Source organism: Nuphar pumila, chromosome 13 (assembly GCF_984573655.1).
Source record: "Nuphar pumila chromosome 13, dmNupPumi1.hap1.1, whole genome shotgun sequence".
In the NCBI taxonomy this organism is placed as follows: Eukaryota; Viridiplantae; Streptophyta; class Magnoliopsida; order Nymphaeales; family Nymphaeaceae; genus Nuphar; species Nuphar pumila.
The window spans coordinates 96,908,146-96,972,217 of NC_143261.1; the positions used below are offsets into that span (position 1 = coordinate 96,908,146).

Here is a 64,072-nt window from a genome sequence, read left to right on the forward strand (position 1 = left end):
TTATACTCTTAGTTGTTTTATTTACTAACCCTAACTTCCTAATCCTAACCCTGGAGCCGCCGAGCAGGGCCATCGTCTCTTCCCCTTCCCCAATCCCCATCCGCACTGTCATTGGAGCCGGGCTGTCGCCGACCACCATTGGCCGTCGCCGACCACCGTTGGCCGTCGCCGACCATCTCCTCCCTCTTTTCTTTTTCCTTTCCCCGTCTGTAGCCTTGCATCGTCGGAGCAGCGTAAGTTCTCTTTTAGCTTGAATAGTTTAGAGCATAGCGCCCGCTTGATCATGAGTAGGTCAGGTGATAAGAGTAACTACTTGCTTGGCCTGGGTGGGATAGGTGATCAAGCGTTAGCCTTTGTTACTTTGCAAATTGAAAGGGGTTAAAATATGGTAGAGAGCAAGCAAGGTAGCTTGTCGAGAAAAAGAAAAACAGGAATTTTCCAAAGCTGATATTTGAGAAATGTGGAATTTTGAATCTTCTATTAGTAGAAATGTTAAGAATCTTGGAAATTTTGCACACTTGGTTTCATGTAACCACTCCCTAGATTTGATGAAAATCTGGAACTTTTTGTTGGTATTTGGTAGTACATAAATAGTTGGAATGACAAAAACCGTGACAATGTGACTTTTTTACTTTTTTTTTATCATCCAAATGTACCCTAAGTTTAAAATCCTAGGTTTCGTGAAGGATGCTTCCTTTTCTTAATGCTTTTACTTCATGGCTTGGATACCATTCTTCTTGTTAGTCTATAAGTCACCATGTGAGGCGATTTTCTGATTTATGCAAGTGACCACAAAAATCTAACTCGATTAAATGAAGATGTATGAAAGCAATTGAATCCAAGCTAATTTTTCAAGAAATTCATTCTGTCAATGTTTCCTGATTAAATTACGATAAATTATATAAAGTAATCAGCTAGAAATATTTTCTGGGCAGCTTACAATTATGCTTACTAGTGCAACTATAATTTGGTTTGCGAAACACCTGGTTCAATGCTATTTCTAGAATGTCCGAGCCCTAAGATTCCCTTGTTCTTAAAACTTGGTTGTTTTATTTTTTGTTGCCACATGCAAAATCGTCCACCTTGACATGGTCATAACCCTTAGGCCAGTCCAGATGCATCTTTGATATCAAATGTGCTCAAGTTGACCTGTACCTTGAATGTACTATGATAATCATGCAAGCTTGACTGGAATGCTTTTGCATTTTTCAACTGCATTTCTTGGGGATTAATTTAAAGTTGTAAGGATTAATCCATGGTTGGTAATAGCTTGTCCTTAAAGGTCATCTACAGGAACTTACACGAGTTGCCTTTATTCATGAAAGTTCCTGTAGATGACACAATTTTACTTCTGCCAGGGTGAGTGCTCAGACCTATGCGGTATCTCAGTGAAACATCTTAATAGGTCTAGCTGTGGATTTGCTGATGCTTAAGCTGTTCATGCATGTAATTTGTAAGGAGATGCCCTTAGTTTGATATATAGTCTCGTTAGTAGGCCAAGCTGGACGTTCAATGGTTATCTGCTGTATGCTTGATTAAAGAGAATTTTGGCTACTATAGCCCATGATAGTTGATAAAGTTCACAAAATCCAAGTAGGTCACTTGTTAGAACTTATCTTCAAGGATTATTCTGTCCAATCTAAAATAGCTTTGATATGTAAGTGTTTGGTTCACATATGCTGACTACTTATAACAGTTGCTAAAGAAAGACTGCTGATTATTTATGTACCATTGAGATAAGGGCATGTTGCTACATTAACCAAGTTAATGTAAATCCAATGCTATCTAGATATTGTGGCCAAGTTCCATTTCTTGGATCCTGAACCAAAATGTTATTTGGAGACGCCTAGAAGTCCGACACTTTTGTGTTCAGTCATGTTTGATACTGACACCGACACCAACACTTCTTGACATGGGTTGGCATGATTATTTTCTAACTTTAAAGTGCCCAATACTATTGGTATGCTAGATATGGCATGTCATATGGTGAATAGTGATGACCTCTAGCAGAAAATAGCCTTTTGAGCTTTATTTTTCACAAGATCTTAGAAGTTTTTCATCAAAATTTCAATGTTTTTACAAATTATATGTGTAGGTTTTAGCAGGTCTGACAAAGTCTCAGGCACGTCACTATGCTGTTTGTAGCTCTTCAATCCCAAAGTTTTTCCGCCTTTTTTGTCACAATAGCTTCAAAAATAATTTGAATCTACTTAGTGCAGTGTTACCTGTGACTGTGAGCATCTGCAAATTACAGAAGAAAAATGGATATGTTGATCAAAAGTTGGGTTTTCTCTGTTGCTATATGGAATAATTGAGCTAAAATAAGGTAGCTATGAACTAATAGTGGTATTACAGGTTATATTGGTTTTTAACATATGATCCATTATGTTTACAAACACCTTCCCTTGCTTGAATGAATATTTGTGAGACTTATGCTTTGGTCTGGGGGTGGGGGGAAAGGGTGCATTTATTGCCTTGTTTTTCATGACTGCGTGGAGTTTTGGCACATTGCAAAAATTAAAAGCTAAAAAATAGTAAATGAAGGTTGAAACTTTCTTAGATTTGTTGTGAACAAAATGGCCTGATTTCACTGAGATACCCAAAAAAACTCTAACAACATGTTTTTTTCTAGTCAAGTTGGGTTTGTCACCCTTGGCGGTATTGTTGAGTTTCTGCTATTGTAGAGCTAAGGCCTGATTTCTCTGTTGGTGTTGGTTTGATACCATGAATTTCGTGGAAAGAGCTGTAGCAAGTTTATAGGTTATGCGTTATCTTGACTGTTTTCCATGTGGATGAATTCATTTATCATCAACTGGAATATTAACGTGAATGATTTGTAAGTAGGGATGCAATTTGACGGGGACGGGGACGGGGACGGGGACGGGGACGGGGACGGGGACGGGGCGGGGACGGGGACGGGGCGGGGACGGGGCGGGGACGGGGACGGGGACGGGGCGGGGGTGGAGGACATGAAACGGGGATGAAGGCGGGGGTGGAGGATAAAATCCATCCCCGCCGCGGAGGCGGGGCGGGGGTGGAGGATAAAATTTTGAGGCGGGGCGGGGGTGGAAACCTTGTCCCCCGCCCCGCCCCGCCCCACTGCCATCCCTACCAATCAGCTTCCCTGACTGGAGATCCTGCACGGTGCAATCCTTAGGTGAGAAAGAGACTTGACATCCATGATCGGTGATTTGAGATACGGAAAAAAGATTTAAATTTATTTTAGGAATGATTCTTACTTTAGGAACAAAGAAGTTTTTGAAATCAAGAGATCCAATACTTTCAATTTTTAGTGATGTACCATCGGCCGTTGAAGCACAAGAAGATATAGGTTCGGAAAAAATATTTGAAAGAGAATTTTTATGAGATGTCATATGAAAAGAAGCACCGGAGTCTAGTATCCACATACCTGGAGGAGATGAAGAGTAGGCAATGGCGGCCCCGGATGTTGAAGGAGAAGTCTTGAGAAGATGTTGAAGAACTTCGGAGATGTGATTTAGAGTTTCTTTGATATCTCCTTCTTTGGTACTTTCTTCCTTCTTTGGAGAAGTTTCCCCAACCACGACAACTTTACCTTTGAGTTTTGGACAAGCCGGTCTAATGTGACCCGGTTCATTACAATAATGGCATATTATTCCCCTTTTAGGCCCATTGATATTTTTGTTAAAGTGGGGAGGTCTATATGCTTTAACATTTGATTCGGGCCTATTAACGGCCAAAACTTCATCATTCCTAATGCTCAAGCCAAGTCGAGTTTCTTCTTGACATACCTCGGCAAGAGCGTCTTCAATAGGTAGGGCTTTGCTTCTATGGAGAAGAGATGCCCTCACTTGTTCAAATTCTGGGCGAAGACCATGAAGGAATTGAAAAAAGTGCTCCTTTTCAATTTGTTCCCTTCTTAGTTCAATGTCTTGTGGAGCAACCCATTTGGGTTCAAGAAGGGCAAGCTCATCCCAAAGAGGAGTTAGAGAGCTAAAGTAGTCCCGGACATTCATATCCATTTGTTTGGTGGAACGAATTTTTTCTTGGCAAAAGAATTGCCGAGCAAGATCCTTTTGGGTATACATACCCTTAAGAAAAAACCAAGCCTCATTGGCTCTTCTAAACTTGGCAATATTGACACAATTTTTAAGATCTACGTTGTTCATAAACCATGCCAAGATTTTGGCATGGTTGCTTTCCCAATCCTCGATTTTGGATTGATGTTCATTAATGGCTTTGATGCGCTCATCGCCATCTAAAGCCTTTTCAACTTCATTTTCAATTTTGGTAAGAACAAGAGAGGGTTCGGGAGTAGTCCCCATAACAAAACCCCAAAGTTTCTTACCTCTTAGATGATTTTCCATAGCGGAGGCCCACATGAGATAGTTGGACCCATTTAGCTTGAAAGAGAGCTCCACTTTAGAGTCACGTTCCATCGGCACCAAATATACTTCTTTTCTTCAAAACTTTGAGAGGCACGCTTTCCAAGATGTCAAAAGAGAAGCCCAATCACCAACCGAGCTTTGATATCATGTAATGAAAAGAGGCGGAAGCACCAATAGAGCAAAAGTCACTCTTTAAGAGTGACTACAAGAGCCAAGAACACAAACACCAAATGTGCACACACAAAACCTCACAAATATAGGAAATGACTTAAAGTCATAAGTTGGATTTATTGAAGAAAGAGAGAGAGGGGTGTAAAAACCCATGCTTTTAAGAGGGGAAGACCTCCTCTATTTATAGAGGAGGGAAGCACTAAAAGGAACCACAAGGGGGGCTCCCTTGTAGTCGTTGGGAGCCCCAACGGTCAGAAATCTGACCGTTGGAGCCCCAACGACTACAAGTGTGGGCCCCCCTTGTGGTCATTACAAAAAGGAAAAAATAAAGAAAAAAGGAAAAGAAAAAAGGGAAAAGAGAAAAAAGAAAAAAGAAAAAGGTACATATGTGGTTTTACAAGAATACCCCTATCGGGTATTTATCTAAATGAGAAATAGTATATATATATACATATATGTATATATATATATACTTATATATATACGAATGTATATATATATATATATATATATATATATATATATATATATATATTTTAACAGGTATTTTGGTAAATCCCCATGTAAACCCTTTTTTCCTTTTTTATTTTTCTTTTCTTCTCTTTTTCTTTTTCCTTTTTCTTTTTTTCTTTTTACCTTTTTGTAAGACCACAAGGGCCCCACTCATGTAGTCGTTGGGGCCCCAACAGTCATATTTATGACCATTGAGGCTCCCAACGACTACATGGGAGCCCCTTGTGGTCCCTTCTTCTTTGCTTCCTCCTCTATAAATAGAGGAGGTTTCCTCTTGTATTGTAAGGGTTGTTCACCCTCTTCTTTCTTTCTTTCTTTAATAATATCCAACTTATGACTTTTGGCCATTTTTTCCCTTTAGTGGGTTTTTGTATACACTTTTAGTGTTTGTGTTCTTGGCTCTTGGAATCACTCTTTAAGAGTAATTTGCTTTATTGGTGCTTCCGTATCTCCTCTTTCATTACATGGTATCAAAGCAAGGTTGGTGATCCGGCTTCTACCTTTTTGTTGTCTTGGGACGCGTGCCTCTCAAACTTTTGAAGAAAGAAAAAAGACCATTCGGCTCCTATGGAACGTGATTCTAAAGTTGAGCTTTCTTTCAAGCTCAATGGATCCAATTATCTTATGTGGGCCTCCGCTATGGAAAATCATCTAAGAGGTAAGAAACTTTGGGGTTTTGTTATGGGAACTACTCCCGAACACTCTCTTGTTCTCACTAAAATTGAAAATGAGGTGGAAAAAGCTTTGGATGGCGATGAACGCATCAAAGCTATCAATGATCATCAATCCAAAATTGAGGATTGGGAAAGTAATCATGCCAAAATTTTGGCATGGTTTATGAACAATGTGGACCTCAAAAATTGTCCAAATATTGCAAAATTTAGAAGAGCCAATGAGGCATGGTTCTTTCTTAAGGGTATATATACCCAAAAGGACCTTGCTAGACAATTTTTTTGTCAAGAGAAAATTCGTTCCACTAGACAAACGGATATGAGTGTCCGTGACTACTTTAGCTCTTTAACCCCTCTTTGGGATGAGCTCGTTCTTCTTGAGCCTAAATGGATGGCTCCGAAATATATTGAGTTAAGAAGAGAACAAATTGAAAATGAACACTTTTTCCAATTTCTTCATGGGCTACGACCAGAATATGAACAAGTTAGGGCATCCCTTCTCCATAGAAGTAAAGCCTTACCCATTGAAGACGCCCTTGCCGAAGTATGCCAAGAAGAAACTCGACTTGGCCTAAGTATCAAGAGTGATGAAGTTTTATCAAATGTAAAAGCATATAAACCTCCCCACTTTAACAAAAATAATGGATATAGAAAGGGAGTGATTTGTCACTATTGTAATGAACCGGGTCACATTAAACCGGTTTACCCAAAGCTTAAAGGAAAAGTGGTCGCGGTTGGAGAAAATTCTCCAAAGAAGGAAGAAGAAAGTGTCAAAGAGGGAGATATCAAAGAAACTCTTAATCATATCTCCGAAGTTCTCCAACATCTTCTCAAAACTTCTTCATCTTCAACATCCGGAGCCACCATCGCCTACTTTTCATCACCTCCAGGTACGTGGATACTAGACTCTGGTGCTTTTTTTCACATGACATCTCATAAAAACTCGCTTTCTAATATTTTTTCCGAACCCATATCTTCTTATGTTTCAACGGCCGATGGGACATCTTTAAAAATTGAAAGTATTGGAACACTTGATTTTAAAACTTCTCAAACCTTCTTTGTTCCTAAAGTAAGAGTCGTTCCAAAAATTAATCTAAATCTTTTTTTCGTTTCCCAAATCATCGATCATGGATGCCAAGTCTCTTTCTCACCTAAAGATTGCACCGTGCAGGATCTCTAGTCAGGGAAGTTGATTGGGCAAGGCCATAGAAGGGGTGATCTCTATTTTATGGATTTTTTGACTTTTTCATCTAAGTCATCTTGCAATCTTGTAAAAGACAAAAGTATTGGAATTTGACATGAGAGACTTGGTCATCCAAATTTTGTAAAAATGTATCTTTTTCCTTTTTTAAACAATACTTGTAAAGACAATCACATGACTTGTAAAGATTGCATTTTTGAAAAATCTAAAGCCACTCCATTTCCTCAAAGAAATTATTTCACCACTCGGCCTTTTGAACTTGTTCTTTCTGATGTATGGGGACCTTCCCCTATATTATCCAAATGAGGATTTTCGTACTATGTGGTCTTTATTGATGACTTCACTCGATTTACATGGATTTACTTCTTAAGTCGCAAATCCGAAGTTTTTTGTTTCTTTAAAGAATTCCATGCGATGGTTAAAAATCAATTTTTGGGAAATCTAATATATAGTAGAAGTATCATAATATTAGTATTTAGTACCTCTTTTCTTGACAAAGAGAGCAGTGTCCACAAAAAATAAATCCCAAATTAATCAAAACATGACTAAATTTATCATACCATGCCTTAGGTGCTTGTTTAAGGTCATACAAGGTTTTTTTTAGTTTTGGAGTTTTACCATTAATATAAACTCCCGACGAGGAATCCATATAAACTTCCTCACAAAGTTCTTCATTTTAAAAGGCATTTTTAACATCTAGTTGATAAATTGACCATTTTTTGATAGAGACAATGGCTGTTAAGGTGTGAACACTAGTCATCCTAGTGACGGGAGCACATGCTTCTTCATAATCTACTCCATTTTCTTGAATATACCCTTTATCAATCATCGGCCGTAGAGACACAAGACATTTTTGAATTGGTGTGCACATTGGTTAATGCATTTTCATGAGGGGTCATGTGAAAAGAAGCTCCGAAATCTAAAATCCAAGAGTACGTACCGGGAGGTGATGATGAGGCAATGGCGGCACCGGAGGTGGAAGAAGTGACCTTTAAGATTTGTTGAAGAGCCAAGGAGATTTGTCCAAGAGTGTCTTTGAGATCCCCGTTCTTGCCGTCATCTTCTTTGGTGGTGGATTCTTCAACGGAAGCCACCTTTGGCTTGAATGCCCCATTTAGCTTTGGGCAAACGGGTTTAATATGTCCCGGCTCATAACAATGGTGACATATAATCATTTTTCTTCCACCACTCCCTTGCTTACCAAAATGAGGTGGTTTGTATGTTTTAACATGATTGCCGGGTTTAGATACGGCAAGAACTTCCTCTATGCTTTTACCCATGCTATGCCTAGTCTCTTCTTGAGTAATCTCGGCAATAGCTTCTTCTAAGGGAGGAAACGTGGATCTATGGAGAAGTGAGGATCTCACTTGTTCAAATTCGGGACGAAGCCCAAATAAAAATTGAAACAATCTATCTTGTTCCATTTGTTTTTGTCTTAGAACCACATCCTCCATAGATACCCATTTAGGCTCTAAAAGAGCCAATTCATCCCACAAAGGATTTAGAGCACTATAGTAATCTTGTATGCTCATGTCGCCTTGTTTTGTGGTTCTTAATTTTTCTTGCAAGAAATAATAAACCATGCAAGGATTTTTGCATGGTTGCTCTCCCAATCTTCCATTTGATGATTATAATCTTCAATGGCCTTGAGACGAGCATCGCCTTCAAGTGCTTTCTCTTGATCTCCTTCCATCTTTGTGAGCTTAAGTTGGGGTTCCGGAACGGTTCCCATTACATAACCCCAAAGCTTCTTGCCTTTGAGATTATTCTCCATTGCGGATGCCCACATCATGTAATTTTTTCCATTGAGTTTGAATGATAGATCGATCTTGACTTCCATTGCTACACAAGGAAGATGTGAGAAAGAAAGGAAGTAGAGAGAGACAAGATTTTACCTTTAGAAGATCTTATGGCTCTGATACCATGTAATGAAATAAGCGGAAGAAACCAAGAATGCTAAAGCATTCACTATGTCCCACACGGACAAATGCAACAAGCACACGAGAGAAAATCCACTAAGGGATATACAAAGGGCCTTATAAAAAGGCTACACACATGAAAAATAATATCACTATTATTAAAGAGGAGCTTTCAAGAGCAATACAACATACATGGGGGGTTCCCCCTATTTATAAGAAGAGGAGACCAAAGGGGCTCCCAATAGAGTCGTTGGGAGCCCCCAACGGTCACATATGTGACCGTTGGGGGCCCCAACGACTCCATTGTGGGTCCCCTTTTCGGTATCCAAAAAATACAAAAATAAAAATAAAAATAAAAATAAAAAATAGTGAAATACGAGAAACAAAATAAGTACCCCTATGGGGTACTTTGTGAAATGACCATAATACCCCTATCGGGTATTATGGTATTATTACATATGTTTTAACACCCCTTACATCCGAATGCACTAATTCAAAAGGATGAGTAAAAATAAAAGTTCATCGGGGAAAAGAAATTGCTTTCATTTTTTAAAAATTGCAATCTTTATAAGACATATCTTTTACATTACAAATATTTACCAAAAAAAGAAAAGTATACATCTTGGAAAAACTAGGATGCCAAAGTGTCTTATGCCAAGTATCAATACTTTTGTCTTGAACATAATTACAAAATGACTTACGTGTAAGAGTAAAAAAATTGTATGAAGTAAAAACCGCCTCTTCTATGAATTTGCTCAATCAGTTTGCCTAACTGGAGATCCTGCACGATGCAATCTTTTGATGAGAAAGACATTTTACATCCCTGATCGAAAACTTGAGAAACGAAAAAAAAATTTAAATTCATTTTTGGAACCCTTATTTTTTGAACAAGAAAATTTTGAAAAGTTTTTGAATCAAGAGTTTCCATACTATTTATTTTTAAAGAGATTTAATCGGCAGTTAAGACATAAGATGAAATAGAATTAGTACATATTTTGGAAAGAATATTCTCATGAGGGGTCATATGAAAGGACGCACCCGATTCAAGAATCCACATACCTGTAGAAGATGAGGAAGATGCAATGGCGGGCCCCAAAGTAAATGATTTGAGTAGTTGTTGTAATGCCGCCGATATTTGACTAAGCGTATCTTTAATCTCTCTATTCTTGCTAGATTATTCCTTATTGGGTGTGATTTTTTCAACGGAAGCAACTTTACCTTTTACCTCTATAAGCTTTGGGCAAACTAGTTTAATATGTCCCAATTCATTACAAAAATGACAAATCGAACCCTTTCTATATCCACTATTATAGTTATTTTATCTTACAAAGTGAGGGGTCTATAAGCCCTTACATTTAAACCCGACCTAGTAACAAAAAAAAAATCACCTTTAGTATTCATGCCAAGACGAGTTTCTTCTTGGCATACATTGACAAAAGTATCTTCAAAAGACATCGCTTTAGTGCTATTAAGAATAGATGACACATTTGTTCGAATTTCGGTCTTAGACCATGAAAGAATTGAAAAAAGTGTTTTTTCTCAATTTGTTCTCTTCTTAGTTCAATATCTTCGAGAGCCATTCATCCATTTTTGCTCAAGAAGTGCTAATTCGTCACAAAGAGGAGACAAAACACTAACAGACTCACGGACTTTCATGCTCTCTTGTTTAGTGGTTATAATCTTGTCTTGACAAAAATATTGTTTTGCAAGATCTTTTTGGGTATACATACCTTTAAGAAAGAACCATGTTTCAATGACTTTTAAATTTAGCAATGTTGATACATATTTTTATGTGAGCATTGTTCATGAATCATACTAAAATCTTAACATGGTTGCTTTCTCAATCTTCTACCTTAAATTGATGTTCATGGATAGCCTTAATGCAATTATCTCTTACAAGAGCTTTTTCAACTCCTTCGAATTTGATGAGCATCAAATATGGCATCAAATATGTTTTGGGAGTAGTGTCCATCACAATTCCTCAAAGTTTCTTACCTTTGAGGTGATTTTTCATTGTCAAAGCCCTCATCATGTAGTTGGATCCATTGAATTTGAAGGAGAGCTTAACTCTTGATTCATACTCCATGACGAACAATAAGAGAAGTAGATGGAGAAAAGAAGAAAGAGTAAACGAGCTCTTATCATGAACGCATGATCTTTGATTATCACGAACAAAGCCTCCAAGATGGACTCTGATACCATGCAATAAAACATTAAGTGCATAAAAGAGATGTCACAAAGAGGTACAAAGAGTGCACAACCACACAAATAAGCCACTAATGGGCAAGATATAAAGAGCAGCTATCCACAATCCTCACAAAGAGGAACAAGAAACATAAAAATAATATGTTTGTTATTGATAAAAATGCTCTTAAAAAGCATAACAATGAAAGGGGCTAACAACCCTTATTTATCAAACAAATGGACCAAGGGGAGGTCCCTATAGAGACGTTGGGACCTCTTCAATTGTTATGTTTATGACCGTTGGGGAGGTGTCAATGACTATCGATTAATGACCATAGAGCCCTTGGTCATTTACATAAAGAAAATAGAAAAAAAGAAAAAAGAAAAAAGAAAAAAGAAAAAAGAAAAAAGAAAAAAGAAAAAAGAAAAAAGAAAAAAATACAAAACAGTCCTTAGTGGACTGTCCTAATTACAAGGCATGAAAAGACAGAAATACCCATGATTACAAAACTATATATATATATATGTAAATATTTTAACAATTACCATGCCATCTACCACATGTGCACATGAACATTAGCTACTACCACATCTTGAGGCCATGCCATTACTCAACCTCCACCAACTGCCAAATTATCTAGCTACACTAGCCTTTGAATGGTGTCATCTGGCATGTTGTGTTAGCACCTGCAAGTGACCATTGTTTTATCATGTATCAGCATGTTTGTTTGCAGGATATCTTGCATTAATACTGTCCAGGCATATGTCTGGTTCTCCTACTAAGGCCAAGGATTTATACGCTCACATTTTGTGAATGGCCAAGAGTCACTTTAGGCTCACCATGCAGGCCCTTGTTAATCCATTAGCAATCATGGGTGTATTCTAAAGATGGGGTGATATGGCCTTATTGCCATTTTGACTTTGAAAGTCGAGGGTTCGTGCTTTCATTCAACCACATGTAGTTGTACTCATGTCATATCAAGATAACTCAATTTTTGTCAACACCACCTACTTTGTCTATTTTCCAGAATTTGCATTCTGCCTATATGTTCGTTTTCGGGAAATATCTGATGTAAGGTGGGCAGCTTTCAAAATTTATACGGATCAATTAGAATTTTTTTGTAGCATTTCTTTGTATTAACTTGGAAAATCTATCCATGTTTTCGTGAGCATTATTAACAGTTCAACCAACTGTTGTTCAAAGGTTGTTCACTTTGCAATTGTTATTTTGATGATGCAGTTGCAGTCAACAGTTGGTGAGGTGATGAGCACGCCTGTGATCACTCTCTCTCCTGATGAAACGGTCCTTGGTATTGTTTCTGCCCTCTTCTATTTATTTAGAACAAACGATCTGCATGTGTGTGTGTGCTCCATGAAACTCAGCCTTCGTGAGCTTGACAGATGCTGCGACATTGATGCTAAGGGAGAAAATTCACAGGATACCCATTGTGAATGAGAGAGGTCAGGTTATTGGTAAGTTCATGGCCACAGGTTTCTGCTTCCATTTATGGTGGGTCGTTTTATTTATTGATGGGTGTGGCCTCTTTCACAGGTATGGTTACTCGCACTGACATTTTCAAGGTGTTGGAGACTCTTCCCCGCTGAGAACTTCTGCCTTCTTGCTAAGCCTTTGTGTACATATAAATGTAGAACAGCTTATAAGAACAAACTGCCATGTTTGGGGTTGGAACCATATGTAGTGAGCAATGAAGCTTGTTTCTATGTATCTGCATCTTATATGTATGTGAAAAACTGTGCCTTGTTTCTGAATCTCGAAATGGTACTCAGGCCTTGAGAATGCTTTTTTCAGGTGCTTGTGGAACGATATGCATTGTGGGAATTATATTTCTTCCATTGACTGTACCGTACTCTCTAGCAAACGGTTACACCTACCTGTGAATTTTGTGTGATCAATCCAAGGTCTAAACCCTAAGGGCACGTTTGATGGAATGTCTCGTGTGTCGCTTGAGACGAAAAATACAAAAAGAACGTTGGACGCAATAAACGTTGGATGCGGAAGACGTGCGGAAAGGCATCTGCTGTGTCCATTATAAGGTGAAATTTTTGTTTCACCTCCCCTTATGAAAATAATAGGGACGGTGGGAACAAAAAAAAAGATGCATCAATGGGTGTGCTCATCTCTCTGAAGCTCGCGAGCTCTCTACTGTGCAGCGGCCAAAGAAGCTGTCAGAGGTTTACCGAAATTTTAAATATTTTTTTGTTTTTGGATCTAATATGATACCTATATCCGAAGTTGAAATCCATGATAAACATGTTAAAGCACTCATATAGTTGGGTGAATCAAGTCATATGATCCAAAACGAAGTAAGCTGACCCATTATCCATGATTGTCCAAGATGTCTGCCTATTGGCATCAAACAATAGAAATTTGAAACACATCAGGTCCAAACAAACGTTGAACTTGGTACAGTTGTTACGGAACGAACAAAACCATTATTATGTTTAATCTCTTTTGCTCATTTCATCCAATCATAACAAACCATCAAACATGCCTGTGCCAAAGAAAGAGCATCCGCACGTAGTCTCTCTTCGTGGAAATGAAGTCCGACCCACCCCGTCAAACTTTGTTTCCACTGAAAAGGGGGGATCCAGTTGAAACACGGGCCCCTTTCTTCGCTGAAAGTGAATCCCGTGTTTCAATGGGAGGTTGGGGTCTCATGTGTTTCCGTGGAAACACTCCATTTTCTGTGGCACACAAGCATGCCCTAAGAGTGTTCATCATGGTCTGTTTATTAGGAGGTTTCAGCTTTAGGTCGTGGGATTTCGATGATAAGAATATGATTTTCTTTGTTTTTAAATGGTGAAATCTTGGTACATTGTGGACAATTATTTTTTGAAGCTATTAAAAAACCTTCTTTTATAACTTATCTGGATGATTCAGGACATATGTTTTACTAAACAAATCATAGTGGCGTAGCTAGGATAGGGGGGAAAATTTTTTTTTTTGAGATAAAATAAAAAATGGCTACAATTATTAATAAAAATCTATTTCATATGAACAAATCAAACAATTTGCTGCAGTCAGGACTGGGCTAAAAAATGGATAAAAATCTATTTCATATGGAATCAGGGCTGGGTTTAAAAAAAAAAAAATTAACTGTTTCGGAGTCCTGCCCCCCCCCCCCCCCCAGCTCCGCCTATGGGTTTGAAGTAAAAAACAAATAAAAGAAAAATGATTAAAAATTAGGTGGTCGCTATTTAGGATGGGAGTGGATAAGGGAAAACAGGGCCCTGCCCCATTTGGACTGGGGATGGAGGACATGAAACGGAGATGAGGGAGGGATGGAGGCGGGGATGAACTTACTCTTTCTTCCGCCTTATCCCCGATCTCCGTTAGTAAAATAACTAAAATACTTTTTGGGATGGTAGTGGATCAGAGAGAAATGGGGTCCCGCCTCACCTCGCTCCATTTGGACGGGGGATGGAGGACATGAAACAAGGATGGAGGTTAAAATCAAAACCCGTGTGGGGATGAAGGCGAAGATGGAGGGCAGAATTTTGAGATGGGGCGGTGTAGAGACCTTGTCCCCCGCATCCTTCCCCATCCACTGCCATCCTTATCTCTACTAATGGTTCTAGAGCATGGGTGACACACTGAGGCATATCATGAGATTTTCAAAATATCATGATTTTTTTTTTCAAATTTGCCAGGGGAATTTATGGTGTTCTCGTCTATGTATTGGGGAAGAACAATCTTTTAATATTTTAAATATTTTGTTTCTTTTGAATGTTTTCCTGGTTTTCAATTGTTATTATCTGACGTTTACTGAAGACATGATATGTATAGTTTTAAAAATGTTCTCACGAGACATCGGCTGATGTTTTTTTTCTTCTGTTTAAAACTTTTGCTAATATTTTCTCCTAAGTTATGAGATATATGTCTACCAATGAAAGAAGATACAAGTAAAAATTCTGTGCCTTTTTTTACGTTTTTACTTGGAGAAATCACGCTAGGATCATAGACCTAGTTGTGCATACTCTGCCTACCATACTTACAAGTACTGTCCTGGCAGCGTAAAACTTCAAGGGCTTACCCCTCTCACCCCGCGGGAGTCATCAACCGTTCGACTTGCGTAGGGTGATGCTCAAGGGATTTGAACCTAGACCACCCGTCTAGCAGCCTAGGCTCCATCCCATTACACCAAACCCCTAGGGGCAAAAAGAAAAAAAAATTCTTGGCCTTGTTTATCAAAATCTTGGAGTCTTGCCTGCTGGCTACAGTTACTGTGTGGATCAAAATTTTGTGGGAACGTTAATCTATAAGTTTGGATCGGACATTGGGTTGAGTGAATTCCAGTGATCTGGATTTTGCACCCGTATTGTTTGTTGGATAAAATTGTATTGACATGGATCTTCAGATACAAATTCAATGGCGGTTATCTTAATTTGGCGAAGATCCAAATCTGAACAAGTAGTGAGGTAACTTTGCATGTAAGATATAGATTAACAACATGTTTTCAATGTCCTGTGATTCTTAGATTATGTCAAAGCTTTTATGATCGTAAATTACAGACATAATTTTGTAACTTTCAAAGGTTCCTTGTGATTCTTAATCACAATTTACAATTTTCACAGGAGCATTGCAAACATGCAACCCGCGAAATGTGTTATATGTGAGTAGGAGCAGTGCCCTCTTCCCTAAGTGGACTCGGATGCTGTTAGAGTTGTTGTTCCTTAACTTAAAAGGTTGATGAAGCCTCAAAACTTGTGAAGGTTTTACACAAATTTAAGGGTATATAAAACTTTTGTAAGCCTTAATGCTTAGGTGCAAAAAGTGTCAAAAGTAATGACATAACATTCTTACGATGATAGATTTTTACACAAGTCAAATTCACAACTTAAAAGCAAACATGAGAAAGTTAATGCTTTGGAAGGAGAATGTGATGAAATCATTGAACTCTCATTTCTCATCTCTAGTGCCCTTCATTTAGGCCCTGTTTGGGGAGGGTTGAATAGGAAGTGCTTTTGCAGTCTCCACAATGCTTTCATGCTCTAGGATTGTTTGGGAGTAATGGTGACACTAAAATCACAACATTGAAAATGGAGTTGACAGTTCCAACACTAGATTTTGAGAGGATGTTTTTTTTTGGCAACGCCATTCTCAACACCCCAATTTAGCAGGACTGGCTTAGACAGTACAGGGTGTTTTCATCTCAATGCAAGGCTCTCAAACAGGAGCCAGGATCAGGTGTCATCACATGACACACTTTGAAGTGTGCTGCAGCACCTGATGCCCTCCATCTTTGGTTGACAGTCTGTCAGTTATGTGGCCCAAAAGCTGATGGAGGGCAGACAGGTGCAGAGGCACACTCAAAGTGTACCATGTGATGGCATCTGATCTTGACTCATCAAACAGATCCTTATGTTGCTTCAGATTTAAACTTGACCCTAGAGATTAAATTATCTGGGCTTGTAAGATGGCGGTGGGAAGAGAAGGGTCATACGTAGGAAAGTCACCGCAGGGCCTGGGAAATTGCTTTTATAGGAAAGGGTACATAAGAAAGGGCTTTCATAGGAAACATACTATTTCATACGAAAATATCCCCACCTAAAAGAGGGAAACAATAATTAGTGAACAACAGTGAGAGATGTCATTCCTGTCACGCCCACTGTACACTGACAAAAAGGTGATGTGCGTGATTAACAAAGTAATAAGTCCTATCACGTGAACCTGGTCATAAGGCATCACTTACCGTCCATCGCTCTCATCCTCACCGTCCATTGTAGCAATCACTGCAATAGCGCTCAGGCAATGTCATACTGAACCGTTACGAACTGCGTGGGTGCTTTATCATCGTACGACGAGCCTCTTTTGAAATCGCTACGATGAACGGTGAGGATGACAGTGATGGATGGTGGAGATGTCCTGTCAGCCGTAGATAGTGATAAAGCTTATCACCTAATATCTCTGCACGCAAAAAGCATCTTAAAAGAAAAAAAAAAAAAAAAAGTATCGGCTGAGAGCAGATCAGGTGATCCGTCAAATCACTTTTAAAGTGATTTGACATCTTCACCGTCCGTTGCGTTATCCCACCAGGACCCTACGGTCTTTATGCAATTTGTGATTTGACATCTCTCCCTTCTCTCCTGGAAAACCCTAATCTGTTCCGGCTCTCTCTCCCTCTCTCGCCGGAAAACCCTCTCCTTTCCGGCGTCTCTGCGGCTTTCCCTTGCCGGAAAACCGTACTTATCCTCCGATCCGTCGGTTCTCCATTTCTGGCAAACCCTGCTTCTCCGATCCGGCAAACTCTGCTTCTCCGATCCGGTGTCTATCTCGTTCTCACTCTCCGGCGAGCCCTACTCCGAGGTAGATGTGCCGTGTGCGTATTGTGTGTATGTGTGATTATTTTTCGTTATTTCTGTTGTGAAGCAGAATCATGGAGGGAAATCGATAAGAGGAAAAGTAGATTTCCGTTGTTTTTTCATCAAGGGTTTCGGTTGTAGAATGCTTTAAGATCATCGCCTTGTTCATTGCAAATGTTTTTTTCCCTAATGGTGCGTTTGTGCATGAAAATATTTGATAATGTTGCCTCGGATGGCATGGTCGAATGCTGATATAAGAGAAGTGAAAACCCCCTGTTGTCTCGAGATATAGAAAGCAAATATACAGTTTCAAGTTTGAAAAATATGAAATATAGAAGGAACATGTAATTATGCGACGGAACCGGCTATGGTTTCTGGTTCTATGTTCAGTGGTAAGGAAAGCTAAGAAATGATTAAGGGATTGTAGTCATCAGCATTCATGTGGGTAATCTGCAACATAAATTGAATTGGGCAAGGCAAAACTTATCGAACACTTCAAAAAGTGCCGTTTTTTCTGGTCATACTATAGACTACAATACGCAGGACAAATTCCGCTCGGTGACAAAGCAGCCCCATGCTGGGACCTCTTTGTCACGCCTCTTCGTGTTTTCAACGGGGCAGATGGGATGCGGGTGTGAATGGTAAGTTGATGTTAAAATTATGGGTCGGTATTTTGTTGAAAATTTGAATAGTACAGTGTACGTCCACCATTATAATAGTGCGTGGAATCTAACTATTAACTATTTGATAGGCCTCCTGACAAAAAACAAACAAAAGAAATATGCACCCATGTCTTAGAGAAATTGGAATATCTGATTGATGAAAATATTAAATGGTAGAAATAGGTTTACATGATGAAACTGTCTTTGTTCAATAGTAGTAATATATTTACACAATAAAACTGTCCCGGGGTGATATTTCAGAATGGGGCAGTGCAGAGCTCTACTTAGTGAAAAATACATGAGTGTAAGAACGCGCGGTATGCGTTCGCTTAATCGGTGATGTGCGGTGGTAGCACGGCATGCGATAGGCATCGGTATCGTCGTTAGTGCATCAATGTGGTGTTGTCTTTCGAGATTTGGTTAAAGACCTCTCGACTTGTAAGAATGTTCTCACGCGTAGCGGTTGGATACACGGGGGTGCATGTGAGTTAGGACTAATTCTTCCAGGAATTACATTAGGTGGTTCCAACCGAGTATGGTGACTCGGGGCTAGGCGAGTGAATGCCTAGGCGCCGACAAATGAGTTTGGGTGTTGCTCTTCGTTATGGTCTTTAATCATCAACTGGTCTTCGGACTGGGGGCCGCAAGGTCTTGTTCTTTCAGTGGCGAGGTTTTGCTATGTCGTGCGCATGAAGCTACAATACGCTTCGTGACACACAAGACTAAGGCAAAGTTTCTGCCACTTTCAGAAGTGATGGCTGGTATGAGACAACTATGCACTAAGCGGCATGGACTATATGAAATGTGCATTTGGAAATGCGCTTGATTAGCTTCCGCTAGGCAGCTGCGCACGGGGTGGTGCGCAGGGCTAATGAAAATGATTCAGCACATGAAAATGTGTTGGTATGTGGCCTTTGGCCGTTAGGCTGACCAACTTGGGCAGTTTGGCGTGTTGCAAGTTTGCGAAGCATTCTATGCCCATGATAGAGCGATAGAAAGGCTTGCGGCGTTCAGGAAGGACCGTCACGTCATATTGGCTTATTGAAAAAAGTAAGCCCGTGACAAAAACTGTCTTTTGGCATAGTTTCATTGAAAAAAAGTATTGGTGGTTGCATTTTGCACTAAATGGTTTAGAGGCCTATATAAATGCCTCATTAATGGCCTAACTGTATCAATTCATGGACATAAATTTTTTTATTTTATTGGATAAAAAAATTAGTTGTTACATTTCATTAGTCAAAATTTCCTTTTCATAGATGAACCACATATAAGCTAAATATTGCTTCCTAATTGAAGAAGTGAAGCGTAATATGGATCTGTGGAGATCTGTCAGTAGTGTCTGGTTGGATAAGACAACAATGACTTCTAGCACTTGGGCAACTGAGACACACACACACAGAGCGTGAGTTACTTCTAGCCTTTCTTTCTTTATGTAGGCTGTTGTACTTTTTTCTAGCCATTGGTCAATCAGCAGTAGCATTGGTTATTATGCTGGGCCAATGGGGGAATTAGTTGGCTGGTGTCTTCGCAAATAACTAAAGCCTTTGTTCTAGCTGAAAGTGCAACTGCTACCAATTTTCAGTCCCAACTCAAACAAAAGTACAGCACCAGAAAGAACTATATCATAAAATGAATCTTTTATTATATGATGCATTAATTTTTGTTTTTGGGCATATATCATATTGACAGGCTGAAGAATCTTTCTGGAATGATTCTCTTAGTAACATTGTGGATGCAACACCTCCATGATCTAGCATTATTAAGACATGTTGCATTTGCTTTGAACAGTTTTACATGGCAAATACTTGTTGCTAGTTTTGTTTCAAATCGATATGGCTATGCTAAATTGCCACCATTATCTCCTGGAAGAAGGTTTTTATTCTCCTTTATGTTGACATCGTAGTGCCATAGTTGCTTCCATTTAATCTCTGATATGTCTCTTGTCAGTGTAAAAATGATTGCGTTTTCTGTATGGCAATTAATTGTAAAAGTTCTTGAATTCATGCTATATATAATATACATTTTTTTTAACAGGAGTTGCGGATCCTCATATAGAAGTTGATGCCCTTTCTATGGAAGGAAAGATTAGTGCAAATGATAAACAATCTTGCCTTGTGAAAGGCTTAGAAGTTGATGCATTTTCTATAAAAGGAAGGAGTGGCGAAAATGGTAAACAATCTTGCCATACGGAAGGTGTAGAAGTTGATGCCTTTTATATGGAAGGAAAGACTGGTGAAAAAGATAAACAATCTTCCCCTATTGAAGCTGTAGAAGTTGATGCCCTTTATTTGGAAGGAAAGACTGGTGAAAATGGTAAAGCATCTTGCCCTATGGAAGGCGTAGAAGTTAGTCCCCTTTCCGTGGAAGGAAAGACTGGTGAATATGGTAAACAGTCTTGCCCTATGGAAGGTGTAGAAGTTGATGCCCTTTCAATGGAAGAAAATACTGGTGAAAATGGTAAACAAGCTTGCTCTATGGAAGGCGTAGAAGTTGATCCCCTTTCTGTGGAAGGAAAGATTGGCGAAAATGATAAGCAATCTTGTCCTATGGAAGGGATAGAAGTTGATGCCCTTTCTGTGGAAGGAAGGACTGGCGAAAATGGTAAACAATGTTGTCATGTGGAAGAGATAAAAGTGGATGAGCTTTCTGTGGAAGCAAAGACTGCTGAAAATGGTAAAGAATGTTGCCCTATTGGAGACGTTCCTAATTCCGAGGGTAGTAGTGGTGTCCCAAAACTTGGTATGGAGTTTGATGATGATGATAGTGCATACCAATTTTACAATTCCTATGCTGAAAAACTAGGATTCAGTGTTCGAATACATAATTGGAATAAGAACAAGAAAGGTGTGTTGACGCGAAAAGAGTATGTATGTTACAGACAAGGTTATCCTAGGTCAGAAAAGGAAGGTGGAAAAGTTAAGGTCACTCCAAATAGGAGATGCGGTTGTAAAGCAAAATTTTCAATAAAGAGAGGATTGAATGGCAAATTATCTGTAACTGAGTTTGAGCCTAGTCACAACCATCAATTTGTTAATCCAAGTGATATCCATATGCTAAGGTCACACCGAAAAATGCCAAATGCTGATGCAATGACTGATTTGGCTGCACCCAAGGCTACACATGAAATTGAAAGCCATAAGAACTTGGCATTTTGGTCAATGGATTGCAAGAATTATTTGAGGACAAAGTGTACATGTCCGCCATCAAATGGAGATGCTGGAGCTTTGATGCAATATCTATCAAGTAAATCATCTAATGATCCATATTTTTTTAGTTCCATGCAACTTGATATGGATGACCTTATAACAAACATTTTTTGGGCAGATGGAAGGTCGAGGGTAGATTACGAGTGTTTTGGAGATATTGTATGTTTTGATACGACATTCATTATAAACAATTGTAAAAGACCATTTGCATTATTTGTTGGTGTCAATCTTCATAAGCAACTGATCATTTATGGTGCAGCATTGATATATGATCAAACAGTTGAAACCTTCGAGTGGTTGTTTCAGACCTTTGATAAGGCCATGAAAGGAAAAAGACCTAAAGTAATTTTGACAGATCAAGATTCAGCAATGGATAGTGCACTAGCTAATGTTTGGCCTGATACATATCATCGGCTATGTGTATGGCATATTTACCAAAATGCCTCCAAGTACCTCAGCTGTGTGTATGGAAAAAATGGTTTTAAAGGTGATTTTATCAAATGTGTGCTTGATTCTGATGATGAAAATGGTTTTTTGTTGGCATGGCAAGATATGCTAGTTAAACATGATCTTCTGGGCAATGAATGGTTGGTAAAGTTATTTGGTGTTAAAGAAAAATGGGCTTTACCTTATGTAAGGGACAAGTTTTCTGCTGATATTTTAACTATCCAAAGGAGTGAAAACGTGTATAGTGTTTTAAAGAAACATTTGAACACAGAGTTAAATCTGTTGAGTTTTTTTGAACACTACGATGGGCTTGTGGAAGATCGAAGATATGCTGAACTTCAACAAGATATTAAGGCAAACCAAACAGCTCCAACCATGTTATTTTCACTTTTATTAAGAGAAGCTGCAAGAGTTTACACCCCCAATATTTTTGAAAAGTTTAGAGAGGAGGTATTAATGATTTCTGATTGTGATGTTGATTATTTGGGTGAGGATGGGCCTATTTCCAAGTATAAGGTCAGCATGGTAGAAGGTGTTAGAGAATATTTTGTTAACTTTGAGGTCGTGAGTAAAATGGTTTCTTGTAGTTGCAAAAAGTTTGAGTTCACTGGCATTCTATGCTGTCATGCTTTGAAAGTACTTGATCGCTTGAAGATTAAGGGCCTTCCTCAGCAGTACATTTTGAAAAGGTGGACAAAAGAAGCTAAAAGTGGAATAATGAGACATGCTCTAGATGACATTTGTGATGAGAAGTCTATTATGACAACACGTTACAACCTCATAAGCCATTCTTTTGTTAAAATTGCAGCAAGGGCTTCAGAAAGTCGGGAGACGTACAAATATCTTGAAAGTCATTCAATGGTTATCATGGAAGCAGTGGATAACATGTTAAAAAGTAGGTCGAGTGCTGTAAATCCAAGTCTACCCAACTTGCATTTATAAGAATTGTAGCAGTTTTGGCACAGCTAGTTGTCCCTCTGCAGATTCATTTCCCTCTTCAAGAAGCAAGTCTTAGCATGATCTTTTGAATTCTTTCCTTTTGAATCATATGGAATCTGTAAGCAGCATTCTTGTACAAAGATGCAATTGTTCACAGTATCATTTTGCAAATATGGTCAACAATTGGTGAGGCAATGAGCTCACATCCAACCCACCTTTCTCTTGATAAGACAATGCCGGGTATCTTCTGCTATCCTTCTATGTTTGGTTGTGACCCTATAACTTGTTAATCTTGAGAGAGAGAAATTACCTTTAGAATCCTTGACTAAAACATTATGTTGTTGGAGTAAATTATTTTATCTTTTTTTTAAGTCTTTTTTTCTTTCGACTTTTATTGCTCTTATTCTAATGGGATAGAGGTGAACACAGTAGTTCAAAGTATTGACCATTGTTAAACTATTATTTTAAAGCAAATATCGACTCACTAATTATGAAAAATTGTGTTTGCAGAGTGTTTGGAATACCATGCTGTTGAGCTGGAAAGTTGTACCCTACTATGATGCCTGACCGGTTTCTAGCATCTACTTAAGTGCTTATGGTTGTTATCCTTTGTGTTCAAATCCCTGCCTTGGTGATCAGTGATTGGTTTAGTAGTCTATTTAAGCTGGTTCTGTTATATCATAGGTGAGTGCTACTTCACAGTTTTCAGTATCTGCTCCGATTCCTCATGCAACTGTTCTTTTCTGTTATCGGGTTGTTGCATCTATCCTCGTTGATTCTTAACTTCTCATTTGTATTTTACGTGGTATATGTGCCAACTATAAGGTATTTAATATTTTTTTGCTTGGTCACTAAATAGATGCTGGTTTAGCCTTTTTGACTGATTTACTTTAACAACTGATTTTAGATTTGTTGCTTTGAGGTGTCCTCTCTTGGTTCTAGAAACTTTAGTGTTGTTTAGAAGCTGTCTTGTGAGCTGGTTCTCATCTTCATGAACATCATCCAATTTTATAAATATTTGTTCCATGACAGTTCCATTGGATGCTAACCTATTCGTATATGCTGAAATTACACTTTGTCATTATTCTTAGACTAGAACATTCTTGCTCCTTAATTATTAAGTTATTTTGATCATGTTCGTATGAAATAATGCATAGATGGTATGCAGAATTAGTGAAGTAATTCCTGTGTGGGAATTGTTTAATGCTCAATGTCATTTGGTTCACAAGTTTGAGTCGAGAAACATAGGACAGAAAAGTTTATCTTGAATGGCGTAGAATATTTATTTGCCTGAACCATGCGCTCCGATGTTAATATTCATGCATAGTAATGCAGTTTGTAATTTCAATATACTTAATGACATCTGTTGTAGAACTAAAAAATTTGCTGTAGAGAGCTGTTGCAACTTGGGAATTGAAGGTTAGTAGTATTGTTTATTTGTTTCTTAGACCTATTGTATTAGCTTAAACTGTGGATTATTCCTAGTAGTTATGTAAGCTGAACATTATCCTTTGACTATGTTTGCGTCTGTCTTTATTTGATTCCATGATAACTCATTTCATTCTCTTTGTTTCTTTACTTTATAAATCCTTGCTTTCACGTTTTATACATTTCTTTCCTTGGTAAGTTGTCCACCTAGATTATGACCCATGACCCAATGTCAAGGTCATATGCCTTAAGTAAACTGGCCATCTATATCTGGCTCCACAGAACTAGAAGATCAAATGGCACAGGGATCCAGCCCTGGTCTCAACCACATCCGACCCATATTATGAGTTATGGGTAGTCTATATCCAAATCCAGGTCCAATCAGAAAAATTAGTTGGCTCTTGTTGGATTTGGACCCAGAAGTGTGGGGGGGCATGTAAGATTGAACCTTAGGCTGAATCTATCTAACCCATCCTTTTATGATCGTTTTTAATATTAGAAAAATGATAAGTATGCCGTTCACCTAGTCTAGTATGATACAGGTTCAAATCTGATCCAGATCCTGAATGACCCAGATCCAAATTGCTAAAAATAGTCATAGTGTTGGCCAAATATGGTCTGTGGCATATCTGATCTTTTGCAGTCCCAAGTTAAAATTAGCTTTGTAAGAAATTTGCACATAAATCCATGCAGATGCACATACATGCGATCTGTTCATTGAACATGCCACGGTTAATGTGCAGGTATGTGCATTCTTGACAAACCTTCACATCTTAGTGCTCAACCTGCACCCAATATCCAATTGAGGACCCCAATCGGGCTTGGAGTGGTTTATGATCTCACCATATTAATACCCCATTTCTGCTCATTGCTGCATCATCAAGTCACATCTAGAGCATTTATTACCTTGTTATCTACCACATAGGCACATGACCACTGGCTACTGACTCATGCTTATTCTAGCAGTTTACCCCTACTTACAGAAACATTATCAAGCTACATCAGCCTTTGATCAGCTATGATCTATCATATTATTATCCTATATCAGCACTTGTACTGAAAGTCACCATTACGTTGGCATGTCTCAGCCTCAATTCCATGTTTTGCTACAACATGCCTTGCATTAGTACCTATGTCACAAAGACACATGGACATGAGGACACATAACGTGGATTTGACTCGAAAGTTCGGAATATTTTTGAAAATAGGACATGATGTCATGGTTTTTTTTAAAATTTTAATAAATAAAAACTATTTTTGGTATTTTTAACATTAAAAATGTATTTTTATTGAAACAAAACAAAAACCATTAAAAATACTAAAATAATATTAAAATATTCACCATACGTGTCAGTGTCCGTATCCGTGTGTCCTCTCGTGTCACCAGGGACACATGCCCCTGTGACAGATTAGTACTGTCTGGGCATATGTTTCATCTTGCTCTTATCAATAGTCCAGGGCATATACCCTCACAGAAAACATTCGTTTATTTGAATCAACTTTCTCAGGGCCTCATTGAAGCCTTCACTCCAGGGGGCCTCTTAACCCCTGAGGCCTTGGTGGAATCTGACACTTGCAATCTGTTTACAATCATAGCCAGATAGGTACTCGGTCTTATCTTAAGGTAGCAGCCAAGGCAATTAACTCAGGCATATTTTGCAAGCTTTATGGAAGTGATCCTCGCTACTAGGAATGCACAACGAGCCAAGTTAGCTGGGGCGCGACCCGTTTAAGCTTGGTTTGAACTCTTTCAAAAAAATAAATGAGCCGAGCTTGAACAAGGGTTTAGGCTCGGTACATGTAAACAAGCCGAGCTTGAACATGCAGTGCAGCTTGGTAAGCCTGATTAAGCTCGGCTCATGTATTTTGTTCATAATGTGGTCACAAAGAGAGGTCTTACCTTAACAGATAAGTCATTGATCATGTTTGGAAGTGGCATGGGTTCAAATCCCACTGTTTTCCTCTCTTTCAAAAAAGCATTTTACATAATTTTCAAAAGTCTTAAACGCCTTTTTGTTGAACGGGTAGGGGTAAAGAAGATAGTTCAAGACCATAAAATTAGGTTAGCCACTTGGAACATAGGGTCTTTAACTGGTAAGTTGGTAGAGTTAGTAGATGTTATGTGTAGGAGAAAGATGGATATTTTATGTCTACACGAGACCAAATGGGTAGGTGAGAAAGCAAAAGTGATAGAACCTTGGGGATATAAGATTTGGTATACAAGAATAAATAGGAATAGGAATGGAGTAGGGATTGTTATTAGTTGTGAGTTTATAGATAATGTAGTTGAGGTCCGTAGGAAGGGTGATAGGATTTTACTTATTAAATTAGTATTAGGTACAAATATTATTAATATTATTAGTGTTTATGCACCTCAAGTAGGTTTAAATGATTTCATTAAGCGTCAATTTTGGAAAGATTTAGATGGAGTAGTACAAGGGATATCTTATGGAGAAAAACTTTTCATCGGCGGTGACCTTAATGGGCATGTAGGCATTAGTAGGGATGAATTTGAGAATATTCATGAAGGCTATGGTATAGGAGAAAGAAACGAAAGTGGAGAAAGAATTTTAGATTTTGGTTTGTCCTATGATATGATCTTAGCAAACACTTGGTTCAGGAAGAGGGAGTCTCACCTAGTAACATTTAAAAGTGGGGTTAATACGAGTCAGATAGATTTTTTCCTACTTAGAAAGAGAGATAGGGGTTGTTGCATCGATTGTAAGGTTATACCGGGAGAAAGTGTAGCTACACAACATAAAGTCTTAATTTTAAATCTTAGAATTAGAAAATGCCGCAAAAAAGATAGACATAGGATAAATCCTAGAATTAAGTTGTGGGCATTGAAATGAGCTAAACAATGAATGTTTGTAGAGCAGGTAGTTAAGGAAGCTGATTGGTGTCTCAAGGAGGATTCAAAATCAATGTGGAATAAGATAGCGGGTGGCACGAGAAAGGTGGTTAAGGAGGTATTGGGTGAGTCTAAAGGTGGTGCACCCCTAGGTAAGGATACATCATGGTGGAACGAGGATGTCAAATTAGCTATTAAGGTTAAAGGAGAGTGTTATAGAAATCTAAGTAAGAGTCATGATAATGAGAATTTGGAGAAGTATATGATAGGAAAGAAGAAAGCTAAAAAAATAGTTTGAAACACGAGGGATAAGGTATATAAGGAGGTTTATGACAAGTTGGATACCAAAGAGGGCGAGAAGGATATTTATAGGCTTGCAAAGATGAGAGATATGAAATCAAGGGATCTGGGTATGGTTAGGTGTATCAAAGATGAAACACAAAGGGTTTTAGTCAAAGATGAGGAGATTAAGGAGAGATGAAAAGATTATTTTGATAAGCTATTTAATGGAAGACATGCCCAGGATCTTAGAGATTTCTCAATTCTTTTTCATGAGATGAATCGTGACTTCATGCGCAAGATTCAAAAGCAAAAAATTGCAGAGGCTTTGAAGAAAATGAAATCAAGAAGGGTAGTTGGCCCAGATGGTATACCTATCGAGACTTGGAATGCTTGGTTGAGAAAGGTTTAGAATGGTTGAAAAATCTTTTTAACAAGATTTGGCGAACAAATAAGATGCCTAATGAGTGGAGGAAGAGTACTTTGGTGCCTCTCTATAAGAATAAGGGTTATATACATGATTGCACAAACTATCGTGGTATAAAACTCATGAGTCATACTATGAAACTTTGGGAGAGGGTGATTGAGTATAGGTTGAAGAAGGTTGTCATGATATCGGAGAATCAATTTGGTTTTATGCCTAGAAGATCAACTATGGAAACTATACATCTTCTTAGACAACTTATTGAGAGATATAGAGAGAGGAACAAAGATTTGCATATGGTTTTTATTGATTTGGAGAAGGCATACGATAAGTACCTAGGGATGTTTTCTGGTGGACAATGATGAAGAAAGGTGTTTCTCTCAAGTACATTAGTATAATTAAAGATATGTACGAAGGAGTAGTAACCAATGTCCGCACTTGTGGAGGGGTGACGACCAATTTTCCTAAAACGGTTGGGTTACATCAAGTATCTGCATTAAGCCATTTCCTATTTGCTATAGTGATGGATGAGCTTACGAGATCAATTCAAGAAAATGTGCCGTGGTGTATGTTGTTTGCTGATGATATTGTTTTGATTGATGAGTCTAGAGCTGGGGTTAATGCTAAGTTAGAATTATAGAGACAGACATTGGAAGCAAGAAGTTTTAAGTTAAGAGTAAGACAGAATATATGGAATGTTGGTTTAGTAAGCAACGAAGTAGTGATAGGAGTGTAGTGAAGCTTGTTGAGCAAGAAATACCGGTGGATGACTATTTCAAATATTTGGGATCTATCATTCAAAAGTATGGAGAAATTGATGGAGATGTAAATCATAGGATAAATGTTGGGTGGATGAAATGGAAAAGTGCAACTGGAGTGTTGTGCGATCGTAGAATGCCATTGCGGTTGAAGAGAAAGTTTTATAGGACGACAATTAGGCCCGCTTTATTATATGGTACGGAATGTTGGGCTGCCAAGAGACATTATATTCAAAAAATGAGTGTAGCTGAGATGCGTATGCTTAGATTGATGTGTGGAAATACAATAAAAGATAAGATTCGAAACGAGGAGATACGTAAGAAGGTAGGCGTTGCATTCATTGAAAATAAGATGAGAGAGAATCGTTTACGGTGGTTTGGATATATTCGGCGAAGGCCTAATAATGCTCCAGTTAGAATGATGGAAAAATGAGAAAATATATTAGTTAAAAGAGGTCGGGGTAGGCCTAAGAAGACTTGGATGGAGATGATAGGAAAGGATATGAATGCTTTGAACCTCACCGAGGACATGACATTGGATAGAAATGATTAGAGGAGAAGGATTCATGTGGAAGACCTAGAATGATTTTCTTTTTTGGTTCATATCGCCGACCCCAATTGTTTTGGGACGAAGGCGTAGTTGTTGTTTGTTGTTAAAAGCCTTTTTAAATTAAAGGTCTTCAACTCGAGCTGAGCCGAGCGGTGCTTGAGCTCGACTTGAGCCAATCCCAGGCAAAGGTTGTTCAAGCTTATCTCGAGCTCAAGCCGAGCATGAACATCCAGATTTTCTTCACGAGCCGAGCCGAGCCGAGCCAGCCCAAGCTCGGCTCGTGTCAATCCCTACTTGCTACAGGAGCAAAGGTATCAAAACCTTCTGTTTGCCTTTTCCCTTTCTGCCTTAACACTTGTCCGATGATCCAAAATGGAATTTTCTCTGGACGAGGCACTTGCAACCAAAAGGTTTGCATCCTGGTGGTATGTCTACCAGAATAGAGGGAAAGCAGCCAGTTGGTTTGGGCTGTTACCCATATAAGGCAAGCCATCCAAGCGAGTTGGTCTGACATCTGTGATGAAGAAAAGGCCAGTTGCGCAGGGACCTACTGGGTAGGTGGACCCCCCAATTATTGATATGACAATGACACAAAGTAAAGGAATAGGGCGAATAGAATGGAACCAGTGCCTGATCAATGAACTTTAGTGAGTAACAAAACTGAACCTCCCTACTTAGCAATGCAGTGGAAAAGGAAATCAAGTTTCAGTCTTGTGATTAGCAGATTCCCCATGCCAACCATCACTAACCACTTTAGTGCAATGGAAGCAAGAGAATTAGGTTTTTTATGAAGACCACCTTCCACTTTCTGTTTTGCAGAATTTCTGCTCTGCTTTATAGATGATTTAAAAGATATCTGAGGCATGGGCTGCTTTTAAAAAATAAAACTGCAAAGATTAAGTACAGGTTCTTCCACTGTTCCTTTGCATGACCTGGATATTTCTTACAACTTATTGTGAACACAATAGAAATGCAACTAACCAGTCTGAATACACATCTATTTATTCAAAGGTTCACCAATATTGATTTGTATTTGTCTTGAGGACGCTCCAATTTACTTCTGTGTCCCACCCTATGTACTATTTCACATGGAAAATTACACAAAAGGGACGTGCCCCATATCCTTTTGGTTGTGTCCATATGACATAGGTTTGCATATCTTCATCATATGCTTTGTCAAAGGTGTAGTTTTTCATAGTTCAAACATGTGGCCAACTGAACTACAAATTTGAATCAAATCTTTTATTTTATACCTGGCAATTGTATAAGTGCTTTTTCCACCTTCAGTTATGATTCATGTTGTCACAAACATGTACCACTCTCTATCCCCCCTTTGTGCTTGCTTGATGGCTTCTCATGGATATCTATGATTTGACTATAACTGCTTGTGGCTTATCCGCTTCGTTTCCTTATGACAATGACTTGAGAAACAGCACAGAATTTTTGATAACTACATCGCAATTATTCCATCTCAACCCTTGCAGTGCTTACTGTTGATCATTGCTTGGACAAGTTGTGGTTGGGGTAAGTCAATAAAATCATGTATATTAGTAAATCTGTACTTCAAGCTACAACTTGCACCTGTTGTCTTTAAGATGCACGGACTGAGTTTGATTTTTTGTATGCTTTAAGGAAACAGCACAGAAGTTTTGACAAGTTGTGGTAATTATTCCATTCCAACCATTGCAGTGCTTACTGTTGGTCATTGCTTGGACAAGTTGTGGTAAGTCAAATAAATTCATGTATATTAGTAAATCTGTACTTCAAGCTACGGCTTGCACCTGTTATCTTAAAGATGGACGGACTGAGCTTGATTTTTTGTATGCTTTATTTTTTAATCAAGATGTACTCTGAAAGCAACACTCCTGTAGAATGATGCATGTGTCCAGGTTATCATGTTATTATTGCTGCAGGGAGAAAATAATTTATTTATAATTGATATTTCAGATTATTCTGTTACAGTCAGACGGTGAGGTGATGAGCTCATGTTTGATCTCCCTTCTCCTGATAAAACACTCATTGGTATCTTCTTCTATTCTCCTAATTTCATTTGCGACAAACAGCTTCATGTTTCATCTTTGTGTGTGCGTGCGTGCGCAGAGCGTTATTCACAGTATGTTCATTGACCTAGCAGGTGCTGCAACCGTGATGCTAGAGGAGGAAATTCTTCGGATGCCTTTTGTAAAGAAAGAGACCGGGCTATTGATAGGTTCACTTCCACTCGTTTATGTTTCTATTTAGGTGGTGGATTTCAGACCGAGATGGGGGGTTCTCTAAATCCCCTACCTGCTGCTGTTTGGGAGCCTTTACTTGGGAGATGGAAGTGGAAATGGTCTCCCATCTCCCCCATTCCAACTACACCCTCAAGTGGATGTATGACAACTCTTAAATCACCCATTTTCATCTCTACTCCGATCACCTCTGCTCAACAGAGCCTTTATGATGATTATCTTTGTTTTGCTGATTTCCGTTGCCTGCTTTGCAGGCATGGTAAATTGGGCACCTACATTTTCAAGTTGTTGAAGGGCCTTCCCCATTTTGCAGGCTTTTGAAACTTTCAGCCAAAGCATGCTTGGAACTGCACCTCATCCTTTATTCTGATCGTAATCTGGATCCCTGAAAAACCACTGTGGGATTGCTGGTAGTGATAGATTGTTTTTTCAATTTCAACCTAGTAAACGACACTCTTTAATACAATTGTAGCCATCACACAATTTTATGTACAATTTCTAATAATAAAAGGCTCAAACATGTTCATTCAGAAAAATGAGAACTTGATATGGGCAAGTGAATTCAAGTGACTAGGGTGACTTTTTTGATGATGGCTGGTGGGGTGTGACATTTAGACTCTGTTTGGAAATTGGCAGCTGGGGTGGGAGTTTATGCATTTGGTAGATCCATGTTCAAACTACCTTGGTGATGGGTGTTTGGAAACTGGTAGCTGGTTGAGAGTTTATGCATTTGAAAGAGGCAGTGAGACTGTCTCCGCTCTATATTTGCACTAAAGAGTGGATGCAGCTACCACTTTTCCAAATGCACTAAAAATGTTTCATCAGATTTATATTCCGAACCAGTGTTGTGAGAGGCGTACGCCTCAGTACCTGAAGGGTATGCCTCAGAGGCGAGGCGCACACTCAAGGTACTGAGGCGTGCTGTGATGCGCAAATTGCCCCTCATCAACCTCCTGAACCCCCTCCTTCATCCCCAAGTCTTCCTCCTCCACCCGATTCGTCGGCTGTGCTAACCCAAGTGCCGGTGGATCCACCACCACCATGTGCCGGCCAACTGCTCCTCTGCCGCTCCCTGCCTCCCCTCCCAACGCTTCACTTCCATACCAGTTGTGAGAGGCGTACGCCTCAGAGGCGAAGCGAGGCGTTGTCAACGCCTCGCTTCGCCTCATCGCATTTAACAACCTTGTTCCGAACCCAAACTTGAGTGTGATTGCTTGGCAACACATGAAAAAAAAATGAGACCACCAAAGCATGTCAAAAAGATCAAGAATCTATTTTACCATCTCATATTTTATTTAATATGGCACTCAGGTGGTGGGGTTTTGGATCATTGAGCGTTTGATCTAACCTAGCCTCGACAAACCTGAGCTCAGCTTCTGGTATGCGAACCATTGCGATCAAGTTTGGACTCATGTTAAACAACAAAATGAAAACGGGTTGGATCTTCTAGTGATTTGTGTAAAAAACATGTGGCCCGAGCCGGATAGATACCAGATTTTATGGCATTTGTTTATTTGATTCTACCCAAATCTTAAGGATCTGGCCAAACTTGTTCTAGATCTGACAATGTGGGTAGAATCGGTGCATATTCTACCAATTTGCATCCCTATGAGTGGCCCAATGCATTTTTTCTTTGTGTTGGAGTATGTGAGGCCCAATGTAATCCAAAGCAAATCCGAGTCCCAGAGCTGATCCCGCATTGTTGTGTTGGATTTGGTTCAAACCCACCCGTTCATTATCCCAGTTTGGGGTGGATTCCTCTATTAATTGAACATGATATTGATGCACTGACCCAGAACAGAACCCAAACCCCAACATGTGGGATTCTAACCCGAGGTCCTTCGGTTATGATTGTGCAACCTAATCATCCAGTTATTCCATTCGATCCTGCATATGGCAACAGTTGCGGTGGAAGGATATAAAATGTGCAGAATAACCGATGCCAATACCCAGCAGTAGCGATGTCAACGGTTCATATTTGGACTGGTACCTGACCAAATCCGATCTCATATGATTAGATTCAGTAATACCAACATTCCAATGAAAATGATCCAGTTTAAAGTTTTAAGCTGGAATCCTGATCCCACTAACATCTGAAAAAGGGGAAATTTTCAAATATGAGGGTAAATCATGTGCATACCAAAAGTTTGGTGGGAAATTGCAAACTCCGAAACTTTGGGTGTGCATGAGTTAGACAAGTTTGGTGTTTATTTAAAAATTTCCCCAAAAAATTACATGCAAAGAACATATCCAATTATAACTATTAAAGCTAATATGATCCAGATTTGGTCATAGCTCGGCAATAGCTTTCTTCATCTGAATCCATAACTTACCCTGAATCATATTAGGTCATATACGATTCAGAATGCTTATACCCAAATAGAATACAACCCGTTTACATCCCAAAAGCTATTCTCCCTTAGCAGGTCATGGTGTGGCTCAGGCCAAGTCCGTCTGATCTGATAAAATAGGTTCATGGGCATAGGCCGAGTTAAGTGTTAAGTGCAAAGGGTTCAAGTTGGTTAGCAATGAGACAAGCAAACTTTAGCCTGAGACAAACCCATCCACAAAACCCTTAAACTGGCTTCTCTGAATCTAGCCCACTCGCACCTGCACTCGTGCGAATGATCACGTTCATGAAAATAAATTTAATAAAAAGACTCAGAAAATGATTTGCGGGTGTTGTCATGATTCAAACAACATATTCAATAAAATTAAAAACACCATCTTTATAACCTTTTCATGCAACTTAATAGTAATATTTAACCCAAGCTCACAATAAACATTATTAACAAGATTGAAAATTGAAGTCATATATATGAATTATAACAAGAACAGACAATGACACATACATGATGCAGATTAGAATCACAATCATGATTATAACCAAGCTTATCACGGACAATCAAAAAGGGGTCACTGTTCCAATATACTCGATGAGAATCACAAGTCGATGGTAATCTGATAAAAGATGCAGGATAAGTAATTGAATAATAAGTACAGCAAGAAAGCTATTTTAGCAATTCATTAAGCCTAGATGAAGATGTTAATTCATATTTTCAAGTTCATTAAGCAGCCACTCACGACGAAGATCTTCATCATAGGTCATGAACGCAACACGGTTAAAAGGGTCTCTAAAAATTTTGGTTCCCTTCACTTTATCCTTTCGATCTAGTCCAGGCAGACGCTGAAGCTCTTCCAAACACTCCCGCACAGATGGTTCAACTGCTGCAGTCGATTTCGGTGCTGCTCGACTATCAGATGAATAATCAAATGGTACAATGTTCTCTACTGCTACAGGCGTTCTCAGCCCAGAAGTTGGTTTCGCTCTTTTCTCACGCCGATCTGATGATGTGGAACTTCGACGCTTCTGTTGTGTTGGGATGTGTGGTACTACTGTAAACCCATAACTTGCTTCATCTTCTTCATTGTTTTCACTCATATTGCTGGATCTTGTACCAGTTTCTGCATTGCGAATGATAGATAGTGTTTCACGTCCTTGGATTTTTTTACCTGTATATGTGTTTATAACATTACCAAGCCTTTTTACAAGCCAACATCAAATGAGAAAACCAAGAAAAGAGCAAATAATCTACCATCAAAGAGTGTTGCACACTGATCAAAGAGGGGAAAACATTTGTTCTTATAGTTTTTTGCATCAGAATTGACCTGTATATCGAAACATGTAAGACAATTGTAAAATAAATCAAGTGTAACACAGACAAGATAAATCATTACTGAAAAGAAACCACATCCTGCAACACTATAAACTTACAGCGATATATCGCTCCCATACATCCTCATCAGCAGTTACCACCTTATATACATCATCCCAACCAAATCCGCTTTGACTCCCAAGTAATTTGACAAGCTCATACTGTTTTCTTAATATTTTGAAATGGCTTTTTAATTGTGTAGTGGTATAATTCAAATTGAATTTTCTGTTAAAAGAGGCACAGACCAGCTTCCATGCTTCCTTTGTAAACCCAGAATCATTTTTATTTCCATAAATTAACTGTTCAATCAACTGTTCAACCAGAAATTGGCTGCGAGCAGTCGTCCAATCAGCCCTATCTGAGTCTTGGGATATGCAGGGATACATAGACATCTTCTGCAACATCCATTGAAAACAATAGGAAAAGTGTGTCAATACAAGACATAGTATGCTACATCTGCAACATGAAATAAGTCAACAAAGACATTTATATATGATCAAGATAGTCAATCACTCATAACAACAACACAAAGATATTTATTTTGAAATAGAGGTTTTGCCACATTATTAGAGTAGAAATATGCATTATACTCTGGCCAAGAAATTTTTGCAACCTCTACCCACAATGCATGATCCACTAGCATTACCTGCCCGAAGAACTTAGAAGTTCAACAGACTAAAAGAGAATATCTAGTGCAATCACAAATATACTGTAACATGAAAAAGATACAAGGATGAAACTATGCATATAACCCACACATATAGCCAAGGAATGCATAGATATGCATGCAAAGGAACCAACAAACAATACAAATGTAAGCATGAAAAATGACAGCGATTAAGCCTGCAAAATTTAATCTTTATTATAATGTTAACTAGGATAGTTATTCTCTTCATGCACTTGAGAATACGCAAGATTACTGCTCAGCAATGAATAATGACTCTCATTTACTCTTCATATGTCAACAAAGTGTAGTATCCACTGACAATAATTCCTCAATAAATTAATCTCAAACATCCTCCAAGACTGCTAACTTTTCTGTTTCAACTTTCAAGTGACATACCCATCAGAAAGCTAGCCTCACTGATCAAAACACCACAATTTACAGCAAGATCTTAAATAAACATCCATATTTTCCAAGCATTTAACTATTAAAGACCCCTTTATTTCCATAGTTAACAAAAATCAAACTCCAAATACCATCTTCCTCAACACAAATTTCAACTGATGGTCGATGGAGCAACTCTTGCATATAATTAGTAGAAAAGTACAACCACATCCACAAACTTCGAACATGAGAGTTCCAATGATCAAAGTTTATTGATGGAAGATCAACTAGCCCTCACTTGGAGACATTTTGGCAATTGCAGACCCAACCTTTGAACTTTCTTCAACTCACATGGAGCATATATCAGTTAACAAAGCTAACACAGTCAATGATTCTCACATCTGATAAAAGACAGTGGAGACCTTGCACAATGAACTCACTGGGACTTTCATATTAGGGGAATTTGCGAACATGGTTGTACTTGACTAATTTTAAGAGAGAGTTGGTCTAGAGAACAACACGGGACTTATAAAAAAAGTTAAAAAGTTGGTTAAATGAGATTTGGATTCTTTTGGGAAGGTTAGAGCATGCAGCCGAATGTTCACAAGAAATGGGTGCCCACTAAGGTTTTACTTCTGTAATACTGCGGTTTTGATCACCCTAAAACCATGTATTTATTTCTCTATTGCTGGGGCTTTAGTCGAACCCCAACCAGCCTCCTATGTGTAAAAATACTTCATCAATTGAAGAATGGGCAACTCATGCAAACCATATCCACTTGCCTTCACATGCTGAATTTGCAACCTCATCAACAGGCACCAAGAGTTATCCCAGTGAGTGAACTCTTACATCAGAGAAGGAACACTCTAATTCAATCACAGTCTTCAACAAATTCTATGCTCATCTTTCCATACAAAACAAAGAATACAAATTTCTGGGTTTAGCCTCATAAATTGGGTCCTCTGAAATGCATAACTTGTACAAACCAACTTCCCATCTTATACTTTTGCTCACCAATAAATGTTATATCCCCGATTTATCTGCAATAGATAGCATAAAAACACTAGACAAGAACAATAGTCAAATCCTTTTCCCTAGTATAACACTGACCACTGCATTACAATCAAGAGACGCAGAAACCAAAACCACAAAAAATAGGGAAACAATAAAGTAAAAATGAAAGAAAACAATCAATTGGGAAGAAATTCCCGAGATGGGCAATGGATTTTCACCCTCTTGGAATCAAGAGAAAGATCGATAAAGAAAAACCGACATCTCTATGAGATGGGGTGGAGGAACAGTCCTTGGGGACGATCCGCGTTTGGTTGTCTTCACCGGAGTCAGCCGGAGCTCGCCGGAGAAGATGGCTGCCGATTGAGGCCCCGGACGATTCTAGGGTTTGAAGCCTAATGGGGGAAATTAGTAGAGGAGAATGGAAAGGCAGAAAGATGAGATGTTCTATCTTCCCAAACGACATGCGAAAATGCAAAATCTCGAATTTGCCCACTTTATCCAGGATCTTTGAAAATCCAGAATTTTTTGGTCAAATTCCTGAAATTGGGGTTCTTTAGGAGTTCTCGTTTCGATAGCTTCCAGATCTTGGTGGTGGGCCTCCAGTAACCTTTGTAGGTTTTGTATACGGCAAATTGCAAATTCTGTAACTTGGTCACACCAGTTTGCAATATTTTTAAAGGTGGCAAACTCTGGAACTTCTATTTTTTTTGGATATATGGGTCTTGATTTCTTGAATATTTGGTGGATGCCCTTAGGGTTGCAAATGGGTCGGATCTAGGAAGAGGAATTTACAAATTTTGGGTGCTCCAGATTGAACTGATCCGACTTCCCAATGTATTTTAGGATCCGAACCCGACCAGTTTGCATCCTTGACTTTCTCTACACTCAAATTGCGATCTCAAACAGCTAAATACCTTGAGGAGTCGGATCTGGTTGAATCCAGAATAACCAAAATTTGCAAAAATATCCATCCTGAATCTGACCCATTTGCATCTCTCTCTCTCTCAGACACTTAACTCTTAGAATAGCAGTCAGCAAGGGATATTATTTTTTGGGATTCAAATAGGGCTGTAAATGGATTGGATATGGCCAGATATCTGATCTAAGTCTTACATATTATTTCCGGATTTGAGCCCTATAGGTAAAATCAAAATATGCATTCAGGTTGCATATCAGTGTTTTAAATTGGATCTTTTTTGCGGATCTGAGTCAAATTTTGATTTGGTTGCATTTTTAACATGTAAATAGCTTGTTTCTACTATACTTTTTCTGCATCCTGTATCGTCACATTTACTTTGAATTCAGATTCAATCTTACCTCATTGGACCTGATTTAGATCTGAATCCAGATTCATCCATTTTGCATTTTAGGTTCAAATTTGGATCTGACAAGGTATAACCCGAATCCAATCAGTTTACACTCCTAGTTCAAGCAAAACAAGGTGAATAGATGTTCTTCGCTCTGTAACATTATTTGTTTAAATACCAAAATTGATTATTTATAATTATGTTTTCTTTTCCTAAAACAGGACAATATATGCACTCTCATTTTGAAAAATTATGTGTGTACCCAGTATTGGTATACGTTTACACCAATCTTAGACTGTCTTAACCAAATGGTAGAATGGTTAAACAATGCTTTACAGATGTGATCTACAAGATTTGTTTAATAAAAAACATATTATGCAAAGTGTAAAAAAGGTTTTCAAGGGCTTCAACAAATAAAAAGTTATAATGTACCATACCTTTTGTCACTGGCCCACAAGGGCTCAGCATATTTGGTAGGGGCGACTTGTGAATGTCAACAAGTTGACGGGAATTAGTCGCAAGTTCAAAACCTACGGGAGCGTCGTACCTTGGTGCAAGGTCAAAGCTGGCTGTACTCCATGATGGGTTTCAAGGGCTTCATACCATAACTTTTGTCACTCGCCCATAAGGGATCCACATATTTGGTAGGGGCGTCTTGTGAATGTCACCAAATATACAAACCATAAGTAAAAATGTTGAGCTAGGGTTTGTATATGAGCTGAACAAACCGAACATGATCCGAGTTTGGATAATTTTTATGGCAAGTTGAGCCGAGAGCTAAACAAGCTACAATCAAGCTGGTTAATTTACAAGAAAATATACAGTTTCAAAGTTGGAATTAATAAGATATGAACTCTTGACCTATCAAGTCGAGCTCAAGCTGACTTGTTTACAGAGAAAATGCATTGCCTTGAAAGCAATGGAGTTTGAGCTCTAAACCTATTTCTTGCAAGCCAAACACTTACATGTCTAGAATATACACCCACCCGTCCCAAGGGAAGTTGGCATAGTGGGGTGGGGCCTTGGCTGCTAAACGGGCAGTCAAGGTTCGATTTCTGTAGGCATCTTCCCTCTGCGCAAGCCAACGTGTAGCATAGGCCCCGTGGGGCAAGGGTCTCAGACTCTGAGTTTTACGCTGCCGGCACGACAACTGTAGGTATGACAGACTGAGCCAGCACGACCAGGTCTTCATGCTCGGTGTATATGGTATCTTAGGGTTATAAATCCAAAAAATGAATATACACCCACCTGGGTTGTCCGAGTAGCAGCGTGCCGGAAGAGAAGGTGCTGACCCCTTTATTCCAGGTTCGACTCCCACAAGATGTGTAGATACTTTTAGCTGGTGGGCTCCATAAGGACTTGGGTGTCAGTGAACCCAGCTGGGGTCTACCTGGTTGGGAGGTGGCCCATTAAGTGATCCTGTTCCCGGTGAGGGTTCCTCATCATAAAAAACCGTCTAGAATATATTTATCAGTAATTAATGAGTCTATATTAACCGAGCTGAGGTGAACACCTTTTGTTTGTATTATTGTCCAGCATGTTTTATAAGTTTCAATGAGGTCTTTACAAGCCGAGCGCAAGCCTAACCAGGGGGGCTAGGTTAATAAAAAAAAACACCCATCCCCATTGGCAAGACTGGGCCGGTTGGTAAAGGTGGAAAGAGATAAGGTGTTGAGAAATTCTACAAAATTTAATAAAGATATATTAAATCTAGGGGTGTCAACGGGTCGGGTTTACTCGGACCAAACCCTATAGGGTTCAGGTATGGTGACAAATAAGAAGATCTGATTAAGACCTGGATCCAGACCCGAAGGTCCGATTCATAAATGGACCTGGGTATAGTTTTTAAAATTTTATACCAAACCCAGGCCTGATCTGAGTTTTGATTAATTAAGACCCGCAATTTTTCAATGTAAAAATGATAAAAAATATTATTTTACCAGGCATGGTTCGGGTCTTTCGTTCCTGGTACTTGTCTCTCTTCACATGCCGGATTTGCCCCCACCTAGAACCTGGAATCTGTTTCCGCTTGGGATGCTCTGCTTGCTTACCTTTGACCTGGTAGTGTTGAATGCGCTCATACATTCTCACTGACTTCCAACCAACCTCCTTCCCCTTCTGCCACAGCTGTTTGTTCTGGTATTGGCTTAAACCAGCATTGCTCTGATGAGTGCGATATTGCTCCGCAATGTCTACAATAGCGAATGCAGTTGATGATATATAGTAACATCATCCTCTCATGTTTCATGCTTCTACTCCCACTTAGCCCAATTAAAGGGTACATAACCTTCAACCTACCTTTTTGGACGACGTTTACCAGTCCAGCCCTAAGAACATTTGCCAAGTTGAGAAAGACCTGGTTTCGAACCTTTTCAGATTCAGATCCAGATCCAGATCGAACTAAATCTGAAATTGTTTTTTCTGTATCCAATCTGTTCATAAAATGAATGTTATTTTATGATGCCTATCCACCATAATTAAATACCTTTTGTTGGGCCTTACCCAAGGGGTTTGGTGCAGTGGAGTGGGCCTTCACCATTAGGCAGGTAGTCAGGGTTCCATCCCATGAGGATCAGTCCCTTACATTAATGAAGGTAAGGGATAAGCCCTTGCTCAGCTGAAGCTTGGCGAGTTCTTGGGGTCAAGGGGTATGCCACAGGCTTTCACCATTGGAACGAGTATAAGTATATATGGCAGGCTTAGCACTAATCCAAAGGGTCTCTGATCCAAAGGGTGGTTTCTCCATCGTTCATGAAAAAAAAAAAAAATCAAGTATCAACAACCAATACAAGCCTAATATGATGCTCTTGTATTTAAGTCTTCCTTGATTGCCAAAGAGTACCCCCAGCTTCAGCCTCTCAACAAATTAAGGACATGCATCCGTGGGATTCGAAAACATGACATCCCCTCTACTGTGAAGCTCTCAGGGCTTGTGCATCCATCTTTTTATCAAAACTATTTTTCAAAAAAAAATATTTCTATCAAACTCCCGTCCTTTCTACATGACATTTGATGTAGAGATTGAGAGGCACAACCTTCAATTCTACTCAAAAGGTTTTACATTTTACCAAATTTTGGTGTTCACTTTTAGTGCCCAATAAATAAGCTTGGGGTTCAAACCCAGGAGACTGTTTGGAGTTTAAGCTACACCACAAAGATACGGTACGACCATATACATGACTCAAGTTTGATATAGTGACAAGGGACTTTTTTTTATGTTTAATTAATAAAAAATTCTGTTTTTGATATTTTTAATATACAAATACATTTTTACTGAAGATATTATTAAAAAGGATTAAAATATTATTAAGAATAATAAAATATTTTTTATACGTGCCCAGAACGTATGTTATAGAGTCTCCCCACTCGTGTCACCCACGAAACTCAGAAGAAACTATGAAAACGATAGTTCCAGGTGTCAAGTCCCTAGTTTCCATCTATCGCAGCATTTTTTTTCCATGCCCAGAGTCCAGACACATTTTTGAATTCATTAATTAAGAAAGAGACGAGTACGTTGGGTATGAGAGTCATTGATGTTGAATGGGCCTGCACGGGGACCACTAAAACATATCTCTAATAAATGATTCCAAGCTTAGGGTTTTACCCGTGGTCTTTAGATCCAGTGTTCCGGGAAGAACACTCCCAAATCGGGGGAGCCCCCAATTTAAAATGAGGCACCATGTTAAATACATTCCAATTGATAGGAACAAGCGTGTACCATTGTATGATACTGTGCCATTGTACAAGCGTGTACCATTGTATGATAATGTGGCTGAAAACTAATATATATATATATATATGTATATATATATAGGTTTATCTATCATAAACCAATTAGCTTTAACATTAGATAATTCAATCTTATGAAAATGATAAACACTCTTAAAATAATGATATTTTTTAAAATACAATAGTAGTTTTTTGGGCATTATAGATTTTTCGAACTTGGAGGAATTGAAAAGTTAAACACCTCTTCCAAAAAAAAAACTTTATGAAGCTATCAAAGTTATCTTTTTGACCTCAAAAAGTATCATTTTTAGTGTGTTTTAGTCATTTTCAAATCTATTTAATGTTAAACGTAACTGATATATATATAGCGAGAGAGAGAGAGAGAGAGAGAGAGAGAGAGAGAGAGAGAGAGAGAGAGAGAGAGAGAGATGCAAACATGAAGCAAAAGATCATCGCAGGTTCTATAATAATATCATTTGGAAATAAATACACACAGATGAAAACTCACCGTCACATAAGGTAGACTTGAGTTGGCAGGAACTCATTTCTTTGTACCCAACCAACAAAATTAGTAGAATCCATCTGCTTAGGACCATGACCTATGAATGCTAAAGGTTTGAGTTCTAGTACTCATCATGCATCTTCCAGATGGTAGTGGGTGGCCATATATATATATATATATAATGACCCACTGCACAGATTTAAACGCTATCGGTGGATGAGGAAGGTGGTAACAGTGGCTGGGTGAGTGAGGTGCGTATGGAACCTGGCTTTGTGCCTTCTGCTCCCAAATCCAACCCTCTGTTGCCCTGTCCCTCATTCCTCTCAGTGATTATCACCAAGCTTTCTCTCACCCTTCTTCTTTCCACGTTTTTACCCCACAGAACAAGGTATAAGCCAGTTATTATAAGCACTGCTCCGATGATTCTGCATTATATGGAACCACAAGAAAAACTTCAGTAATTGTGGAGAGAGAGATGTGTTGTTTTCACTCTATGAGCTGTCCAAATCAACTATCGCTTGGTTGACTCTATCGGGCTTTGGTCATATTAGGGTTTACATAGACTAGTAAACTAGGATTGCATAAACAACTTCCCGACTGAGCAAGGTTAAGGAATGATCACCTTTTCGGGCAGTCAGTGGTTATATCCCTAGATCCTGAATAAGTAAGAATGACCCTAGTGGATTTGATAGGTCTGTTTAGTTAGGTCAGGTAGAATCCAAAACTCAGTCGGGCCTCACCCGTTTGGGTGTTTCCAACCAAGATATCTGCACCTGGTGTTACATTTTATGTAAAACTTTCGGGAAAAATTGAAAAAAAGACTAATATTAAAACAATTAAGTTCGAACTCGTTTGTGGTTTGTTGGGTTATGAGAGAAATGGAACATGAAGGTTAGTGCCGGGTCTAAACGTACACGGATCCAAACCTAGAGAGAGAGAGAGAGAGAGAGAGAGAGAGAGAGAGAGAGAGAGAGAGAGAGAGAGAGAGAGAGAGAGAGAGGTGTACCCTCCCAAGTAAAACTGTTCGCCCAAAGCAATGGAAGCCATGATTGCGACAACTAAGGTCTGCACTGGCTGATAGACTGCAACGAAGACGGGCCCACCCCTGTCTATGCACCAAATCTGAACAGCAAATGCTATCCCAGAAGCCACCAACCCCTTCAATACCATATCCAGCACACACATGTAAATTAAAAAAAAAATCCACCACATACTGGCAAAACAAAACTATTTTTAACATGTACTCTTACACTTTTTTGGCAACACACCAAGGAAGAACTGGCCAAATTACTTGTATTGGTGTACTTTTGCTTTAATTACTTAGGTCATGGCTTTCTTGCAGTAGGACACCCAACATGACATTTATTGTTTGGATGTTGTCTTGGAGGACTCCATCACCGTGCCAATGTCCCCAAAACTCCTTGGTTACAGAGTTTTTTGTGTTTGAGAGAGAGAGAGAGAGAGAGAGAGAGAGAGAGAGAGAGAGAGAGAGAGTCCCTCCTTTAATCACTGACGGCACATTGGCAAGCCTCTGGTTGATAAAACATTTGTGGTTGTCCCCGGTCATGTGGCAAACCATGGTCGGCCTTGGCCAGGAAGGCTTAGTCTTTATGGGCTCAGAGTTTCTTCTCAGAATATTGCTAGCATTCGCTTTTCTTTCCAATAATGGATTTTATTTAAAATTAGTGCGGCACCTTAAGCAGGAACTATGGTATCAAAATTGTGATAATATGGAGGTTGTATATATTCTCACCGCATATAAGATGGTGAATAATTCTCCCCCTGAACGTATAATCCAAGCTTGGGAGTCCCTCTCTATGAATGCTGCAATGATGAGAAACTGTATAACCCCAAAGAAACAAGTGTAGGAGGTGACAGAGAGCCTTGCAGGGTATTTCTTTAGGAGAGGTGCTTGCAGCACCAACCAACCAGACCAAGAAAGACAGTGTCCAATTAGAAAGATGCATCCAAGAGTCCAGTTTTTGCCTTTACTGCTTCCTAGCAGCAAGAGTAGCTCATTGCTTGTGTTGGTCAGATATGGTTTTATGATTGTTGGCCCCTTGTAGAGTGTTATGATTGATGCACCACCAACACATAGGAGAGTTCCCAAGACCTTGGCTATCCCATCTTTACGGTTCAAGTGAACCTGTTCCAACCTATTTACAAATATATCAAAAAAGTAATTCCAAGAAAAATTAAAAAAGAATAAGAAAAAGAGAAAAGGATAGAGGTTGATACCTTAATAACGCTGCCATGAGGAATGTTATAGCAGGCACAGAGTTTTGAATGGCGGATGCAAATGTTGGGGATGTATGCTCCAGTCCCAACAGGTAGAATCCTTGGTTAGCAGTTATCCTAGGCAAAAAAATGAAAGTTTTTTTCCTAATAAGATCATATTTGTATGATACAAGCATGAAATGGTAATAAGGTGTTATCACCATGATTCTATTATCTTTTTAAATAAAATTATTTTCTCTCTCAAAAAAGAAAATATTTCATCTTGTAAAAACAAAAACTATGTAAGTTTAGCCTGCAGGCCTACAGAAAATGATTTGGAACAAACTCTATCCATCCATTTAAGACTAAATATGACTTTAGCCTGCAAGCCCGCAGAAAATGATTTGGAACAAACTCTATCCATTTAAGACTATAGAAGATTTTTTTTTTTATTTCATTACCCGCAGAGAGCTAGGAGGAAGAACTGGATGAGGAATGATAGTGTGATCTTTGGCCTCTCATTCCTGCAGAAGAAATATTAGTGTATAGGAGATACAAGGAATTAACAAGATATGAAAGATAAATGAGTGAAGGGATATATAGACTTACTTCTCTAAAAAGTAGGCAAAGGGAACAAGTAGGATTAGAGCTATGATGTTCCTATACACTGGGAAGACAACTTTGCTTATCCCCATGTTAAGGGCTGCCCTAGAGACAACATGGAAACCAGCATAACCAAACTGCAAGGCCAGCATGGCCAAGTGCAGCTTGGCACGTTCTGGTATTAGACATGTTTTCCTCTCCATGGCTGAGTTATCCGCCATTGCCTCAGAGAGAGATAGGAATGTGAAGAATGGAGTTGCACAATGGAGCGAAGGATGTTAATATACATCACAAAGGGAGGCATGATTATATCCTGTTATCTCCAGTGTGTTGGTGGTTGGGGGACCCACAAGTGCTCATGAAAAATAAGTTGTGTCAAACTGTTATTTTTGCTTGTCTCCCACATTCTCACCTTTACTTCTCTTTCCTTCTCTCTGCCCCATTTTCTCCTCCCGCACTCTAGCGACACGACAACTCCCCTTAGCACTAACACCTTACTTTATCCTCACCTCCTTGTTTCATGGTCCTCTCGCTTTTCTCCATTGCATCTTTTTTTTTTCATAAATGAAAGGTCACCACATTCTAGCTTTTATTTATAATAAACTAATCAGTATCTACCAATTAAGATGAGCAGATATGACAATACATTCCTCCAAACAATCACAAATGATTATTCTGTTTCTGTTTGTGCTCTCTCTCTTTATATATATATATATATATATATATATATATATATATATATATATATATATATATATATATATATATATATATATAATGTCAATTGAGCATTTGGCTGCTGAAGTTTTTGGCAGTCTTTTTGTTAGGAATCGACACTTGGATCTTATTTTTTATGAAAAATGCAATTTTTGATGCTTGACTTTTTGTAAAAATTTTGGGCAATTGATGTTCAAACTCTATAAAAACTTATTCAGATGTCGTAATCAGATGATTCAAGAGCTGTCTCTCTGAGTAAATAGAACACCAAGTTTGTCATTGTAAAGTATTTCCTGGTGAGCAACCAGGTTCAACTAAGGGCATCCTTTCAACACGTGAAATGTGACCAAATTCATGAACTCCAACAGCACAAACGATAGAACTCATGAAATAAATCAGGATCACATGATGCCAGATATGCGCACTGTATTAAGTCTTGAGAGCCCATGCTCACCTATGAACTTGGACTTTTCCTTTGGCTTTTCCTCATTTTTTTTTCTTAGGCAAGGTACGGTTTAAGCATATTGTGTTTGTTTTTTATGAAAGACAATACAGAAAAGAAGCTCTTATCGATTGGTTGGCACAGTGACTTGACCCCAACACTTGAAGCCTGGACAATAGAAAAAGCAGCACTGTCTCTACATAAATGAATGCATGCACGACTTAGGGCCCAAGGGTGATAATGCCCACTCAATTCTATCAACTAGCAGCAAAGTGCTATCAGCACCAAGTAGCTCCATTGCACACGAGGGGGGGTGTGGTGCACCACCTTGCACGTGGGCATGCACTGCCTTGTTCACGACACACTGACCACACCCTCTGGATGCCAACCTGTAGCAAATTGTCCCTTTGTGGTGCCTCCTGCATAGGGGTGTCAACGGGTTGGGTTTACCTGGACATGACCCGTACCAAACCCTATAGGGTCTGGGTATGATGCTAAATAACAAGAACTGATTAAGACCCGAAAGTCCGTCCTATTAATACATAGATCCGGGTATAGTTTATGAAATTTTATACCAGACCCGGCCCGACCTGAGTTTAAGTTAAGACCCACAAATTTTCAATATAAAAATGATAAAAAATATTATTTTAACAGGTATGGCCTGAGTCTGGTTCATGTAGTTTTTATCGGGTCCGGGTATGGTTTCTCTTATGGTAGGTCTGATTATACCGGGTCCAAACCCGATACCATATCCGAAAATTGAGGCCAGGTCTGGTTTCATCTGGGTTCAAACCAAACCCAACCCGTTGACACCCCTACTCCTGCATGCATACTTTAAAACATGCACACACACACACACACAGAGTTGGCTAGCCCACTAACTTGGGCAAAACCCAATTTGGTTACAGCTCATGACTTGGCGAATCAACTTGATTGACTCGACAAAATCAGGTTTCTTTATATTTTGCTTTAAAAGTACAAAAAACAACAACATATATACATATATAAAGTTTTCATTATATATATATATATATATGAGTTATTTACCTTTTGTATTATTCTATATATCATAAAAATATATATTTATATCCTTCTTTGTAGGAAACACAACTATTTTCTTTACTTTATGAATTTTTAAAAAACATGCAGTTGAAAACTTGAAACATAACCCAAGTTGGATAAGTGAACTCATTGACTCTGAAAACTGCATCTCCTCTCAGTCTCATGGGTCTTGAACCTAGTTTAGGTCCAAAAATAAGCTTTTCCCCACTTGTTGACCCATTTGGTGCATGGATACAAATGAGTCGGATCCAAGATGGAGGTTTTGCAAATTTTGGTTGTTCCAGATCCTACTATGATCCAAATCCACATATATTTAGCTGTTTCAGATCCGGTCCGAACCGTTTGCATCCCTAATGTCTCTGACTGAGTCACTGAGTTGCCGAGTCAATTCAGCAAGCTCTAGTGCACAAAATGGCACATTTATTAGGGAAGGGTTAAAAATACTAATTAACTAGAACCTTGCTCCATCATTCCCACAAGAAAGCAGCTGTCTTGTGGCCTTTCTACCTCAAAGTTGCATTCTTGTGTCCTTTCTTAAGATTGTGGCAGACCCATTTTGTTACTTTAAGCGACATTTTGCCTGCTGGATCGAGACCACATCATTTAAAAAAAAAGGCCTCCACAAGATAGTAAAGTAAACAAATCACAAAGCCTGTTCTTTTACTCCCTTTTGGTAACATTCTTTCACTATATTATATTAGAAAAATGACCTTATGTTGCTCATACCAATTGGGCCCTTACGTGGTACAAACACTTTGCTTGTGGACCTATGGTTTTTGGGGTAAAGACTTAAGGTTTAGTGACATGGTCAAGGGCATGTCAATCCCACCAAACGTGGAGAAGGCATAGCTAGGACTCACCTAAGACTGAGCAGGTGAACTCAAAAGAGTCCATGCAGCTGTCATCATGCGAATATTAATGTAAATCTTAGACCATTGTTTTTTAAACCTCATAAAAACTACTTGCATATCAGAATCAAAAGAAACAAGAGTCAATTACTATAAAATTAAGTATATAGTTGTCAGTTTAAGAAAAACATGAAAAAAACACCTTCAAAAGTTGGTAGGCAGCTGCCACTTTTCTAGGCATATATATATATATATATATATATATATATATATATATATATATATATATATATATATATATATATATATATATATATATATATATATATATATATATATAATGCAGTCGATTGTAAGTGAAATCTAGTTAGAATCTCCTGATGCAGGTTGTTTTAACCCAATTTAACCTCATGGATGTTTTCAGCATGGTTAATTTATTGGGAGTCAATACTTGCACTATATTTTTTTGATGAAAAACATGTTTTTTAGTAAAAAAAAAAATATTTACAACTGTCATATTTTGAATCAGTGGAAAAACCTAAACACACATCAGATTCCAGTGATTCAAAAGCTGGTTGGCACTAAAAACAACATGTAGATCATATCTGTAGGATCGTTTTGACGAAAGAGCCAAGCAATAAAAACAGATGATATTGCTAAGTCGTTTATACATACAAATGATAATAGGTCATGCAAGTTCAATATATCCGGAAGATTCAAAACTTTTCATGGTGAGGCTGATCTGTTAAACAGGTACGAGTCGGATCGGACCTACTTGGGTTTGGACTTATTGACAGTCGTGTTGACATGATATTGGTAGGTCCGTAGGCAGGATATATCACTGGGACTATGTTTAGGAATATCTCCACAACAATTTTCTGGGCTGGCTTATTTCATGGAACGAATAAAAGCTTCATGGATTCCAATAGGCATGTGTTTGGCTTCTTTCTGCATAAAGGGATTCCATACCCACATGAAAGATTGCATGAAATTATGCACTTCTCTTTGTAAAAGAGGCAGTACATTTGTTGATTTTTGCACATTTGTGATTGTTCTTTAATCTCTTGAGCTATCATTTTGTATCAAGGTGCTTGCTCAATATATAGTAATCTTAGCAAGAAAATGTTATGCAACAATGTACTTACCATATAGCACTTTGGTGACATTTAAAACATTAGTGAATCCTTTGCAAAAAATTTAACACTAAGAGTATCACTACAAGAATTCTGCGGATTAGCGACGGACGCTATCCGAAGCTAATCCATCGCTGAACTGTTTAGTGACGGATTGACGACGGCTTGGTGATGGATAACGTTCGTCGTAATTTCTTGGTCGCTAATTAGCGAAAAAACTGATCTGTCGCTACTTCCATCGCTAATTCACGATGAATTAGTAAATGTCATGATCCGTCGCTAAATAAGCACTGATTTGGTTTTACTACAAATACATATCCGTCGCTAAAATTTAGCGCTAAATACATATCCGTCTCTAATATCCATCACCAATTTAGCGATGGATTACATTCCGTCGCAAAACATCAACTGATTTAGTTTTTGAGACAGATAAATATCCGTTCCTTATCCGTCGCTAAATTGACAACATATATTATTCATCACCAAATACCATCGCTATTTTGTGACTGAATTTCTTTAGAAAATCCATCGCTGAATATTAGCGACGGATAATATCCGTCACTAAATTGGCGACAAATATTATTTATCACCAAATACTGTTGCTATTTTATGACTGAATTTCTTCAGAAAATCATCGCTGAATATTAGCGATGAATAATATCAGTCTTTAATCTATCACAAAATTTTTAAAAAATAAAACAATTTTGTTTGAAATATAAATATCGAGAATTTTTTTCTCGTTATACAAATTATATAACATGTGTATAAAAAAAAGTACACATAAAAAATATATATACAAAGTAGGTGAAACAAATTTAAAAAAAGTTATAAGTGAAACAAATTTAACAACCCAGTATAATTCTTGCCAAGTTCTAATTAGTTATAAGTGAACATATACAAAGAGTTTTGTTTGAAATAACAAGTACGTGAAACAAATTCAATACATGGTTGAGAGGGTGCTGAAGAGCGCACCGAAGAGTGCACCGAAGAGTGCACCGGTTCTGTGCAGAAGACCCCGCAGTGGCTGTGTGGTGTGATACAAGTCCGATCTATTGTTGTCAGAATACCGCTAAGCAGGGAGCAAATTAGCGACAGATAAGTTATGTCACTAATTAGCGACAAAAAATTTATGATGGACGCTATCCATCGCCATTTCATCGCTAAACAGTTTAGCAATGGATAGTGTCCGTCGCTAATCCACAGTTTTCTTGTAGTGTTTCTTTTATTTGTTTTGGCTTTTGCTCTTGTTCAGTTCATGGGTTCAACATTTTGTTGATCTTCATGAGTGGTAATGCTGTATTTCTTTCGTCTCTCAACCTATTAACCACTGCCAACCAAAACCTGAACTAGTCTAAACCTAACCAAAACCTGGACTAGTCTCAACCTACTTTGGGTTAGGTTCGTAAAACATGGAGCCAACTAGGCAAATTCATCTCGGATATCTAAGACATGGTCAATAATAAAGTTTATAGCGCTAATGATACAAATTTACATGAGTCCACAAGAGCTAATGGATTTCAACCATGCTGGTAGGGATGGCAGTGGACCCGGGGGGGGAGAGGGGGAACAAAGCCCTGCCCCTCTTCGCCTCGTATAGAGGTTAAAATCAAAACCTGTGTAGGGATGGAGGCACGGATGGACTTATGCTATCTCCCGCCCCACCTTGTCCCCATCCTCGATGCCTGCCTTGTCCCGCCCAGCCCCATCCCCTATCCTTCTTTAGCGATGGCAGTGGACTGGGCAAAAATGAAACTCCACCCCACCTCACCCCATTTGGACCAGGAACGAAGGACATGAAACATGGATGAAAGTTAAAATCAAAACTCATGCAAGGATAAAGGCGGGGATGTAATGTAGGATTTTGAGACGTGGTGAAGGTGGAGACCTTGTCCCCCACCCCTCACCAGTCCACTGTCATTCCTACATGCTCGGCAGAAAAGCTAAGGGCAAGCCAAGGTTGAGCCTGGACCAATGTGCATAGGCAAAGGCAAATGCAGATTAAAAATGCATTTGATCAGCCCCTTATAAGGCCAAACCCTCTAGGTTGACCATTTTTTCCAATTCTTCGATATAGGACAAAAATTCTTGATTTGACTAATTCTTAAGAGTTTGAAGATTCATAAAACTATAGTTTTTTTTACATAAAAATGATGTAGTCAGCTTATTTAAATGACAAGTCTTTGGGGTCCATGTAAACATCACAAGTTTGGTTTCAGTAATGTGTCCTTAAGCAACTTTAGGTGAGTCTAACTCTCATCTAGACAGATTTATCATGATTCATTCACTTCCCAACATATTTTGAACCAATACATTCAAATATAAAAATATATTTTAAACAAGGATAAAAACAAATGGTTTTGTTTATGCCAAAAAATGCGAATATAAAACAAGGTTTTTAAAATTCCAAATGTTAGATGGAAAACTAACTATACCAGGATAGGTACGAGTAGGTGAGATCACACTCATTGACAGACCATGCACACTTTAATTACACAAAAAATGCATCATTAAAATCCTTCACTAAAAGACGAATATCTTTAATACAGACTCTAAATATACCCGTCAAATCATTTTGAAGCAATTTTACAAAAAATATTTAGTTACGAGAGAAAGGACAATGATAAACCTTTCTTGGGTCCAATCACTACACAACCTTTAGCCATATAAACATGGAAGTACCAACATTTGAGATTTGTATGCACACTACTTGGCTCATACTCAAATGGGTCCTATCAAAATGTTCATCTACAAATCAAAATTTATGAGATAAATGTTGCACTTTTGAAGATTTTATGGTATTCATGCTTTGGAGTTCCTCCTGGAAAAAAAATGATATCAAATATTTGCATACCATATGACATGGTTTCTCATAGTTTGAAATGGTATATAGTTGCAGACTTAGTCTCACACAATTGAAGTCCAAGTAGTTTCTCTCTCAAAAAAAGATTGAAGTCCAAGTAATTATTTAAAACAATGATAGTATTAGGCAAATGTCCTAGAAATTGTCGCATTTTAATAGAAAATTGTGTATCTTTATTGCAAATCCAGTTCAAATCTGACACAAGCAGTCATAAAGGAACCTAATGTGAGTTTTATTAGATGGGTGTCCGAGAGCAGATTAGGTGAGCTGTTAAATCACTTTAAAAGTGATTTGACATCTTCGCCGTCCATTGATTCATCTCACAAGGATCTCATGGTCTTTTTGAGCATATTGTAGGCAGTGAGGATGTCAAATCACTCTATTAAAAGTGATTTGGCAGATCTCCTGATCTGCTCTTGGCAATGACGACAATTTTTTTGTGAGGGGCGGAGGGGTGGGGGCATGTTATCGTCGCAAAATTTTTCCCTTCCCTGCGGGAGAGAGGGGAAAACCTTCTGTGAGTCTAACTTGACCAGAGTTTTGAAAATTGTTTTGAAATACTCGCATCCGTTTTGAAATTGCAGGAAATATTTCGTGGAATGGGACTCGACCTGTCGGTACGAGGTTCGATCGTTCCTGCCGCCTTTAACAGGGGTAATCAAACCAAAGATCAAATGTGTGCTTGACTTAGTTAAATCATCAAAATCGTGTTCTATCCTAAATGCACAGAGAATTCAGGCATGTGCTATGAAACTTTGTAAAATGTAGGTTGGAAAACATGATGTATGCTTAGAAAATGCTTTGGATTTGGAAAATGTTTCTAAGGCAGATGATGAAAATCAATCTCTCAGGAAAACTCAGATAAAAGGATTTGAAATCTCAAGAAAGTTTATAAAGATTTGGGAAAATCATGAAGGAATGAGAATCTTGAGAAAATAGAAAGAATTCTTGAGAAAAGACAACTCTTGAAGAAAATATTTGTCAAGAAAACTCCAACTTTGAAAATTTTCTTTGAAAAATGATTGAAGATTCATAGGAAAACTCTTTTGAGAAAAGAAATCAAATCTTAGGAACTTGAAGTTCAGAAAATCTTAGCCTTGAGAAATTGCAAAATCGATTTAGAGTCTTTGAAGCTGCTGGAAAATTTCTTTTGAAGGATTGAAAATGGATGCTAAGAAAGAGTGTTTTTCGAGAAAATCATAGGAAACACGATTTGGGAAAATCAAACTTGGAAAGTTTTTAGAATCTCTTAAGGAATCGATTTCTTTGAAAATAGAATTTTTGTGATTTTATCAAAAGAAAAAGCATGTGCTTTCATGATGAAAACTATCTTAAATGAATGAATGTTTTTTTATGAAAACATCTTTTCAGGAAAATATGTAATTTTAAAATTAAAGTAAGGTAAGATTACCACATATTTCGACTATGGCCGTAAATATGCTTGTAACTTACTTAGTTAATTCTAAAATATTTTATAAAGATCAAAGATATGCAGTGAATTTTTGGAAGATAGCCTAAGAGTGTAGGCTCAGTGTGACTAATAGAAAGATGCTGAATCTGGGTCTCGTCCATATTCTGACTAGGGACGTAAATATGGACTCCACCGAGTTCATCAACTCCCTAAGAGTTGGTGCACATGTCATTCGTGTACATCCATAGTGATTTTGAAATAAAATACATGAATCACATAATCAGGATATTGCAGAAATTCAAACTATATGATATGCATCCTAAACTAAGCAGAAAGGTAAATCTCTTATTCCAAAATTTAATTTAATTATTACATCACTAAATAAAATGAAAGAAAAGGAAAATTGCAGATTCCATCTCCTTCCTCTGAATGTCCCTGCCAAACTTGAAATGGGGTTAGTTCAAATATATGGGTTTTTCCAAGATTTTCCAATAATATCTTGATATTATTGGACTTAGTTGGATATAAACCTTATTTTCACACTTCCTTGATATTTGAAACAATGTAAACGCAAGAAAATCCATTAATAAATAGTTTGGGATTCAAATGGTCAAAATGACCAAAATACCCCTAATTTTAAGGTTACACCTTTAAAATCAGGGTTTTTTAAAGGAATTTTGTAAAATTTGAGATTTTGAAATTTGAATTGAATCAAATGATGATGAATTGTATGATGAGACATGATGGTATGCTGCTAAACACATTAGGACTGTAAAATCAGAATTTGACATTTTGCAACTTGGCCAAAATAACGAATTTCGCTTGTTTTTCGTTTGGATCAGGGTCCCGCGGGGCCCTGTTTCGATGACATGGCTAAACCAATCATCAAACGAATTCCAAATCATGCCAAATTCGGTAGGGAGCACCTATCTACCCTTATAAACAACCTAGAATGATAAAATGCATGAAAAGACATGGCCTAGATGCAAAATTTCAAAGAAAATTCTAAAATAGGCAAATTTCGCATACGAGCACGAACCAAATGTAGTATTTAATGCAATAATGCAAAATTCTACTATAGAAATGTCTGATATCTTTCGGGCTGCTAAAGGACATGAAAATGAACATCTTTGGCTTTTACAGTCTCAGGATTTGAACTATGGTGAGTTCGGAAACAGGGATTTGGTTCTGACGGAACTAAAATCAAACTGTTCTGATGTAAAAATGGATAAAATTTAGCAACTGACCATAAAAATTTCTGAAATTTAAATGAGGGACTACTGACATGCATATGAACAACTTTCATTTGTATGTATTCGACATTTGATCAACAGGAAAGAAAATAAAAATATGACATCATATGCATAAATCAGAAGAACAGATAAACATGCCAAAATAGGAGACTGACAAGAAAAATCCGAAACTGGTATTAAGACTGTTTTAAAAATCACAAAATTTCAGAATCAAACACAGGACATTCGGCACACTCAAATCAGGCTCTGACACATGTCCTGAACTCTCAGATTTTTGTCAGACAACAAAAAAAATTCGAAAAATCTGAGAAAATCAGATTAAATACTAGACTTCATCTCGAGTTCAGGGCATTTTTCGGATCTAAAATCGGATCTCACATAATGGAGATCTCGATTTTACAAGTCGGGACCAAATATTCATAATGTTTCCCGGTTCACAAAATCCGACTTGGCTTTTTGAACACCGTAAACGAATTCAAATGATCCTCATTTTTTTTGCAGATTGTTAAGGACATCTAAGGGCACGTAATATGATTTTTTTGGGTATTTTTAAAGAAAAATAAACACATAAAATGATGAGTGGACTGACTGACAAAAATAGGGAATTACAAAAACTAAGCAGAATTGAAATAAAGGCTAAAAAAATTTAATTAATTCCTAAAATATGATAAATCAATGAAATTAAATATGAATTAAATCTAATTAATGCATGGATGTTAAAAATCACCAAGGAATCATAATTCTACTTTTGATATATGCGTTTTATGAGAATAACTTGATCCATCCTTCAGATGAGCTCTTTCTTCAAAACGAAACTGCAAATCAAGACAAAGGCATTGTTTCAATAGAACGAATTAGGATAGAGGTTCACCTTGTGTTCTTTTGCTGTTTTGGAACTCCCGAAATGAGCGGCTACAAATGGCTTCTATCACTCTTCAAATCGAGTGTCAGAATGTTCATCAAAATCATCCTCTGCTCCTAGGTCGAGCTTGGAGTGGTGTGAACAAGCACTTCAATACACTCTCTCCGATGGGCCCAAGGGGGGCATGAATTCAAAAGAGAAAGAGTAGAGTTCTAGAGAGAATTTTGGCTGAAGTTCAAGTCCAAAAGGAAGCTCCCTCAGCTGGGCGTGGGCCATGGTATTTATAGCAATTTTGCAGATTTTTGAAATTCAAACAGAGTTAATCTAGGCCTTCCATGTGGCGCCATCTCAGGGCATGTCATTTGGAATTTTGAAATAAATAAAATATGAATTTTGTGAGTGAGACACCTCAACAGAGTTTGAAAATTTTCAAAATTGAGGTTTGCTTGATTTTCTCTGCAGGAGCTTCCCATATGGCGCCACCTCAGAGGGTGCTACCTTGGAGTTTGAAATTCAAAGCTTTGCTTTTCTGGAAGGAGGAGAGACTGCCATGTGGCGCCACCTTAGAGTGGAATCCACACTGACATGTGTCAGAAGGAAAGGCAAAGGACCCAGATGACGCCACCTCAGAGAGAGTTTGAATGATTGAAATTTTGCTTTTTTTGGAGGAAGCAAGGACAAACATGTGGTGCCACCTCAGGGTGGCTCCACACTGCCATGTGTCAGAAGGCAGGAGTAGAGGAAACAGAAGACGCCCCTCAGAGGAGTTTGAATTCTACTTTTCCTAAAAGCAGGCTACAGAGCTATTTTTGAGGAAAGGTCTTTTTAGAAATGACGCCACCTCAGAGGAGAGATGTTTCTACTTTTTATGATGGAAGGAGATCTAGACATGTGGCAGTTCAAGGTGGTTCCATACCTGACAAGTGTCAGCTTGCTGGAGGAGGCTCTTCAGATGGCGCCACCTCAGGAGGAATTTGAAATTCAAGTTGGGTTGGCTCTGGAAGGATGGAGGGTGGCCATGTGGCATCAACCCCATAGTGACACGTGGCAGGAGGGAGGAAAAGGAGGGACAGGGACATGTGGCGCCATCTCAGATTAGATAAAAAAATGAAATTAAGAAAATCAGGATTTGCGCCACCTCAGCCTGGAGTTTAAATATTTGAATTGTTGCTTTTTCTAAAGGAGGCAAAGAGTGACATGTGTCCCTTGCTTTCTCTGAGAAGAGCAAAAGGGCGACATGTGTCACTTACTTTTTCTGAGAAAAGTAGAGAGAGACATGTGTCAGTTGCTTTTCTGAGAAGAGCAGAGAGTGACATGTGTCACTTGCTTTTTCTGAGAAAAGCAGAGAGAGACATGTGTCAGTTGCTTTTCTGAGAAGAGCAGAGAGTGACATATGTCACTTGCTTTTTCTGAGAAAAGCAGAGAGTGATATGTGTCACTTGCTTTTTCTGAGAAAAGCAGAGAGTGACATGTGTCACTTGCTTTTTCTGAGAAGAGCAAAGAGTGACACATGTCTGTTGCAGGAGAGAACACCTCTGATGGCGCCACCTCAGGGTGAGACAATTCCATTTTTATAGAAAAAGCAGAGCATGACATGTGGCAGCTTAGAGTGGCATCAACATGACACATGGCAAGGAATGAAGGTGGTGGACATTGACACATGGCATGAAATAAAGAAGGTGGCTAAAGACATGTGGCACCATCTTAAAGAGGCCCCACACTGACACATGTCAGAGGATGGAAGGAGAGAGAAAATGACACGTGGCGCCACCTCTGGGACAAGGCTCCCATATTTTTGGGTTTTTCAAAATTCAAAATTTTCAAAAGGAAAGCGTATGTGGCACCACCTCAGGGCGGACCCCACATCACTTCTTTATTGAAATAAAGGAAAGATAGTAAAACCCCTTTTTTGAATTTTTCATAAAATTTAGACTAACTGGCAAATAATAAATACTGGACCTAATTACATAAATTTTGAAAAGAGGTAGCCTCTATAGCGCGATTTTGTAAAATGATGATTTTTAAAATTGCTGACAAAAGGGCAGAATCTGAGATAAAATGGCTAAGTTCAAAACTAAAATCCATATTAAAACTATCCAAATCGTTTTCCTGAGAAAATATTTTGAAATTCAGAGTCCTGGGGGTAAAATGGGAAGAATTGACAATTTGAAAGACCCAGGGTTTTGAAATCAATTTTGAAAAGAGTTAAAATTTGAATCTGGATTAAAATTTTTGAAATCGAGAGTTCTGGACCTCGAAATGACATGCTGTGCAGTGTAGTGATATAAAATGTTCATGCAATGATATGCAATGACATGTCCTATGAAATGTACCCTTGAACCAAGACTTGGAGATTCCCGTCTCCTGTCAGGAATACAACTTTGAACATCTGAGCTAAAATAGAGAAATTTTGAGAGTTGCAAATGAAATTTGGACTTTTGCAAGTTTCAGGCTCAGAAAATGATCATTTAGCCCTCCGGCGATCTCAAGGGAAGAGTTGTGATGTTTGGTGGAAATGTCGGGGAGGTGAGTGAAAATTTGGGGTGTTTACAGGGCATAGTGACAAATATCGTGAGATTTATGAAAATCTTGCAATAATATCACGAGAAATTTCTTGAAAGTTTAAAACAACAATTTCTTGCGAGATTTTCAAAATATCTCAAGATTTATGAAAAAACCATAAATACCATAATTTAAATGCGATATCTATGTTTTAAACAGCTATTTATCATGAAAAAACTGTGTATTTTTATTTTAAAATAAAATTTGTATTAATATTTTCTGATAAAAAATATTTTTTATATTTTTTAATTTACTTTTTTTGCCAAGATTTTGCCAAAAAATCAAGTTTTTGAAAAACAAGATTTTTGCCGTTTTTAACGTTTGTCACTGTGGGTGGGAGGAGAGGGAGGTTTCCTTGGCCTAAGCAAAAAAAGAAAAGAAAATAGTGACTATCGTAAGCAACTCTCGGATCTTTCAATGTAAAGTTATACAACTAGATCCTTTCATTTACGGCAGCAACAGCTAATTAAACCTGCACAGAATCCAAATAATGCAAATCAGAACTTAGGTACGAAAAATTAATTTGTATGCTAATCTTGAGACTGTTGTGTAGCTTAGTAAAGAAAATACCAAAGGCAAAACTACTTGCTATTTGTTTTTATAAGATTTACATGCTAACTACTCTCTCGCTCTCAAAAAGAAAAAAAGAAAATTTACATGCTAACCGTAATAATTAAGCAGTCAAAGCCTGTGGTCTAGTATCAGTATCTCCATTGCCAACCGCACTATGTCAAAGCCTGTGGTCTAGTATCGGTATCTCCACTGCCTTTTATTCTTGGCAATTTGTCAAAGCAATTAGCAATCTGTGGCCTTCTCTTTCTGCCTTCCCAAATGCCATCGATTCCATTTCTACTCGAGAAGTAGAACTCATTTGAAAAACTATTCAGGCTTTACAAAAATATTTACTTTTATAGTTTTTGAACCAACTTGTGGAATCATATATGTAGAGAACTTCTATGATTGAGAATAGAAGTTCTTCCATCCCCCTACTAGACAGTTTCCAATAACCACTAAAGTTTGTAGCTGCTTTTTTCCATATTTTCCATGGAAAACCACATCTGTGACTCGCATCCTGGCCGCGTAAAACACCATGGCTAGAACCTCATCCCCACGGCCTATGTTGGGCACTGGCTTACGCAAGGCGTAGCGCCAGCAAGAGTCGAACCCTGACTGCCTGTCTGACAGCTAAGGCTCACTCCAACTACGCTACCCCTTTGGAGTTGGGTTTGTAGTTGCTCGTCTGCCAAAAACAAAAAAAGGAAAAGTTTGATAAACAAGATGAAATGTGAAAGAATGAAAAAACAAAAAAACCCAATGGATGAGGATTGGCCTCGAAGGGCTGTCAATGGGCAGGGTGCACCCAAACTTGCCCAAATAATTAGCTGCCATGTTCAGTTTTTTATCGGGTCAAGAAAATGAAATTCCAAATAAACCTAGATCCACATAATTTGAATAGCCTATATTAATTAAAAATGCATATAAAATACTGTGGTCAAGCTGGGTCAGATGAGATATCCGACAAAAATCATAGCCTAAACCCGACCCACATATTATTCGAGTTGGGTTCTGATTGACCAGAATAATATTCAGGTTGTCATTCTTAATTTATACGCTGGTATTCGGGTTGGTGCGCAATACAGACCCAACCCGTTGACAGCCCTAGTCCTGCTGCCAGTGGGGGACACCTTGATATGGGAACCTGCTAATCTTTCGAGTGTATTTGACTAATGGATGGTGGGGGGACTAGTAGGCTTTATGGCCCCTGCACTTTGTGAGCTGATCATGGGTCATGGTGGATAATTGTTTCTGCCAATATGTTATCAATTCAAAGTGGCACTAAGCAATGTTTATGACAGAGAGAATGATTCTCATACCACAACAATAAAATTTAAGAAAATTGTGCTTTTTACAGTGGGAGGATAGGGAATACACCTTTTTTCTTGCATGCTTGTTTTGGAAAAAGCCGTCGAGGCCTAGATTTTGCTCTTAACTTTTCTTTACAGAGAACATTTGTTTCTTTCTTTGCTCTTTTACAGTATTTTCCTTTCTCAAATGCTTCCCACACTTTTATACTGTCATGCTTACCTCTTAGTATGCACTAAGAAGGATATATATATATATATATATATATATATATATATATATATATATATATATATATATATATATATATATATATATATATATATATATATATATATATATATATATATATATATATATATATATATTTGAAAGGTAAGCTGGGGTTAGGCAGACGACCACCAGTTACACAACATACCATTGGGTTTAGAACTTGCAACATACACAACATACCATTGAGTTTTGAACTGGCAACATCCCCACATGGTGGCGTGCACTAATAGATCCTACCAAACAATTGGAGCCCCCTTTGCTACTAGGAAGGATATATATTTGTTACAATTGATTGTACCTACAATCTAGTTGGGATCTCATGATGCATGTTGTATATACTTTTTTCTATGAAAAACATGTTTTGTGAGTTAGAAAAAGTCCGGTGAATTTTATGATGGTGATCTTTGCATGGTCCAAAAGAACTGTACACTAAGTGGATTTTGGTGATCAAAAGCTGATCTACTAACAGATATATGTAGATCACATCTATGAGGCTAGATATATATATAAAAGAACAAAAAAAGGTTCTGCTAAGTTAATTGTAGGTACAATCGTTTGTGGCAGGCATATATCTCATTAGGAAAGTGTTTTTCTGTTTGAGAGCAGTAGTGTTACTAGAACACTGGGGTTTGGGACAATGGACAATCCCAACACCACATTTCAACACCATGTGCAAGGGGATGCTTTTGGCAACTCCATCACCAATTCTGGGTTGGGGCGCCGCTTGTTTTGGGACGTTGCAAGTTCGAATCCCAATGGTATAGTTGCATAACTGGTAAGGGTCTGCCGAACCCCAGCTTTCTCTGTCGAAAAAAAAAATACCGTATTTTTGTAACACCACATTTTAGCAAGACCATATTTCGGCAACAAGCACATTTTGGGGAAACATGTGAAAATGATGTTTATCCAAGAAAGTGGGATAAATTGGTAAGCCTCCTTTTGGAGCACAATAAAGTTCCAAACTTATCTGACATTTCTGGATAAGTGGGTGCATCCATCATCACCAGCAGGCTTTTGTTATGGGTGGAGGTTGGGCCCAATTTAGTAGCTTGGTGGCCACCCACATCCCATAACCACGGCCATGGTGATATTCATAGTGACAGGTTTTTTTCGGCATAATCTCATTTCTCAAAAATTTGCGAGAAATTGAAATTTTTTCATAAATCTCGCATTTTTTGGCGAAATCTTGGCAATAAAAAAATAAATATTTTATAAGAAAATATTAATAAAAAATATTTAAAAATAAAAATGCATGGTTTTCTCACGATAAATAGCCGTTTAAAATGTAAATATCGACTTTAAATCATGGTATTTATGTTTTTTTCATAAATCTCTCGATATTTTGAAAATCTTGTAAGAAATTTCTGTTTTAAACTTTCATGAAATTTCTCACGATATTATTGCAAGATTTTCATAGATCTCACGATATATGTTACAGAGGTGAGCCCTCTACAAGATGGGTGCGCATAATCGTATCTAGGTCCGGCAAACCATTGCACAAGCGATCCTACTGTGGGTGAAGGTCAGAACTTTATTTCTGCCATCTTGTGATTTCAGTGGCAAGGGAAACACTTTTACGTGTAGAGATAAGATCCTCCATAAGGCCAATGTTGGTGTATCCCAACTTGTCTCGTTTATGAGCTCTATAATTGGGACACCATTAAGACATGGTACCAGTTTTAGTAGGTGTTTGTAACTTTGGTTTTGAATTTCAATTTAGCATGAAGAAACCATTGTTATGGTTTGCAGTCCCATTACGGGCTGAGAGGCCCCATCAATGGGTCAGGTTTGACCCTGACCCGACCCATACCAAACCTGATATGATCAGGGTTTGGTGATAAATAAGAAGACCTGATTAGAATCCGGGTCAGACCCGAAGGGTCCGATTAATATATGGAGCCAGGTATGATTTGTGAAATTTTATACCAGACCCATGCCCGACCCGAGTTCTGATTAAGATCCGCATATTTTCAATGTAAAAATGAAAAAAAATATTATTTTACCGGGTATGGTCCAGGTCTGGTTCATGTAGTCATTATAGAATCAGGGTATGATTTCTCTTATGGTGGGTACGATTTGACCTGACACCATCATCTCAAATCTGGTTTGGGTCTGGTTCTACTGGTGTCCGAAGAAAACCGGATCACCCGTTGTGAGCAAGGACCCAGAGAGCGGCTAAGTGCCATGGCTATTTGAACAAGCAATCACATGATGGCATTTCATGTGGGGGTGGGGCCTGCTCTATGAAGCTGTGGGCCCCATGCAATACCGTCATACACATGGCACTTAGCTGCTCTTTTGATCTCAACTCGCTAAGAGGTGTCACATTGACCTTAAAACTCCCCGAGCACACCTTGGCTAACGTGTTCTCAATTTCCTTCAACTTGAAAGTTTTAAGTTGACCCACTTAGCTGGATGTGCATAGCCTTTGCAGGCTTGGACACACCCATTCATTCATGATGCCATATAACAACTTATCCCACTTTTACCAACAGGGGCTCCGCTTGTCTGGTAGGAGCAGCTATGTCACCTTGTGTATTGTGTTTGAACGTTGCAGGTACAAAACCCAATGGTATAGTTGTATAACTGGTAGCCTAACCCTAGCTTGCCTTTAAAAAAAAAAAACTTATCCCACTTTTATGTTTGCAATAGAACACCAGATGATAGAATAAAGGTGTGCCAAGAGGATGGGTGAACAAAACATGGTTGTAAATCTCACTTTGCACTAGAAAACCTGTGATATAGAGTGGCTTACCAATGGGGGGGGACTAGCCAAACTAGAGGCATGCAACTAGGTGGGTATAGGAGCCTCTTGATTGTTCATGGTTCCTTTCAATATATTTTATGATGATGTTCTTCTTGTATTTGTTTGATGGCTGAGAACTGTCATTTCAAATGAAATGTTTTTTTTTCCTTTTAATGAAAATTCAAAGGGATTGTTTTTCTCTTTGAAACAATTTGAATTTAAAAACCATTGAATGTTGGGGTTTGTCTCAAAACTATTCAATTAAACCTTAGTTCTGTCCATTATTTTCTTACATAAGTGAGTTTTATTAAACCCTTTAAAAGTTTAGTCCCACGTTCAAGAGTTGAGGAAACTTCCCATGCTTTACATAGTGTAGAGATGCATTTATGGGCACATTAATTGAACTTTGAATCTTATTTAAATAGGCATACCTATTGTTCTTATCAGATCCAACTCTGCATGATATCTTTAAATGTTATAAGCTTGCTTTTGTGTAGTATGCCTACTTAAATAAGATTGGACCATTTCATGATTCATTTTAATTATCCTGATCTATAATTGTCTGTCATTTTGATTTACATCAATAATCTTTTAGACTTGGATATCGAGTATGATATCATATTTAAACTAATATTTTATATCTGATATCCATATTTTGATGACTATGTGCTATTTAACATGGGTCAATGTGTTAATTACTAATCTTATATGATAAACAAATAATTTATGTTTGGATTAAAGCAATAATGAATTATTGTTTAAGATCCATATCCAATTCA

The 64,072-nt window shown here is 38.3% G+C and overlaps 4 protein-coding genes across 4 annotated transcripts in view; 2 read left to right on the top strand and 2 right to left on the bottom strand.

Annotated features, from left to right (window-relative positions):
* LOC149819332 (uncharacterized) overlaps positions 1 to 12,806 on the top strand; it is a 19,894-nt gene extending 7,088 nt beyond the window's left edge. Inside the window, exons 3-5 of the mRNA XM_089984630.1 lie at positions 12,267 to 12,336; positions 12,428 to 12,499; positions 12,579 to 12,806. Of these exons, the coding sequence (XP_089840756.1) occupies positions 12,267 to 12,336; positions 12,428 to 12,499; positions 12,579 to 12,631 (195 nt within the window). The 3' untranslated portion in view covers positions 12,632 to 12,806. The remainder of the gene's footprint in view (positions 1 to 12,266; positions 12,337 to 12,427; positions 12,500 to 12,578) is intronic.
* A 4,342-nt stretch (positions 12,807 to 17,148) lies between these two features.
* On the top strand, positions 17,149 to 31,698 carry LOC149819333 (protein FAR1-RELATED SEQUENCE 5-like). The gene is made up of 8 exons (XM_089984631.1): positions 17,149 to 17,354; positions 20,047 to 22,844; positions 23,115 to 23,288; positions 30,328 to 30,418; positions 30,527 to 30,617; positions 30,842 to 30,916; positions 31,029 to 31,267; positions 31,380 to 31,698. Exon 2 carries the CDS (start codon positions 20,085 to 20,087, stop codon positions 22,605 to 22,607), a length of 2,523 nt encoding a protein of 840 aa, XP_089840757.1. The 5' UTR covers positions 17,149 to 17,354; positions 20,047 to 20,084; the 3' UTR covers positions 22,608 to 22,844; positions 23,115 to 23,288; positions 30,328 to 30,418; positions 30,527 to 30,617; positions 30,842 to 30,916; positions 31,029 to 31,267; positions 31,380 to 31,698.
* Positions 31,699 to 33,922: 2,224 nt separating this feature from the next.
* Positions 33,923 to 37,288, bottom strand: LOC149819334 (uncharacterized). The gene is made up of 4 exons (XM_089985057.1): positions 37,163 to 37,288; positions 34,901 to 35,236; positions 34,722 to 34,794; positions 33,923 to 34,638 (listed from the first exon to the last, which is right to left on the bottom strand). The coding sequence occupies exons 2-4, from the start codon at positions 35,231 to 35,233 to the stop codon at positions 34,172 to 34,174; spliced, it is 873 nt and encodes a 290-aa protein (XP_089841183.1). The 5' UTR covers positions 35,234 to 35,236; positions 37,163 to 37,288; the 3' UTR covers positions 33,923 to 34,171.
* A 5,088-nt stretch (positions 37,289 to 42,376) lies between these two features.
* Positions 42,377 to 45,509, bottom strand: LOC149819335 (protein WALLS ARE THIN 1-like). Its single transcript, XM_089985146.1, has 6 exons — positions 45,268 to 45,509; positions 45,120 to 45,182; positions 44,680 to 44,796; positions 44,195 to 44,597; positions 43,448 to 43,599; positions 42,377 to 42,866 (listed from the first exon to the last, which is right to left on the bottom strand). The coding sequence occupies exons 1-6, from the start codon at positions 45,480 to 45,482 to the stop codon at positions 42,641 to 42,643; spliced, it is 1,176 nt and encodes a 391-aa protein (XP_089841272.1). The 5' UTR covers positions 45,483 to 45,509; the 3' UTR covers positions 42,377 to 42,640.
* Positions 45,510 to 64,072: the final 18,563 nt, after the last annotated feature.

What these genes read in the sequence shown, in the direction of transcription:
- LOC149819333 (XM_089984631.1), top strand. Translation starts at nt 20,085, where the DNA reads ATGGAAGGAAAGATTAGTGCAAATGATAAACAATCTTGCCTTGTGAAA.
- LOC149819334 (XM_089985057.1), bottom strand. Translation starts at nt 35,233, where the DNA reads ATGTCTATGTATCCCTGCATATCCCAAGACTCAGATAGGGCTGATTGG. An exon ending in TATGGGAGCGATATATCGCT is followed by an intron (nt 34,795 to 34,900) that starts GTAAGTTTATAG and finishes TTCGATATACAG; the next exon opens with GTCAATTCTGATGCAAAAAA. An exon ending in GTGTGCAACACTCTTTGATG is followed by an intron (nt 34,639 to 34,721) that starts GTAGATTATTTG and finishes ACACATATACAG; the next exon opens with GTAAAAAAATCCAAGGACGT.
- LOC149819335 (XM_089985146.1), bottom strand. Translation starts at nt 45,482, where the DNA reads ATGGCGGATAACTCAGCCATGGAGAGGAAAACATGTCTAATACCAGAA. An exon ending in TTTGCCTACTTTTTAGAGAA is followed by an intron (nt 45,183 to 45,267) that starts GTAAGTCTATAT and finishes TTTCTTCTGCAG; the next exon opens with GAATGAGAGGCCAAAGATCA. An exon ending in GAACAGTTTTACTTGGGAGG is followed by an intron (nt 42,867 to 43,447) that starts GTACACCTCTCT and finishes CATATAATGCAG; the next exon opens with AATCATCGGAGCAGTGCTTA.